This window comes from Lynx canadensis, chromosome C1 (genome assembly GCF_007474595.2).
Source record: "Lynx canadensis isolate LIC74 chromosome C1, mLynCan4.pri.v2, whole genome shotgun sequence".
NCBI classification, from domain to species: Eukaryota; Metazoa; Chordata; class Mammalia; order Carnivora; family Felidae; genus Lynx; species Lynx canadensis.
Window position 1 is genome coordinate 42826427 of NC_044310.1, and position 71159 is coordinate 42897585.

At 47.6% G+C, this 71159-nt stretch overlaps 2 protein-coding genes across 2 annotated transcripts; one reads left to right on the forward strand and one right to left on the reverse strand.

The window, feature by feature from the left end:
• Window positions 1–20362: 20362 nt before the first annotated feature.
• On the reverse strand, window positions 20363–21367 carry LOC115519714 (phosphate carrier protein, mitochondrial-like). Its single transcript, XM_032594083.1, has one exon. It carries the CDS (start codon window positions 21365–21367, stop codon window positions 20363–20365), a length of 1005 nt encoding a protein of 334 aa, XP_032449974.1.
• Window positions 21368–35533: 14166 nt separating this feature from the next.
• Window positions 35534–43860, forward strand: DMRTB1 (DMRT like family B with proline rich C-terminal 1). Its single transcript, XM_030325508.1, has 5 exons — window positions 35534–36161; window positions 37749–37954; window positions 41365–41554; window positions 42922–43052; window positions 43387–43860. Exons 1-4 carry the CDS (start codon window positions 35564–35566, stop codon window positions 43050–43052), a joined length of 1125 nt encoding a protein of 374 aa, XP_030181368.1. The 5' UTR covers window positions 35534–35563; the 3' UTR covers window positions 43387–43860.
• Window positions 43861–71159: the final 27299 nt, after the last annotated feature.

Consider the following 71159-nt stretch of genomic DNA (forward strand, 5'->3'; position numbering starts at 1 on the left):
GAAGTCCAAGATGGGTACAGTTCTGGCGAGAACACTCTTCCAGGCTTGTAGACACCTTCAACTCTGTCTCACGTGGCACAGAGAGGAAGCAAGCTCTCCACTATGCCTTCTTACAAGGGCACTAATCCCATCACAGGGCCCCACCCTCATGGCCTCATCTAAACCTAATTACATCCCAGAGGCCCCATCTCCGAATTCCATCACATTGGGGGTTAGATCTCCAACATATGAAGGGGGGGGGCACAATTCAGTCCATAGCACCCACCTACTAAAATAGCTGACTGGTTATTTGTACAGTGCTCATGTGCAAATTTGCACTTGGAATCGTATTAGTGGGAATAGTTGTTCCTCATGCATGTCTTTTACGCAAAAACTTTGTTTTCCTCCAAGCAATTCCCCCTTTGGTATGCTGGCAAGGACAATTGAAGAGGAATGGACCAAGTTAGAATCCCAGTAGTTGGAAGCAGACGGAAGGGTTAATGGCTCTTCACAGCTCTGGAACTGCTCATTTTAGCTGTACAGGCTCTGAACTACTGGTAGTCGGAGACCCCAGGGATCTCCGATATTTTCCCCCTGATTATTGTTGTACTAATTCTTCACTCCTCCAACCCCTCTGTAGTTGATGGGTGAAATAGCTCTTAAAGCAGCAAACAAATTAGGCAAATGCGTTTGATCATAAGTGCAGATAATACACACCCCACAGACTCTCTTTTGTGACATTTTTCTATACATATTGACACAGCTGATCTTTGCTTCTGCAGCATGTACATAAGTATTATCCAAGATGACTGGCATATGGTGCTGTTACGTGTCTTTTAAGAAAATCTCCAACCGAACCCAACATTTCCCATGTGGCACCTGATATGCAGTGGGCGAGGGGTATTTATAGAACAGTAATAATGATATTTGAAAACACTGTCATGTCTAAAGCCTCTATTTCTCTGCAAATTTCATCCAGAAGGCTGCATTTTGCAGACACAAGCTCCTGCCAGCCATTCACGGCGATTGCTGGAATGTTGAACATTGTTGAGATTCACAAAGTGGCTGTTTGGAGCGTTACTGCCTCTGAACCCTTCAGAAGGAAAGTCACCTTCTCACGTGGATGGAAATATTTGCAGGTAAGGGCTTGCCGACTGACTTGGCCTTCCAACGCTAATCTTTTGCCCTTCAGTAGAATTGAGTTGGGGATGCATTTTCCCTTAAAAACCATAGTAGAGCCTCAGGCTTCGTATGGTAGTTCATGAAATTGTAGAATCAGAGAATCTCAGCATCAGCTAATCTGTGAGCTGGGAGTGAATCTAGTTACCATTTTAACCAAATCTTCCCCCCTTTTGTAAACCATTGAGGACATTGGTTTGGCGACATAGTTGGCTAACATAATTGTGTCACCTAGTGGATTCGGGCCTATTATATTTAATACATGTGTATTAAAAAGCCTACTGGGGTACTAACTTCCACTTTTAAATGTCTACTGTGTGCAGACGCTCTACCAAGCCCTTATCTGCATTCTCTCACTCCATTTTATCAGAACCTTATAAGGCAGGCATTATCATCTCCATTTTGCACATGGGAAAACCAAGGCATAGAGAGGTTGCCCAAAGTCCTCAAACTAAGTGGTCGAGTCAGTATTGGAAGCTGGGACTCTTTGGCCCTGTAGCCCTGTTCCTGCCATCAGATTTGAAGAGAAGCCGAAGGTGAAGCTGGAGATAGGGTCCTTCCACGTGAACAGGATCTGTTATTCAGTCTGGCCAGACCAGAGGCGTGGGCTTTGCATATTCACATTCCTGCCTGAGCTCCATCACAGGTCAGTCACTGACCGCCCACCTTGTGCCAGGCTGGGGGGCCCACAGGCCAATGGAGCGTGGTTCCTGCCTGGGAAGGACACTCCAGCTTCGTGGGAGGTAGATGTACAAACAGACGGCAGCGGCCTGTGATCCAGGCTGGACAGAGGGGTGATCAGGGGCTGTGACGTTAACCCCAGAGGCTGGGGATTGCCCCAGGAGGTGGTGACGCAAAGGATCTGGGTCTGGAAGGATGGCAAGGAATCAGTCAGCTGAGCGGGGGGCTGGGAGGGGAGGTGGGGCCTCCAGGCAGGGGGTTTGCATGAGGAGGCCCCAGGAAGTAGGAAGGGTAGAGCGGAAGGACCCCGGCTAGAGTGGTTGGAGGACACCAAATCACAGAGGGCCGTGAAAGTGTTGCCAAAGTCAGGGGTAGACCCCACCCAGGGGGCCAGGGGAGCCCTGGGGGTCATGGATGGGGAGGGAATCTGACTTGGACAGCTAACCCATTCAGGTTCCATTCTGAGTGAGGGGGGCCAGGCTGCCCATGGTGGCTAGGGTAGGAACCCAGGCCAGAGGTGACAGTTGCCATGGGAAGTGAGAAGAGGTACCTGTCGGAAAGAGCCTGAGGGAAGGGAGGGGGAAATCAAGGGCGACTCCCGGGTACAAGGAGAAGGGGTGCAGGGGTTGGTGGTGCCAGCAGCTTAGAGAACATGGAGGCTGAGATTCCCCTGCGAGAGACCTGGAGCCAGAGGATGGGGGAGGGGGCTCAGGAGAGGGGCAAGGGGCTGAGTTGCAGGTTGGCTGGGACAGGGAGAAGGACAGTTGGGAACAGCCCAGCAGTGCTGAGAACCCAGCAGCACTCAGTAGCCTGGGTAGGCACAGAGAAGGGCAACTGCAGGATTGTCTTTGGGGCGGGTTTGCCAGAAGGTGGGGGAAGGACTGGGGCACAGGTATGTGGTAGTGTCTGGGCCTGGCAAGGAGAGGAGTGCACTCACAGGGCATAAACTTTACAGGATCTGAAGAAAGCCACGGGAAAAGGTCACGTGAGTCTCCAGACAGCGGTGCCAGGACGACCCGTGTTCGGCCTTCTAGGAGGCTCCCCCAGTCAATAGTGGCCAGACCCCAAAACAGCTGCTTTAAGCGCAGCATTTGCTGCCCACCTTCCTTCCTGCACAAGGCAGGCTGCATTGCCAGGGCACCAGAAGCAGCACATCTGAACAGTGTTTCCCTGGCAACCACACTTCAGGACACGCATGCCCAGGGCAGCATGGGGAATAGAAGGAGCACTGGACGGGGAGTCCCGGGATATCACCCACAGCTCTGCCACAGTCCTCAGTTACCCCATCTGGGATCCAGATGGTCCCTCTGGTCCCTTCTGGCTCTTTGAAGTCATTAATGCCAACTAAGAAAGAATGCCCGCAAAAGGAGAGGAAAGTGCTTTGAAGAGAAGCACTTACAGGCACGCCTGGGTGGCTCAGTCGGCTAAACATCTGACTCTTGGTTTCGGCTCAGGTCGTGATCTCATGGTTTGTGAAATTGAGCCCCGTGTTGGGTTCTGCACTGACAGCGTGGAGCTTGCCTGGATTTTCTCTCTCTCTCTCTTCTCTCTGTTTGTTTGTTTATTTATTTAGAGAGAAGCACTTATAGGGTAGTTTGCAAGCCCTCTCACAGACCAGACCAAGCTAAGGAAACCCAGGAGGAATTTAGGCCCTCATCCCAGGGCCTAGGTGGGGGGTCTAAATACCGCTAGAAAGCTCAGTGAAAGGAGAAGTCTCCTGCCCTTGGGAGTCCCTCCTGGCTCATCGCCAGGCGGGATGTTTCTGACTCAGTGCAATCTCTTAAATGGCACATGGGTGGCCGTCGTAAAGATCTTGACCATAAATCAGTCCAGTAAACAGGACACCTTGAGCGTGTCAGGTTCCACGCCCCGTGCTGTGCGTGTGCACTTGTGAGCCTCACGACAACCCTTGCAGGTGGGTATTATTATCCCTACTGTGCGGCTCAGATCGGTTAGGGACCTTGCCCTGGTGGCTGTGTTAGAATCTGCCTCCAGCTCCGTCCATCCCACGAGGAGGCCCAGGGACCTCAGGAGAGTCTCATCGGCCCGTCCAGGCAGAAAACGGATCGCTGCTCCTGGGCCACTGAGGTTTCAGGGGATGCGCTGCGAGCCACAATTCACCCTGACGGGCCGGGTGGCTACCCTCCAGGAACTTACAGTGTGAGCAGCAACCTTAGAGCAATTTTTAAGGAAATTGCTTTTATGGGGTTGAGACCCTTGGGAGAGGCAAGCCCAAGCGAGCAGCAGCAAGGTCTGCCTTTGCAGCTGCTGACAGACCAGCACCCCCCACCCCCGCCAAACATGGCCTGGCAGCCACCCCACTGTGGAGGCATCTCAGCTGTCTGACCACGCACACATCTGCCCAGCAGCTCTGCTGCTGACAACGGCGTGTGACAGATCTATGCCCGAGGGAGTGTGAGCCCGACGCGTCTAGGAGGAGAGGCAGCGTTTAGCTGCGGGGGCTCCTCCTTTCCTCCCGCCGGGCCCCCCAGCACCGGATGCGTGGACCTCCATCTGTGCTAGCATCGCTCATCTCTAACGCAGCCTGGCAGGTGCTCTGGCTGAGGGGAAGTAGGATAAGAGTCTGGATGTGACGTTGATTCATTTTTGTGGCGGGAGATTGATGAGCTGTTTGAGGGTGACTGGATGCACTCTGGTTTGCCGCCTTCAGGAAAGGATCAAGCTGGTGGAAACAAATTCAATCATTCTGATTTAGGAAAAGGCGTCTTGAGGCCTTTCCCTTCCTTTTTTTCCCTTCCCTTTCCCTTTTCCCTTCCTTCCTGGAGTCTCTCTCTCTCTCTCTTTTTTAAAAGATTTTATTTTTGGGGCGCCTGGGTGGCTCAGTCTGTGAAGCGTCCCACTTCAGCTCAGGTCACGATCTCATGGACCATGAGTTCGAGCCCCGCGTCAGGCTCTGGGCTGATGGCTCAGAGCCTGGAGCCTGCTTCCGGCTCTGTGTCTCCCTCTCTCTCTGCCCCTCCCCCGTTCACGCTCTGTCTCTCTCGGTCTCAAAAATAAATAAATGTTAAAAAAATAAAAAAAAAAAAACAAAGATTTTATTTTTGAGTAATCTCTACACCCAACATGGGGCTCGAACCCACAACCCTGAGCTCAAGAGTTGCACACCCTACCGACCGAGCCAGCCAGGCGCCCCGCTCCTGGAGTCTTAAATCCTCAGTTACTTTTTTATTCAAAACACATTTATTTTTAAAGTATTGGCCCATTGTTATTTTAGAAACTTTACCCAGAGTTCAGTTTAAGGAGTTTGTCGGGTATCTTTTTTTTTTTTTCCAACGTTTATTTATTTTTGGGACAGAGAGAGACAGAGCATGAACGGGGGAGGGGCAGAGAGAGAGGTAGACACAGAATCTAAAACAGGCTCCAGGCTCTGAGCCGTCAGCCCAGAGCCTGATGCGGGGCTCGAACTCCCGGACCGCGAGATCGTGACCTCGCTGAAGTCGGACGCTTAACCGACTGCGCCACCCAGGCGCCCCTGTCGGGTATCTTTTAACGACAACTTGGGATTGCAAAAGACATAGTGCACTGCATATATTTTGTTTTTAGAAGGATGGATTTAATGTTCAGTCTTTATCTATCATGCCCACTACAATTATGGATAATTATCATGTCTTGCTGAGAAATCACAGTGGGATAGGGGGCTATGCAGAAGAAGACAAACTCACACACACGTTCCTGCCTGATAGATTCTAAATCACCGTGTTTAGACTTCAGTAATGGCGTGGAATACAAGGAATTCTCTCATGCTGTGTGTGTATGGGGCGGGGGGGGGGGGGACAAAAATTATTTCTTAGGAAAAAAAAGCCCTTTCCAAGAGTGCAAGTGGAGGTAATCAGTAATCTACAAGGAGGTAAGAAATAGGGAAATAAATAAAGGACTAAAAAATTAGGATACTTTAAGACTGAAGATGAGGCTTTGTGACATGCTCACACACACAAAGTCAATCTTTCAGTAAAGGGTGTCATTGCCAGAGTGACAGGCCTCTGGTTCTTTCCTTGATGCAGCTGATATTGATTAGGGGACCACCATGTACCAGATTCCAAACGTATCGATTTAAAAAAAGTAATAGAAATCCCCGAATGTCAAATTGTGTTGCTATCCATGCTATAATCACTGATTGATAAGACAGTTTTTAAAAAACATAGAAATATTAGATTTATGAATGTTAATGTGCTCTTTGCTGTTCATGATTCAGATCCTGGAACAGACCCTCATAAGGACAGTTTTTAAAACATAGAGGAGGAATTTCTCACATGGAATTAATCATGGCATTTTGTATCCTGTATTTCGGATTTGGGCCACATACACTTCTGAGCCAGGAGGGGCACTGCACAGACAGCCGTGGGTGAGAGGGTGGGGGCAAGAGCCTGGATGGACAATGGACACGGGGTGGGTGAGGGAGTCGGTGGGCCTGGAAGTAAAGCAAAATGGGGCAGAAAGAAGGAGAGGAGGTTAAAGGCAGGAACCGGGGGAGGCTAGCTAATAATATGTGAAAGACTCGTTTTTGGGAAGGTTTACATGTAGCTTCCAGGACCTTTACAGACAATAACTGACATCTGTCTAAACCCCCCGGTGAGACTTGACTCCCAGTTCTGTCACTTCTTAGCTGTTTGACCTTGAACGTGTTATTCAGTTTCTTGTGCCTCAGTTTCTCATCTGTGAAACGAAGCCCTATCTTCAGTGTGAGGACTGAATGAGTTCATCCCTTTAAAGTACGTGGCACAGTGTGCAGTAAATGTTAGCTATCGTTATTGAGGGCAGTGAAATGGACATTTTTCATCTTTTGACAGCCCAACATCCAAATCTCCTCTTGTGTGGGTCCCGGTGGGAGGCAGGGCTTAACTCTGCAAGAAAGGAGGCAAGAAGGTGGGCCTGGGGGGCAGCTAAACACACGCCCCCTCCTGGGGTTTTAATCCTGAGGGTTTAATCCAGAGGTGCGGGACCACACTTGGCGATGATTTGCAGAGCTGGGAGCTATGAGGAAGCAATGGCTGGGTCGCTGTGCTGGGGGCAGCCGGACTCTCCCTGTGGTAACTTGGCATAACCCCGGCTGCCTAACCTCCTTGACTCCTGCCCCTGCTCTTGCAATAAATTCCTCTTCTGCTGAGTTAGCCAGAGGTCGTCCTATAGGTTTGCAACCAAGAACTCCTAGAGGAGCCACGCTCCACGGAGTTGTCAAATACCACTCCCTTGGACTAGGGAGAGAAGACAGCTCTAAAAATCCACCACAGAATCCAGAATGACCTCAGAGTTGACCGGCAAGATCCCAGGGCAGATATCCCTCATAGGGAGAACTTGGTAGACTGCCCGGAAGGGCCAGAAGCATCATGACAGAACCCCCAGGAGGGCCAAGACCGGGAGAAACCACACATCATTCCTGGGAACTTGGAAAGATGGCAGGGGCTGGGAGGCCGGGGATAGGGGAGATGAGCAAACATTTACCCAGGACCTAAACCACGGTTTTTGGAGTCTCTAATCCTTTATTACTGCTTTTCTGCCAACTGCTTCCTTGCAGGGAGCATGAGACTTTTCCTGCAAGTGGGGCAGGGATGTGTTTATCAGCTACTTGCAAATTACATGGTAAACACAGCTCCCCCTGGTTGAGGCAGTTACTGAGTCTCTTTGTTAGATTAATAAGATTACAACAATCTGGGCAGACTTTCAAGTGTTTATTTTCAAAACCTTAACTTCAGAGGGTGGTAGTAACATAGTACCAGACCTGACTGGATTCTGTGTATTTGGATAGAGGGTGTCTCTATTCTAAGTGGTTATTTTTCCACATGGGGGGGGGGGGAAGGTCATTAACCCTCAACTGCTACCAATTTATAATCAGTACCCTTTAGCCCATTTTGTGATCAACAAGTTAGTGTTTATTTTAACACCTACATGGTGGCTGGCCTTGTCCCGCAGACTTCAAAGGGCTTTAAAAGGGATAACTGTTACAGGGAATCATTTCCTGCAACTTTTAAAGCATTTTGGCAGACTTTCCTTCAGTTTGTAACTGTGTGCATTTCAGCAAAATTTACTCAGAGTGAAATTCTGTAACACAAACCCTATTTTCCTGTTGACTTGCCTTACTACATTGTGGACGTCGCAGCTCCTTGGCAAAAAACATACCACCCCCACCACTCAGTGCCAGGAAGGAGGGCTGGAGACTCGGGGCACAGCTAGGGTGGTGGCTGGGGTGGGGGTCTTTCCTGCACTTTAGAACTTCCCATCATGGTCCACCCTCTGGACTCACTGCTCAGCACCATGCCCCACAGGCCCTGAGAACCATGGGGAAATCAGAGGGTCTGAAGCCATTTCTGATCTTTGTGTTCAAGGAGCTTTCAGGCGGGCGGGGGCCGTGGAGCCTTCTGTACTGCCCCAGCACGCAAGCACTGAGAACCTTCACCCCAGGCCAGGGCTGCCTGTCCAACCTCTCCGTCCCCGCTGCAATTTCCCCAGGATCACCTCACTCCACTCTCTTCCACGCCCTTCCTCACCTCACCACATCCTTCTGGACCCAAGAACAGGGGCAGCAGTTCTGAAATTCATCCCTAAGCTCTGGGCCTTCCCATATTCTGCAGCACCCAATGTGGTCACAGAGTTCCCCACCTGGTTTTTGACTTGACGGTCTCCCTGTCTGATTCTTCCCTGAGGCTCTTTGGGAGCATTTCAAATTCATGTTGCTATCCCCCATGTTGAGCTTAGGATGTACCAAGTATTGGGAACTTAATAAATGTTAAATAAGTGGATGAATGCATGAAAAAAATGATGAGTGTGTTACTAGAGATACCAATAATAATGAGCTTTATCTAAAGGGCTTTTCAGTTTATGGGAGGATCCTATTCATCAGTTTATAAGCCTCATAGCAAGTTAGAAAGGTGGTTACTATTGCCTGAATTTCACAAAGAGGTTAAATTATTATAACAAATAATAGCTCTAATGTCTGAGGATACTTAATAAACATGCTGTGTTGATAATCCGAGAACAGCTGGGCCAGGTAGGCAGTCATCTTTTACAGTTGGGGAAACTGAGTCTTAGAAACTTGTGTAAAGCCAGAGGCAAGACTGAAGCCCACTCTGGGGACTCTAAAACCTTTGTTTACTCCCTGACACAATGCTGGCAGACGGAGGACGGAGCCAACCCCGCAGATAAAGGGTGCTTGAGCTAAATCTTAAAGGACTAAAGTGAAAATCAGTAAGGGATGGACAGCCTGGTCAGGGGGACTGACGTGGGCAGAGGAGGGAGCAGGAAGCAGGTGGGCCACGCTTGGGGCCTGGACCTGAGAAACAGGGTGAGGGGTAGGTAGTGGAGCAGGAAGCAATCAATGCCAGTGGCGTGGAGGGGGTGGGGTCGGCTGATAGCAAGCCTCAAATACTCTGGGTAAGGTGCTCAGAATTTATCCCACAGCAGTGTCAGTGTGTGTGTGTGTGTGTGTGTGTGTGTGTGTGTGTGAAGGCGGCTTTTGAAATATTCTCATGTTATTAGGGGAAGAGACCACGGGCAACAAGATCAGTTACAAGCCACAGCAATAATGTGGACAAACTATAAGCTGACCTGACATGGGTAATGGAAATAAAAAAGGGGAAACAAATGCATGAGCCCTTGAGAGTATTTCCCATACCTCTCCCCTTCTCTGTTCTTAGGCCAGAGAAATCTCCCCAGTGAAAGCTTCCCCACCCTTTCCTGGTTCAGGGCCCGGTGCCTGTGTGCTTCCTGTTCCTTCTGCCTCAAGTGCTCTCCCTCCCAACACACCCCTACCCACCTGGAGAATACCTATTCATTCTTTAAAACATTTCATAGAGGCAACTCCTCCAAAATCTTTCCTCGCTGCAGGCGTGATGGAGTGACTGATCCCACCTTTGTACGGCCTCTGTACATCGCACACGCTTCTGCGGGGACGTCGGTGCCGGTTTGTTTCTGCGTCTGCGTCCTCTAGTAGACAGCGAACTCCTCAGCGGTTGTGACCAGTTTGGTGTTTGTGTTCCTGCGCCTGCGGTAATGCCTGATGCGCACTGAGCACGATGTTGAATGAACGCGATGTTGAATGAATGGACGGAAGCGCGTGGAAGTGAGTAAATGAATGAGCGAAGGTATTGTTCTCCTCCCTCATTCCCAGTCATTCCCGATGTCCGATAGAAGTAAGCTAACTCATCATTCTCTCTCCGATGAGGTACTTTGTTTTCAGAAATGCTTCCAATTTAAGTTTTGTTTTTGTAAAATCAATGAGTGTCTCATTTGGCCAGTTTGAAACATCCAAAGCTAGCCAAAAAAAAAAAAAAAAAAAAAGCTTGGGTGAAAGAGACAGGAAAGAAGAGAGAAGGGGAACATGGTGGGGCCATCCACTGATGACAGGTGCTGTTTTTCCTGAGCGTGATTGAGAAGCACCGAACACCCAGGCCTGGGTCCTTTGTTACAAGTGACCTCTGACAAAGTTTCTCCTCACAAGAGGAGCCAATAGGAAAAAACTTTGAAAGTAGTAAGGAACACCGTGAAAAAGATGTATTATTTTCTGCCTGGATGGTTAAATATTGCCTTGTAAATTAAGAGCTAGCTTCCCGTGTTCCCACCCTTAGAAAGGGGGTGATTTTAATATTAAATGTATTCCTTTCACTTGCGAAGACATACATTAATTATGACGAAAACGTTTCCAAAATATAAACTTAAAACTGTTAATAAGCACAAATCTTCCCAGAAAAGTAGGAAGCAGGGGAGACCAGCAGCCTAACCTGGGATGAGAAGCCATCTGTGACTTTAGAACAAGCCCTTTTACTAGCTGGTGGTGGCACTCTGTTGTGAAATGCTAAATTAAATACCACTAAACATTATTACGGTTTCAAAAAGTAGTTACAGGCTTCAATAAGCGCACTTTTATCACAAGAACACACAACCTAAAGCCAAAATAGTTCAGTTTAATGTGCCAAAAATACGCTCCCCCCATACATTGTTAGAAAGAGCAGTAGCAAAAGAAATCTAAAATTTGCTGCTAATTCATCTGACGGCAGCCAACATCTCCTATCTTCCTTGGCAAGAGGGCCATTTTTCTATGCTGTATTTTGCACACAGAAATCTGCATAGAGTGATTTGCATACCAAAAACACATTTGTAAAGGAAACTGTTTGCATAGAAGCCAGGGAGAGATGGGGTTGCCACTGTTGGCTTTTATACACACAACACCCCCAGGCTACTTGCTTTTCGTTTTCCTCTACGCTGCATTTCCCACAAAGGGTTATGTACTTTGTGATGCATTAAAAATTAAAGCAACTATATCTTGTATGTATCCACGAACAACCCTAAGAACAATAACAACACAGGCTAAATTTTTCTGTGCCAACAGACTTCCATGTTTACAAAGGAGCTGGTGGTAATAATATAATAATAATACAGGGAGCTTTTATTTTACACCACGTGTTTTATATAAATTACTGCTAATTCTCCCAGTCTTCAAGGTCGGTGCTGGGGTTCCCCATTTTACCTATGAGGAAGCTGAGGCTTGGGGAGCTGGAGGTAAGGTAATTCGCCAAAGCCGCACAAGCCAGCACTGGTGAAGCCAGGTTGGGAAGCCTGATCTCACCTCTCAGCCCTTTCCTGCCACCCCCTCCTCCTCACTGCCTCTCTCTCTCTCTCCCCGCCCCCCCCCCCCCCCCGCAGTTTTGCTGCATACCATTGTTTCATTTCCAAGGGCCAAGCCTACCAGTCTGGGGGTGGTAGGGAGTCCTGCTGGGAGAGGTGCACCCCTTGGGTTTCCTGGAATTTTTTTTCTGACCAGAGTTTGGAAGCAGGACAGCCAGTCTCAAGGCTCAGTGAAGGTGCCCAATACACTAGCTCAGTGACAGACACGGGGTGAATGGGCAATGGCCTGTGATTCAGAGGGTGCCGGGGCGGAGGGGGGGAGACAGCTTGGTTGCCACACAAAGAAGGTACATGGTAGTTGAGATGCAATGGGAGCCTCCCGCTCAGTGCCCGTGCGCTGTCGCCGATTCAGTGCCAGCCCAGCTGTATTCTTGGAAACACAGAATGGTTTTGTGTGTGCTTAATTATAATGCTACTTACAGAGAATGTATCAGCAGCAAATCAGATGCTTGATGCATTTCTTAAGGAAAAAAGGGGTAGTGGCACTTTGAAACGTGTTCGTCTGATGAAGCCTTTGGATTCTTCCGGTAGACAGCATTTGACAGAACTCGGCCGTTTCTGGAAAGTCAACAGGGGGAAAAGTGCAGAATGAAAAGACCGAGGATGGTTATAAACATCCTCGTTTGCTTTCTTTTAGGAAGCTTCTTTGTGTGTTGTTGCTCACCTAGTTTCCCTTTCTCGGGACATGACAGCAAAATTTGTATCTAATCACATCTCCTTCTCCAGGATTGCCGCTGTCCAAAGATCCCCGGCTTCGAGACTTCACTGTGATGCGGTCACTGTTAGGAGGCAGTTTTTCTGACACTTTCAGTAATAAATCTTTTTTGATATCATCTATAGTAGCTCTGCCTCATAGCAAGTTCCAGGCTAAAGCAGGTAAGGGGACAACAAACTGCCGTGGAGGCAGACAGACCTGGCTTGAGTCCTGGTTTTGTCACTATGGGTTTACCTCAATCTCTCGGAGCCTCCATTTCCTCATCTGTAAAATAGGGGAGAACGTAAGGGCAGAGCCTGGTTGCCTGCCAACTATTTCACTCCTCTTCCTTGCTGACGGCAACGACGACAAATCCTGATTTTGTTTAGCTCCCGATACGCCCAATCCCAGCAGATGCGCTGCAACGACCTAAGGTGTCCATTCCTGCTACCAATGGTTGGTTTGTGGGGTCCGTAGGAGAGCAAGTGACCTAATTCTGACTGATGAGGCCAAACGGGACATCTGGCAGAAGCTTCCCAGAAAAGATTTTCCTCTCTGATAAGTGACACATGTGCAGAGAAAGCCCATCTGCCTTCGGCCCTCTTGCTTCCTGAGCCAGATGCTGTTGTGGAGACATGATGTTTGGGGTAAGAGCAGCCATCTCTTCAAAACAAACGGGACCATCACTGACACGTTAAAAATGGCAGAGCTGAAGGACCCGAAGAGTGTAGGTCCTTGGAGCAACACTGATCTATTCAACCAAACTTGGTCTACCTATCTCCAGATTTCTTGTCAACAGTAAATGTCTTTTATTGTTTAACCTGTTATGTAGGGTTTTGTGTTTATTGTAGCCCCCCAAAAAATCCTAACTTACACAAATATCAACCTCACAGGATGGTTGTAAATACGTGATACGTTGGATGTAAGGTAGTTACCACAATACCGGGCACAGCGAATCATTGCTGTAAACGTAAGGGCATTAATCAGACACAGGTAAGGATCCAAGAGAACAAAAGTTTCCAAACACAACAGATGAATCAAATGAACGGTACGGATTTAGCACAACAAAAAAAGCTTTATATTTTTGGTAAGGGCTGGGGGAGACATTGAGGTCCAAGACGATGACTACAGCGACAAATCCTTGTATCTGGGAGTAAGATGTAACTACAGCCAGAATGTGAACGTTAATGGAGATGAAAGGACTGTGGTTCTTTGCCAGGTTTCCATCCACCCTCTTACAAACGGACAATCACCCTGTCAGCAGCTCTGATTCATGTCTGAAGACTAACAATTATGTGTATGTGAATTACCAGCCTTGCAAAGGGGCAGAGTTCTTTCAACCCACAGAATCTCTTTCCAGAATACCAAATTTTACTAGTATTTTCTAAAAACACATTTTTCCCCTTTGTGGCAGGAAAGATAGATATAGTGACATATATTAAACATATAATAATTTAGGAATATTTCCTTAGATATAGCCTACCATTTTGGAGCCGTGGGATAACTCACAGGACTACGTATAGTTTACCGATGAAATCACCAGTTTTTGAAACAACCTACTAGAACACAAAGTAGGCATATAGTAAGATAACATGTGAAAGTACCTGGCATAATAGAGGTAATATCACATAGTAGATATGTAATAAGTAATAAGTAACCTTCAAGTAAACCCCATTTCTTCCTTCACTGTGCTTTAGCAAAGGAGCAAATGACAGGGTTTCAAAGTAACACAGAGGATTAAACACACACATACTCACAGCCATATCCACTTATGTATAGGGTCTGTGTACATCCATCCAAAAGCCCTACACCTTCTACGGCTAGACAATAAGCATTGATTTTCATAACTGATAGCCATGAGGCTTTACAAATCCCTGAATTATTAATCATATTTAATATATTATGAAAGAGAATCAGACATGTAGACAAAAATTCATCAAGAATTGGAGATAAAAAAGAATTTCTGGTTATCTTGCAGTTCATTAAATAGAACCACCAATTCTTGAACATGTTGGTTAATGGAGATTCTTTTGTATATTATACGCACATCTGCTTTTCTCAAAATCCATCTGTTCCTCTTTCTTTCTTACAATAAAGGGCAAAATTGTTGGTGGCTTAACAATTCTCCAAAATTAATGATCTCTGCATCACTAAGAGACGAAGATATCATCATTCCTTAGAGGCAATTTCCAGCCTTTACAACGTGGTGCAGTTTGTCCCTACTCGTTTGTATGGAATTTAACATGACAATGACACAGCTAGCAGTTTACTAATGCGCTGTGGTCTTTTTTTTTTTTTTTTCCACACAAGGTTTCTTATTGTTTAAATTGAGGTGTAATTGACACATAACATCATATTAGTTTCAGGTGTACAACATAACGATTTGATGATTTTGATGTTTGCATACACTGCGAAATAATCACCACAATAGGTCTAGTAACTATCCTTGCAGCTGGAGTCTTAACTCCATTGAGAAAGACAGAAAGGCTGTATTTCAAGGAAGAAAAAGATGTGTGAGGTGTATTTTATAGCCTCAAGATATTTTTTCATAGCTTTATTGATATCATTCACATACCATGAAATTCACCTTTTTAATTTTTTTTTAAACGTTTATTTATTTTTGAGACAGAGAGAGACAGAGCATGAGTGGGGGAGGGTCAGAGAGAGAAAGGGAGACACAGAATCCGAAACAGGCTCCAGGCTCTGCACTGTCAGCACAGAGCCCGACGCGGGTCTCGAACTCAAGGACCGCGAGATCATGACTTGAGCCGAAGTCGGCCGCTCAACCGACTGAGCCACCCAGGCACCCCAAAATTCACCTTTTTAAAGTGTATCATCCAGTGGTTTGTAGTATAAAAATTGTGCAACCATCACCACTAATTCCACAATACTTTCATAACACCAAAAAGAAACCTTGTACCCATTAGCGGCCACTCCCCATTCCTCCCTCCCATCCCTGCACCCCCACCCCAGCCCCTGGCAACCGCTAATCTACTTTCTTTGAGTTTGCCTGTTCTGGACATTTCATATAGATTAATGCATACCATTTTTGGCTCTGGCTTCTTTCACTTAGTATAATGATTTCAAGTTTCATCCATGTTGTAGCATGTATTGTATTCGTGTGTTTCTTTTATGTGAAATAGTATTTTATTCCTTTGTATGGTGAAAACATTCCATCGTATGGATATACAACATTTTTAATCCATTCATCAGTTGATGGACATTTGGGTTGTTTCCACTTTGGAGCTAATATGAATAAAGCATCTCATGATATCTTTATCGAGGTGAAATTAATTTAACACACAATTAACCATCTTAAAGTGTACAATTAAATGCCATTTAGTGTACTTACAAGGTTGTTCACCCACCACCTCTCCATGCTTTTAAAACCTGAGAAAGATACTCCATATCCATTAAATAATCACTTCCCATTCCCTTCACCCCAACCCCTGGTAACCACTAATCTGTGTACTATCTCCATGGATTTGTCTATTTTGATGTATTGTAAAAACGAACCATGCAATATGTGACCTTTTGTGTCTGACTTTTTTCACTTTGCATGAGGTCTTAGAGGTGCATCCAACTTGTAGCTCCTGTCAGTCCTTTGTTCCTTTTTATGGTTGAATAATATCCCTTTGTATGTACATACCCCAATTTATCCATCCATTTATCCACTGAGGGACTTTTGGGTTATTTCCACCTTTTGGCTTCTCATGATACTTTAGTGTCCCCACTGTCATCATAGTCCAGGTCACCATAAAGTCTCTCTCACCTGGATTATAGCAGCATTTTAACTGATCTCTTCTCCCTCCACTCCATTTCTTTCCACACAGCAACCTGAAGGTCATTCCATGCTTATAGTCCTTCATGGGTTTTCCAATGGCTGTAAGAACACTCTAAGAAGCCCAAATTTTTTAACAGGGACTACAAAGCTTGGAGTGGCCCTCTTCCTTTTTACCTTTCCTACTTCATTTTGTACCAGCCCCTCTACAACTGAAAGGCTCCAGCCAAAATGAACTTCTCTCACTTCCTCAAAACCATCAGGCTTTCTCTTTCTTCAGGGCAGGTGCACATGCTGTACCCACTGCTGTGTATCTTCTTTTTGCCAGTCTAACTCCTGCTTATCCTCTAGGTCTCATTTTTGATATCACTTAGATGTCCAATCTTACAAACACCCTCTACTTCTCTGCAGCACACTATGACTGTAAATTGCTTTTCCTACTAGACTGTAAGCTCCTTAAGGGCAGGGACCATGCATCATGCTCATCACGAAAACCGCCTAGCACAACACTTGGTATATGATACATGTTGATCAATAGTGTTACAAACTGGGCATGGGCAGAATTACCAAATTGCCTCAAAAATTTTGGATACGCTATCACTGAATGTCTCAAAATACGTTAACTAAAATGGGCACACATACCCACAAATCTTAGTTATAATTGCATTGTTGAAATTCTTCCTACCATTCACAAAAGCAAGACAAAGCCTTCTAAATAATATTAAATTTTGATTCCCTTTCAAATAGTTCTTTGCTTATGATTTAAAAAAAAAAATTGATCTTGGAGCGGCTGGGCAGCTCAGTCGGTTGAGCGTCTGACTTTGGCTCAGGTCATGATTTCATACCTTGTGAGTTCGAGCCCTGCATTGAGCTCTGTCCTCACAGCTCAGAACCTTCAGCCTGCTTTGGATTCCGTGTCTCCCTCTCTCTCTGCCCCTTCCCCGCTCATGCTCTCTGTCTCTCAAAAAATAAAACATTAAAAGATTAAAAAAATATATTGATCTTTAAGATCACACAGAACAAACATACTATAATTGAATGGCTGCCTATCAAAATGTGATCTGACTTCAGTGATCATTCTTGCCTTTGAAAGGCTCAAAAGAAATACTTTCTAAAGACACATTTACACAGCAAGGACAAATACTCGAAACATTAATACCTTGATTCTTTTCAATCTTTATCAGTGTGGTTTAACGTGTAAATATGGCCTTTGTTTTTCAAGATTTTACCTACTCTCTTTATTCACTTCTCAAAGGATGGATCAGTGGATGAGATTACAGCTCCCTATCATGAAATTAATTTCATATACTTGAAACACCTACTTTGATCACCACCTGGGGGAAAAGATAAATAGCCTAAGCCAGCTTTTTTAGCTATAGGAATTAAAGATTAGAGGAAAGAATTAGAAAATGCGATAAAATAAAGCCTTGAAACTGCAGTACCACAAATTAGAAAAAAAAAAGAAGCAGCAGCAGCGCTGTTTTTTAATATCATCAGGCCCTTCAAGTTAGGACTGAGGCACTGACCTGGAGTGGCAAATGATTTAAATATTGAATTACATGTATTTAAATATTTTGCAGTTTGATTACTTCTAAGCAATTATGCCATAGGTTTTCCCCAATCGAAATACATTATAAACTTTCCATTAGTGTAAAATTAGAAATCTTTTTTTACAAATAGAAATTCAAAAAATATTCTTGAGGCACTATAAAAAGCAGTTTATGAAAAGAATAATTACTGGTTATGTCAAGGCACTGAGCTTGAGTAATGAAGAAAATGTGGACTCTGATTCAGATGATCACTTACTAGCTATATGATGTTGAGAAAGTTACCCAGCCCTTGAATCTGTTTCTTTATATATATATAATGCACTTTATCTATAAAACGCACTACTTCAAGGACTGAGATTATGAGAAAATGCATATAAAATGTCTCATAATGCCAAACATATACTATGGCTTTTCTGATCCTAACGGATTTGCATGATTTCACTGAGCGGTAATTACAAAGTAAAACACTGCATAGAAGTTTAAGTTGTACCAAAGGAATAGTTAACTAGGGAAAAAATCCCCAATGACTCTGAATGTAAAACAGTCATTAAGTTACTTAATTAAGTTAACTTGTATTTATTAACCTTACTTAAATTGATTTACTTATTGACCTTTATTAACCTTAATTTTTAGTCTTTATTGTCAGCTACTCTGGCCCCTACTTAGACAGACATTTGTAAACTAGCAACAAAAAAAGAGATGAATAGAAATCTAGGAACTGAACAGGAAAACTGCCAACCCAAACTAAGTAAACCCATTTCCTTGACCATGTCCACGATAGTCAGAATCATGCCAAATAGTTCTCCTTAGATTATAATTCTCAGGGTATATTACAGAAATTATCTGGTGTTCTCAACAGAGCAATCATGAAGTGCCACAGAGCAGAACTAGTGGTATGTTGAAATTCCAAAGATTTTGTAGCAAATCCTTAAATCATAGTACTTATAGAAAGAACTTATTAAACTGTTGACCAAAGAAACTTCCCACTAACATTTTACAAGGCAACACTAGACAGAAATATATTTGTATTAAAATTTTCCCAGTAAGAACATGCACAAGTTAGTCCTTTGAAATTTATCACTCTCCTTCATTGAGAACTCTTTTCAAAAACCTGGAAGCCAACTGCCTAAGGAAAGTCAATGTCTTAATAATACATAGTATCCTGGGGGTGCCTGGGTGGCTCAGTCGGTTAAGTGTCCGACTTTGCTCAGGTCATGATCTCACAGTTGGCAGGTAGGAGGCCTGCATCTGGCTCTGTGTTGACAGCTCAGAGCCTGGAGCCTCCTGCAGATTCTATGCCTCCCTCCCTCTCTGCCCCGCCCCCACTTATGTGCGCGCGCGCGCGCGCATTCTCTCTCTCTCTCTCTCTCTCTCTCTCAAAAATAAGCAAACATTTAAAAATTTAAAAAAAAATACATAGTATCCTTCCCATGCATCTTCCCCAATAATAAACAAAATACAGGCCCTAAATATAAATTTCATTCTAGCTCATTCACAAGTTCTGATTTTTTCCTCCAAGTTCTTTATTATTCAGTCAAGACAGTTCAAATATACTTACTTAAATTTAGACACTTTTAAGCTTCTGTTACACTGTGTAAACTTCAGTTTACACTGAACAGTTTACTATTACATAGTTAAAACATCAACATCTTTTAAGTTTGCAGTCTTTAATACAAGTTAAGGCAACCGTGTAACATTCAGGCAAATTATAGCAAATATCACATTGAAGTTTATTTCTTGCTCATATTCCACAAACATCTCTAATTCACAGAATTTCACTAATTTTATAATTTCCTCAGGCAGAGATGTGAAGGCCATAGAAAACTGCAAATGTGCCTTATAACTTCAGTAAATTTTATGAAGCTCAATCATTGTAAAGATCATGGAAACATGTACCAAATTAAATGAATGGCATTTGCGACATTAAAAGTGAGATCTTCCTTCCAAAGTCACCAAAACCATTCTTTAATATTCAACAAAAAATTGGAATTGCAGGGTTTCATGTGTGTGTTTTTAAATGTCAGGGTGGTATGATCCTCTTTGGATGTGGGGCTGTTGAAAGCTGAGTTGTACAAAAGAAATTTTTAGAGAACAGAGGCTTTTCTTTACATATTTATTCTCAGAGCCTGCCCTTCATCTCATTTTGGTTTTCCACATTGATCCAATTGTAGCACTTCCTGGAGAGAGCTATGTTCTAATCAGCAACATCAGGAAGAGAATTGGACAAAGCAAAATGAGAAAATGCAGATCTTCTCATGTCATGTCTCTTTGAAAACAGAGAATACATTCTAAGGTATCAGGCAATACAAGTCACAATTTGACTTTTAATAATTTTTACCTGTAATGGACATGAACAAGAAACATGGTATGAGTCCGTCATCTATTCAATAGGTACACGACTTCTACTGAGGTGAATGCCTTTTAGTAGAATTTTACTTTGTTCCCTGTCCCATACAGTTGTGCTGACCTTAAAACCTCATTAGTAGGCTATTCAGGAAATCTCCACCGAACGGTGGATCAAGGTAGAAACAAACTAGAGACCCTGAATTACCTAACATGACTTCCCGTTAAGGGTTTTCTCCTTACAGTGGCTCAAAAGCTACCGAGCTAAAGCAGCCATGCCGACTCCCCAAAGACAAGGGTCCGGACCCCTACATGAAACGGCTGCAATCCTCTTAGATCGCCGAAAGAGAAGGAATCAATCCTTTAAAGAGAACTCGGACTACATATCGTCACCTCTCCCAAACCAGAAAACCCAACATTTTACACGCTGGCACTGCCTGGACGCACCCCACCCCCACCCCCCTCCCACGGGATGGCCTTCCGGGCGGACGGTGGCCACAGGGGCTGACACACCCACGCCTACTTCTGCTTCTTCGGGGATTTGGGCGCTTGGGCGACCGGGGGGCGAGGCAGCTTGAAATAGACCTTGACCGAGTCATAGATGAACCACTGCAGCGCAGTCAGGGTGCCGATCATGATGATGCGGGCGAACAGGCCCTTCCACACGCCCGCGAACCCCAGTCTCTGGAGAACTCCCAAGGCCGAGCTGCCCTTCTCCTTGTTCAAAACGGACACGACCGAATCGGCCGGGTGGGACACGACGGCGCAGAAGACGCCGGCGATGTAGCCGGCCACGAAGGTCACGGCCAGCTGCTCGGCCTTGGTGCACTGGCTCTGGGGCTTGGGGACGACGTGCTGGTAGAGTGCCTCCACCGTGCGCTCGAAGCAGGCGAACCTCATCATGGTGTAGGGGATCCCGCGCAGCCACAGCGGCGCCACGCCCTTGTAGAAGGCCCACGGGCCCTCCTCGCGGTACATGCGCGGCGCGGCGGCGCGCAGCGTGCCCGGGAAGCCGGGCTGCGTCTGGATGCGCACCTTCACCGCCTCCATGGGCGCCAGCGCCACGTCGGCGAAGAACTCGGCGCCGGCCGACGCGGCCAGGTACAGGCCGGTTCTCCACCGGTACGCCTTCTCCGGGCCCAGGAGCTCGGCGTAGCGCATCTTGAAGACCTCGTAGAGGCCGAACTTAAACAGGCCCTGCAGGGAGTAGCCCAGGAAGGTCGGCGCCCAGCCCCGGGCCAGGCCGCGCAGCCCGTCGTCGCGCACCGTCACGCCGAAGCCGCTGACGATGCCCTTGTACTTGGCGGGGTCCACCTGCATGCGGCACTTGACCAGGTCCAGGGGCACGACGGCCGTGTGAGTCAGTCCACAGCTCAGCATGCCGCCCAGGCCGCACAGCAGCAGGTATCTCGCGGAGCCGTACTCGTAGTTCTGCTCCTTCGCTGCCGCCGCCGCCCAGAACCTGCCCTTGAGCGGGCCCAAGCTTCCGGCCTGCAGGGCCCGGCAACCGCCAGCGTCACGCATGACCGCTCCGTCCAGCCCCACACCTCCCTCGGCCGGAGCCCGTTCCTCTCGGGGGCCCAAGGGCAGGTGCGCATGCTTCGTGAGCTTCCCGCGCGTGACCCCAACCGTCGGTGTCCGTAGGCTTTCTGCCCGCCCTCGGCACGCGCCTGCGCAGCCCCTACAGGTCGGGTTAGCTGGGGGCCTGAGGCCGGCTCCCAGAGGTTTAGGGGGAGCATCACCCTGTCCCTCACCGCCAGGACCGCCCTCCGCTCCTCCCTCACACCTTCAGCCCAATGGGCTTCTGGTAGCGGCAGGAGCCCATCCCCTCAGCCCTCCTTAGCCAATGGGCAGTGGTCCCTAGATCTCACCTTGAGCGGTAGGTAAGGCTCTGCGTGCCCAGGTGGCTTCTGCCCAGCTCAGCTGCCTAGTCCTCTACAAAGACTCTAATAAAGTAAATCAATAGATACAAACATGAGTACACACAGGAATAGGCGAGCAAATAGATAAGGAGTTGGGCTAGGGGGCGAAGAGTCGCCATGCACCGTTGCTTTCCTGAGAGGCCTTTCTGGAGGTCTCACCTAATTGTGCCCACTTAGGGCAATAGTCCTCTCCATGGCAACAGAGTGTTCTATGGAAGGAATGGGCAGAGAGAACCAGGAACATGGTGTTGGAGGCCAGCCAGTCCTGCGGCTTCTAGCCTACCATTCTCATCTGGCAGATAGGGATGCCGTCTCCCCCCCAAGCACTCACACTCCACTCCTGTTTCCCTCCAAGAATTGCAGTGAGGGCTTAGGAAGCATGGAGGTACTCGCTGAGTTGGGGGGTGGGGATTCTGTTGGTTATTTTCATTCATTAGGTATTTTTTCATTGACTACTGAATCCCTGGCATAATTCTGGAGATCACAAAAGTGAGGCAGAAAGCCTCACTTCCCCTAGGGGGACTGCAGTCTCATTGGCTTGGAAAGTGAGAATTGAGTGACTCCACGTGTAAATCATTAGCATTCACTCATTCATTCACCCACTGTGTGCTGGGCCTTGTGCAGGGTTAGGGATTTAAGAAAGAGCTAGACTGCGGCACCTGGGTGGCACAGCCAGTTGAGCATCTGAATCTTGATTTCGGCTCAGGTCATGATCCCAGGGTCATGGGATTGAGACCTGCGTGGGGCTCCATGCAGAGCATGGAGCCTGCTTAAGATTCTCTCTCTCTCCTCTCTCTCTCTCTCTCTCTCTACCCTTCTCCCCAGCTTGTAGTGCATTCTCTCTCTTCCTCTCTCTCTCTCTCTCTCTCTCTCTCTCTCTCTCTCAAAGAGGAGCTAGATATAGTCCTGCTTATTTTTAAACAAGGGGATTTAAAAATCAGCCTTGTGTGGTATTATGATAGGGGTTTGATTCAAGTTCTGTGTGAACAATGAGGGAGCAACTAATTCTATCTCATGAGGTTGAGAAGACTTCCCAGAGGAGATGACCATGTAGCGAGTTCTTGAAGGATGAGTAGGAGGCTGTCACATAAAGTAGATGGAAATGGAAGTCCAGGTTAGGGGAAATATGAATACATGAAGTACTGAGGAGGGGTGAGTAATTTAACATGGTGGAAACTAGCAAGGGTTGAGTCTAGAAAAAGAGAAACTGGGTCAAATTAGGGAAAGCCTTAATGCCTTATTCAGCACTTTAACATTTATCCTGTAGGGAGGCTAACATCTCTCAGAAGTGTGATCCATAGGCCACCTGCATCAGGATCACCTGGAATGCTTTATTTAAAATCTAAGATCACACCCCAGACCTCTGAATGAGAATCTCTGAGGGCAGGAATATGCAATTTTAATAAGCTCCCTCGGGTGGATCCTTCATTAAAGTTTGAAAACCACAGTATGTAGATGATGGGAGGTCAAAGATTTTTTTTAAAAGGTTCTCTGATTAAAAATTTTAGTACTTTATCCTGTGCAAATTCATCAAGCTGTACACTTAAGATTAGTGAACATTAGACACTTTATGTATGTTATACCATATTTTTATTTATTTATTTTAATTTTGTGTGAGAGAGTGTGTGTGTGTGTGTGTGTGTGTGTGCACACGGGGGAGGGGCAGAAAGAGAGGGAGAGAGAGAATCTTAAGCAGGCTCCATGCTCCGCACAGAGTCCTACATGGGGATCGATTTCACGCCTCTGAGATCATGACCTGAGCTGAAATCCAGAAGTGGACACTCAACCGACTGAGCCACCCAGGCGCTCCTAACATATACTTTTTTAAACTGGCGGTATAAAAAAAAAAAAAAATAGAATTGGGTCCTAATTACAAACTTAGGATGATGACCTGATGGAGAGCAGAGGCAGATATAGATTTTCTCAATCAACAAGTCTTACTGAACTCCTGTCCTTACTGTAGTCTTTTTTTTTTTTTTTTAATGATTATTTTTAAGAGAGAGTTGGGGAGGCACAGAGAGAAAGAGGGAGATAGAGAATCCCAAGCAGGCTCTGCATGGTCAATTCAGAGCCCAATGTGGGGCTCAAACTCACGAACCATAAGATCATGACCTGAGCTGAAATTAAGAGTTGGATACTTATGGGGCGGCTGGGTGGCTCAGTCAGTTAAGTGTCTGACTTCAGCTCAGGTCATGATCTTACAGTTAGTGGGTTTGACCCCGTGTCGGGCTCTGTGCCAACAGCTCAGAGCCTGGAGCCTGCTTCGGATTCTGTGTCTCCTCTCTCTGTTCCTCCCCTGCTCATGCTCTGTATCTCTCTCTCTCTCAAAAATAAATACATTTAAATTTAAAAAAAATTAAAAAAAAAAAAAGAGTTCGACACTTACCGGGCGGCTGGATGGCTCAGTCAGCTGAGTGTCTGACTTTGGCTCAAGTCGTTATCTCATGGTCTGTGGGTTCGAGTCCCCCATCGGGCTCTGTGCTGACAGCTTAGAGCCCGAAGCCTGCTTCAGATTCTCTGTCTCCCTCTCTCTGTCTCTGTCTCCCCCACTGGCACTCCGTCTGTCTCTCAAAAATAAATAAACATTAAAAAAATTAAAAAAAAAAAAGACTTGGACACTTAACTGACTGAGCCACCCAGGCGCCCCCTTATTGTATAGTCTTATACCAGTGTTAAAGTAGTTAAACAAGGCAAATAGACTAAGGTGGACTTAATGCTTTAGCAGTCTATGGAAGGAAACCAAAATGTAATCCTGCAAATGTTAACAAATTGAAAACTAAGGACAGCCAATCACAAATGGCCAACTAGGCTTTTCCATATAAAGCAAAACGCCAATCAGATAATTTCTTTGGTTTGCTTTGGCATCTTCTCTATGAAAGTCTATCCCCTAGTTCCTGTCCCTGGAGGCTTCTAACTACTTCCCATTTGGTGCTGCCCAACTGGAATTGATCTTTGCTCAAATAAACTCTTAAACTTTTAATAGGTCTCAGTTTATCTTTTCACATCAGGGATATAAGTATGAAAGAAGAGATTCTCTCTTTGACTCGTAAGAAAACAAAAAGTGTTAAACTAAACTATCTCATGCTGAATAAATTGGGGTTCCCAAAGTACGTTCCTGGGAATACTGGTCCACTTGAGAAAGGTCAGTGGTGGGTCAAACACATTTGAGAAGCATTTCATGCCAGAGCCTGCATTCTCAAGTGAAGCAGTGTCATCCTCAAGGGGGCAAAAATTAGTTCACAGGGGGCAAAAACCCCTTAATACAATGGCTTGGACCCCCCCCCCCAACTCAACCTACTCACCAAAATCTTATTCCTTAGTATTTAATTTGGGGGAGGGGCAGGTGGATGGAAAGGAGTGATTAAGGAAGTGTCTGAAAAGGCTTCAGGAAACGGAGGGCCAGTAATGAATAAAAGGTTGAGAACACAGCACTAGAACTTCCTCTTGGAGCTTCATGGGGCACATGAACTTATTACAGAGTGAGAAGTTTCAGAGGAAAGAACTTTAATGTCTGCTGACTAGCTAACTTAGGCTATCCTCATTTTACTGGATCCCAGAACCCCTTTCTTACCGGATACCTATTCTCATTTCACAGACATAGTCTCCCATGGAGTATATTTTGGGAAATGCTGAACTCTATCAAAAATAGAGCTTGGAGAAAATGAGGAGTAAGGAAGGCTAGAGTAATAACAGCGGGTACCATTTACGTAGGCCTCTATGTCCTGAAGGCGTAACTTGGATGTTTTGCCAACATGTAGCATGAGTCACTGGCCACTTCATGAAAACAGAAGTTAAATTAATTTATCTCATTCATAGGAGATACTTCTTCTGTACCATTAATATATCGCTCAAGAAAATGTACAAGTTGAAGGAAACAATTTAGGAAGCTTCTGTACCAGATTTTTTCACCCTTTTTTCCAGCTCGATGACCTTAGCCATGTTATTTAGCCTCTTTCTGAACTTCATTTATTTATTCCTTTTAAAAATCTGTAATTAGGGTTAATTATAGCTACCTTTAGAGTCGTTAAAAGAAGAGATAATCGCACAAAATACCTGGCCCAGTGCCCTGAACATTAGTAAGCATTCCATGAATGTCAGTTCTGTTACTCACCCGCTTTTTCTGGCCCTCATTAATCCTCACAGAACTCATGTTTCCGTGATGCCCTAGTCTCTGCTCTTTCTCTTCCACTCGAGCGAATGATTTATTCAGTTAACTAAATTCCAACTGACTGATGATTTAGGATGGGAACTGAAGAAATCATAGCTGGCAGAAATGTGAACTTCTTTGACAATGCCCCAGGATGTGTCACAGAATAAAACAGGACAGAGACTGCGCACCTGTGGCACAGCAACCTGGGCCACAGAGAGGAACAGGACAGACAGACAATTGGACAGCCTTCCTCCCTCCCAAACAGACCCTCCTAGCCTGGTGCTTTATTCAGTTGAATTCTAGCTAGGGCAACCAGCTTGTCCCAGTTTTGCCCCCCAACTTTCCCATTTACAGCACTGAAAGTCCAGTGTCCCCAGAACCCTCTCAGTCCCAGGCAAATCAGGATGCTTGGTCATGATACTTTTAAGAGTCTCAGCTATGCCCAAGGCCTCCTCCAGCCACTGCTATCTTGCCGCAACATAAGAATCAGTGGCTTGGGAGCCAGGCACACCTGGGTCCAAATCCTGGCTCATTCCATTTCTAGTGATGAATCCTGTAAATGTCATCTAGCTTTCTTGAACCTCGGTTTCTTTATCCAGAGATTTCATCCTATTCTTTCCTGAATTTGTGATAAACTTCATATTATGGTTAAATTAAATCACAGTGCTTGAGCAATGTCAGCCCTCAATGAATGTTAGTTGGGGGGGGGGTTGTTTTGTTTGTTTGTTTGTTTGTTTTCCTTCCTGAGCTCCTTATACTTACTAGAATTTCATTATCTCCTGGGGTACCATGTGTCTTAAAAATCCCTGAAACTTGTTTCGGGGAAGGGAGGTGGCCTTCGGGCAGCAGGGGGCACTGTTGTCACGATTCCTCTACCAAAGCAATAAAGCTTTAGTAGGCCACTGATCAAAGATGGCTAAACTCTAAACCCACACTTGGTTTTAACTTATCTAAATGTGTCCCACATGCCTGCAATAATGTTTGGGGTGTATCTGGATGATTTTAAATCTTGTACATTTAATTTATAATCCTTCTCACTCCAGGAGGTTTATGATGTGCCAGGGGGTCAAATGTTTATTCCTAGAATTATTTAACCTCAATCAACTAATTATTCTGATGAACTGTATGCCTTTTTTTCTTTTTGCTTGACCAGATTGGGAACAATGACAGGCATTCAACTCAGATTTACTGTAAAACTTGAACAGATTGGGAATTACGGAGTTCCTTAAACTGTCTCTGAAAATAAATATTTCTGATGTATCTGGCAAGTTGAAGGGGAAAAAGCAACAATCCCCAAACTCATTAAACTAAGTAAGTCTAACCATGTTTGAAGAAAATGTTGTGGGAGGTAATAATCCCTATATGCTTAGATGAAAACCGTTCATAACAAATCCTCATGCCTTTTGTTTGCTTGTTTAAGGAATTATTTGTGCAAAGCAGCACTAATGCTCCTGGTGGTGTTTATCTGGGGTGAGTTCTGGGGGAGAAGGGCATAAATCAAATAATTTTTTATTAAACTTCCAGAGTTCCTAACAATATTACATGTCCAAAGGACTCCATTTATCAAGCAGCATGTACATAATTGTCCATGCTCTCTGGTTGGGATCTTAGGAGAATCTAAAGGGTTATGTATCTCAGGAATGGTGTAAGCTTAGTATGAAATAACACCCTTCTTTTCTAGTTTACGTAGTTTTTTTTTACTAACAATTTATACCTACCAAGAGCAGTATGAAAATATTCCTGTAAAAATAACATCAATACATCTGAAGGTTCAAAATGCAAACTACGGTTTTATTAGAATCTTCTAGCTGACATATCCTAATAGTCAGATAAATATTTCCAATTCTAAAGCACGAGACAGAGTTTTGATTCCATTAGAAAGGCCCGAAATGACACAGAGTAGGTTCAAGCTAGTGAAGGTCATATGGCCTACGTGAAGAAGGGGTGTGTCAAAGTGGCATACTGTTGACGGTGGTGTAACAGCTTAAATTTGAGTTACTGTTAAAAACCTACTCTTTGGAAGTGGAAGAAGGCCCGCGTAGACAAATCTCTTTCAGCGCTATCCGGTAGATATACAAGGTGAGACATATACGTAATTTGAAAATTTCTGGCAGCCACATTAAAAAAGTAAAAAAAACCACATTAAAATAAAATATGTTATTTAACTTAATCTACTCAAAATATCATTGTTTCAGTATATAATCTCTACAACTTATCAATGAGATATTTTACATCCTTTTTTGGACTATGTCTTTAAAATCTGGTATTTTATATTTTTAGCACATCTTAATTTGGAGTGGCCACACTTCAAAGTGCTCAACAGCCACATGGGGGTAAAGCTATGGTGTCAGTCAGCTTGGGTTTAATCTGTGCTTGGAGAGCCTGAAGCCGCCTGGAAAGATTGAGCAGCTGAATCAAATCTCCTGGTTGGAGGTGGAGATATTATTTCTTTCTTCTCCCTATTCCCTTGCCCTTCCTCCTCACGGATACCAGGTAATGCATGCTAACCATGTGCCAGATACCAGGCACTGTGCTGGGCATTGTAAATGCACTACAATCCTGCAAGAGTCAGAGATCTGCTTTTATAAAAAAAAGTATAATGTAAATGAAATAACTAAATGATGGCAACGATAGCATAATGGTTAAGAGAACAGACTTGGAAGCTATTCATACATGTTTCTGCCACTTCCTGTACACCTTGGGGAAGAATTTTCTTCACTTCTCTAAGCCTTAGTTTTATTATTTGTCAAATGGACATAACAAAAGTACTTCCCTTATGGATGTTCTGTGATTTAAATTTTTTAATGTTTATTTATTTTTGAGGGAGAGAATCCAAAGTGGGCTCTGCACTGACAGCAGAGAGCCCAATGCAGGGCTTGAACTCAGGAACTGTGAAATCATGACCTGAGCCAAAGTCTGAATGCTTAACCAACTGTGCCACCAAGGTACCCTGGGATGTCCTATGATTTAAATGAGACCATGCCTATGTTGGAGAGGAAAATTTTTCCTTTATCTTTCAAAGATTCTTCTGGCTGGTCTAAATTAAATTGGCATGAGACAGATGGACAAGAGAAAAACAAATTTAGTTTTGTATGTGTGGAAACCCCCACATACATGAGACATTTAATAACATTAAGGTTAAATGGCTTATATTTGCCATCCTGAGCTAAGAAATGGGATAGGGGCCTGGGGCTTCAAAGGGGAGGAGGGCAATTCACAGGCCAATAATAAGAAGGGCAGATTGGTAATCAGATGTTTGCCCTGCCGTACAGATAGATCATTAAGATAAAACTTATCTCTGATAATAACTCTTACGCTGGCAAAACCCCTCAATTCATATTCTTCTAGTTAAGGAAGGGTGGAAAGTTTCTCTTAGGCCTGCAGGGTCTTGATCACCTTCGGCTCAAAATAGTCCGTATTGCAAAGTAGCACATGTTGGGGAGACTTGTTCTGAACCCCTTCACCTGCAAAGCTGTGGGCACATTCATTAAATATTAATAATACTATTTGGGATAAATGTGGGGTACTTTGGAATTTGTAGCACATTAGACAAATATCACTTCTACTGCTGGTATTACTATGGTGCAAAGAAGTTACGTGACCTAGACATGGTAACACAGCTAATGAGTAGTGATCAGGTTCTCACCCAGTTTGCCTATCTCTAAAGCAGTATTTGTCATGTGTTTACAGTTACAATATGGACTGAATTTATAGTGATGCCATGACATAAAATGAAAAGATCTCTTGAAAGATAAATTCCTGATATCTGCCTACCATTCTCATAGAAGCAGAATTCAGGGGGAAAGTCTGCGTTTTGGTAAGGATTTACTGTTTTGTTTTGTTTTGTTTGGATAAATAAGAATTTACTGTTTTAAGAAACTAGACAATGAATATACATGTAAAGGAAAATTAAATTTAATTTTCTTTGATCCTTTCTTCTTTTTTTTTTTTTTAAATTTTTTTTTTTCAACGTTTATTTATTTTTGGGACAGAGAGAGACAGAGCATGAACGGGGGAGGAGCAGAGAGAGAGGGAGACACAGAATCGGAAACAGGCTCCAGGCTCTGAGCCATCAGCCCAGAGCCCGACGCGGGGCTCGAACTCACGGACGGCGAGATCGTGACCTGGCTGAAGTCGGACGCTTAACCGACTGCGCCACCCAGGCGCCCCAATCCTTTCTTCTTTTTGACTCTCCTTTTATTCAGAAACAGTGCCTTGCATATATTGGCATTAAATTCATGCATGTTGTGGGTGCCTGGGTGGCTCAGTTGGTTAAGCAAGCATCTGACTTCGGCTCAGGTCATGATCGCTTGGTTTGTGAGTTTGAGCCCTGCGTTGGGCTCTGTGCTGACAGCTCAGAGCCTGGAGCCTGCTTCAGATTCTGTGTCTCCCTCTCACTCTCTGCCCCTCCCCCACTTGTGCTCTGTCTCTGTCTCTCAAAAATAAATAAATAAACAAACAAACATTTTAAAAAATTCATGCATGTTGTGTTAAACAAATTTTCATTTTACTAAAGGAGAGTGATATTGAGGCTTTTATTCCCTATTAACAATGTGTTTATAGGGATGTGTGCCTCTCATCTTTTAAGACAAAAAAATAGTACTATGAAAGTACATGTAACAGTTATATGTGAAAGTTTCTGTGTGTAAAAATATTTTTTTTTCATCAAATTAGCAAGTGAAAACAAAACATTAGCCCCAGCGCTATTGGGTCTAACTCAGTTAATTGTACCACCTTGAGCATGCCCTCTCTGCCCAGATCGTGTACTTTCTGCACAGAATTGTTTGTTCTGGGCTTTACCTACAAAACCTTTTCAACTGCTTTCTGTTTGATTTCATGTCACTCTCTTTTTCTGTCACTGTTTTGTCTTCCATCGCGGCTGCTTTGTGACTCTTAAGAGATTCCTAGGGGAGGTCACATGAACCGGTGAACGGGGCTGCAGGCATAGGATAAACAATCCTGGCTAGCATAGTGTTAGTTCAGAGCCATGGCTAGCCTCGAGTGCGTGCTCCGCCTGGAACAACCACCCCAAAGAAAACCATACTCAACTTCGTTTTAATCTTGCAATACCTATGTGAGTCCTGGTTACTTATTATTCTACTTTCTGAAAGAAAAACTAAGGGCAGGGACATGTCTAGATGTGTGGGTTCTAGTTTGGGCTGGCTCTGCTATGTCATTTCCTCTACTTAATCTTAGATAGTGACACCCATAATTTGTCCCCAAGGACTCCCTCCACAATCTGGCTACTGTTTAACTTTAAAAAAAAAAAAATTTTTTTTTAACGTTTGTTTATTTTTGAGACAGAGAATGAATGGGGGAGGGTCAGAGAGAGAGGGAGACACAGAATCTGAAACAGGCTCCAGGCTCTGAGCTGTCAGCACAGAGCCTGACACAGGGCTCAAACTCACAGACTGTGAGATCATGACCTGAGCTGAAGTCGGACGCTTAACCGACTGAACCACCCAGTCGCCCCTGGCTACTGTTTAGCTTCTGTTCCTTATCTCTGTCCAGTCTCCTGACTTCACTCTACCATAGCCACACGTAGGCCCTGAAACATGCTGTTCCCTTTGTCTGACACACCTCTCTTCTGCCCCTGCACCTGACTAATTCCTATTCATCCTTTCAGCCTCAGCTTGGAAATCAACCCCTCAAGGGAGCTGATTTCTTGATTCAGGTTAGGCCCTCATATGGATTCCCATAGAATCCTGGTTCTCTCCACATGCCCCCCACCCCCCACTATTCCCCAGCTTTCATCTGGAATTATCTGTTTACTGCCCAGCTTGCCAGCTAGAATGTATGCCTAAAGGTAAGGATCCTGTCTTTTTTATTTACTTCTGTGTCACTTATACTTAGCACATAGTTGGCACTCAATAAATATCAGCTATGGGTGAAGAAAAGCAACTAATAAGCAGGGCATCTTAGGAAGCTTCCCCAGATTGATACTTCCTTCCCCCCTTTTGCCCCACTTGTAATGGGATATGTAATAAAACAAACATTTCTATTCATCACTAAAGTTTTCTTGGGGAGAGCACTGTGTTAATTTAGAAGAAATATTAATTAGCAGATATAAGAATATGGACTTTGAGGATAGATTTTCTGGTTTTGAATCATGGCTCTGCCACTCAATGGCTGTAAAACCCTGGGCAAGTTACTTCTCCAGGCCTCAGTTTCTTCATGTGTAAGATGGGGGTGAACATAACAGGACACCTACCTTAGAGGACTGTTGTGAGGATTATATGAATTAATACACACAAAGAACTGAATAATTACTGCATATATAAACAGTAAGTGCTAGCAATTATTATTTCTTTTATTAAACCATTAGAGGTTGGGGGGTGAGCTCACGGAACCAAAGTTGATCACCAAATAATGCTTTTCAGGAGAGTGAGCTTATTCATCGTGGGTTTTCTGTTTTATATGTTTGAGGAGAGTTGCTGAAGCCAAGCCGACTTACTGTGCCAATCAGAGATGAGATAATTTTGACATTGGCAGGAGAGGGAGGCAAGATCCATTTGTACATTCAACAAATATTTACCGAATGTCTATTTTGTGCTAGACATAGAGGAAAATAAGATAGTCACAGTTGTTACAGAGCTCCCAAAAAAATCAAGAAAGAAGAGAGAAACTAGAGAGGCTGGGGACTGGGAGTGGGGGGTGGGGTGCTGGGGGCAGATCAGTTTCTCTCCGGTGGGTATGGCACAGTAGAGGAGGATGTTGAGAGAACAGAAATGCTAAGGCAGGATTTTAAAGCGTCTGCTATAGGATGTGTTATGTAAATCCTCCCCTCCATCCCCTACAATATCTTCAATAAAATTTTCATTGCTCACTCAAGAGAGCCTGAAGAAGGGGAAGATAGCAGATATCTGGGTTATAACTGTTAGGGGAAAGAAGCTATAGGCAAAAAAAGGCCTTCCTTACTCTTGTGTACTATCAGTAAGGAGGCATTACAGTGCATGCAATATTTAATGATTATAAATGATACCTCCATGCATGTATAACACAAGACTCTTTACAATGAATATAAATTAAACAGTACCAATAGCAGTCATATTAACTGAAAAGAAGAGGCATTATTCAAGACAGGAAACTTGGGACTTCCAGGGAAAAGGAGCCTTGAACCTGGGAGTCACATATGACTACCAACCAGCCCCTCTGTGCTTAATTAGTCAAACTGGTGATTCATTGGTAACTATGACTTATTTTTTTTTAATGTTTACTTATTTTTGAGAGAGAGAGAGAGAGAGCACACTGGGGAGGGGCAACGAAGATCCAAAGCAGGCTCAGATAGCAGCAAGCCCCATGCAGGGCTCGAACCCATGAACCGTGAGATCATGACCTGAGCCGAAATTGGATGCTCAACCAACTGAGCCACCCAGGTTCCCCAATGACTTGTTATTTTATAAACTACTGCTTACAAGGATGCAGCCTTTCTTAAACATAAGTATCCTAAGGGTTAGGTGTGAGGAAAGAAGGGGTCCACTATATACTTAAGGCTCCCATCCTTTTCTGACTTCCAGTTTTTCACTTTTACCATCCTTTAAAAATAACAATTTCAGGAAATGTATATATTTCTTTTAAAAAGCAGCAGCCTAAGAAGTAATCAGTCATCACACCAAATAAAACAAAACTATCAGTTTGCCTGAATTTCCAAGAGTGAAGTAAATAAAGCTCTGTTGGAATTTACCTACACAAATTGAGACTTTCCAGGGAAGAGAAATAAACTAGAATTTTTTTCTTTCTCTTAGATTTGTTTACTGTGTAAACCCTGGGGTTTTTGCATCTTATAATGTGACTACTGATTAAAAAGATATATGGTTGTCTATTAATGTTCTCAAAGCATGATGCAAATTCACATCACCTTGGGTATATTTTGCCCCTAAAGCTATGAAGTAAATATGGAAGCATTTTGTAGTTAACAAGAGCAAAATATGTTAATTCAAATAGTTGGCTTTGAATAGGATTTTCCTTTAAACCATTAATAGGAAAATGAAGAGAGCTTGGGTGGCCAAGCATGAAATGTAAATGAGAGCAGTTTTCTTTTTTGTCTCATCATCCGATGTTATTTGATGTTAAAATTTAAATTTGATAATGCGGAATATGACCTTATCATGAAACAATGCAGTTTATGCCCCAGATTTTTTGACAGCAGTACTAAAACTATGATTTTTAAGGACCATTTTCAAATGACAAGTGCAGTGAAAAAATTAGACATGTTGAATTGGTGGAGTCAGAAAAAGAGCTTGCCTGTCCTTTTATATACAGGATCATATTTTTTAAATCAAAAACTAAGATAGAGGGTGTTAAAGCAAAGCAGAGACAAATCTCGATCTCTTTAAATGGCTATAAAATTACCAGTGGAATTCCTGAAGGGCCAAATAATACAGAAAGCATATACTTTTGCCCTCTTATTAAAATGAGGAATATGTTTCTTTCAAGCAGAAAAGGGTTTTACAAACCTCTTTTCTGCTTTCTGTATCAGCCTCAGAAGGGCAACCATTTCCTATTGTCTGGAGGCTCGCGAGAAGTGCAAAGGACAGCCACTACCACGAGCTCAGGAAAATCAAGGTGGACACCAGGCCTCGGCTTCTACCATTCTCCTACCAGAAAAAGAAATTCAGGAAAAGGTCAGTTTAAAACACACACATTTTAGTCAGGTTTTAAGTGTAACTATCTCCTTAAATATGACTGATCCTATGATTATAGGCTTTTCAACTTAGGTATTAGTGACCCATTTTTTTTTTTTCCTATTTTAGGGGCCTAAAAAAAGAAAAGAAAAAAAGACCTCAGAGTGGCATAAATTTCTATCAGACAAGAAAATGAATTAATTTAGTAGCATTGTAAAACTATGAAATTTGTGCCAGTTTTCAGGTGTCCCGATATTTAGGCTGCTTTATAGGGATAGCTAAATTCACTGGCAATGTTAAGAAATGGTAAAAAACGTTAAGAAATGATAAAAAACTCATGCTAAAATATCCTGTCGCAAATATGCTTTACTTTGGAAGGCATCCACAACAGCAATGTACCATTTTCCAGAAAAGCATTTCTATACCAATAAGAGTCTTCCTCTAAGGGCAGACCCTTGCACAACCATCACACTGCACCGAGCTCTTGAGAATATTCTGGAAGCATCACTGTGAACCGTTGCTTCTCAGCAAAGAGAGAGAAATGAAATTCAGCAGAAGCAGCAACTTTTGGGAGGAGAGACACGGTTTCCCTCTTAGAATGCTTTTCTCCTGTAATGGGTTTACTGAGAGCTCGGCTCCTCTGGTGCTTTAAATCTGTGGACCGTTGAACGTCACTCCGCCTTTTTTGAAGTTACAAAAATACTTTGCGGTGTGGCGGGAACAGAAAGTTTGGAAAATTAACTGCGTAAGACTTCAGATAACACAGAAGACATACATGCAATAGCATTCCATGAAGAACTTAATCAACTCAATCCCTTGCATGTAATTAACCAAGGCACACAACGACTCCAAATTCTGCACTCCAAAAAAGGAGGGAAAATGCAAGGGTCCTGCAGCAGTTCCCGGGACTACGGAGAACTGCTTTGTTACAAGTGTATCCAAAGTCCCCAGCAGCAGAGACTTGTGGGGCGCCGCTTATCCTTGCCGCACTCGCTCTGCAGCAACCAGAGGTGGCGGTTGTGCTATGAAGGAAGACCCTGCCAAGCTGGCCGACAAGATGCTGCGCACCCCCAAGTGCTCCAGGTGCCGGAACCATGGCTTTCTGGTGCCGGTCAAGGGCCATGCGGGCAGGTGCCGCTGGAAGCAGTGCACCTGCGAGAAGTGCTACCTGATCACCGAGCGCCAGAAGATCATGGCTGCGCAGAAGGTGCTCAAGAAGCAGGCCTCCGAGGAGGAGCAGGACGGGGCCCTCGTCGCGCAGGGCCCGGAGCTGTTGACAGGGGCCGCGGCCGCGGCCGCAGCCCTGGGCGCAAGCCTCCGCCAGCTGCCTCTGCTGACCGCTTCGGGAGACTGGGAGCCAGGCCCCGAGGGCCGCGTGGCCGCCGGCTTCCCAGAGAGGCCCCCACGGGGCCCGAGCCCCGGCCCGAGCGCCTTCCAGCCAGTTCTGGGCGGCCACGGCCGCGGCCGCGGCCACGTGGGGCCGAGCGGCGATCGAGCCGCGGTGGCCATGCCCGGTTCGGCGGGGCCCCAGCTTGGAATGGAGGTAGCAGGCAGGGGGTGCCCTGACCGCCTGGGGCTGCGCAGTCCGTTGCGGCCCCTGCCCAGCCCGCCGTTCGACTTCGGTAAGATTCCCAGGCCCTGCGTGGCCTCGCCCCGCCTGGGATTCCTCTCCAGTGCCTTACGCTGGCAGCCCAGGCCATCCTGGATCCTGCGGGGATGGACCCTCGGGGTGGGGGTGGGGAAAATGCTTTCCAGAGGTACTCTTGCTTTGGGAAGCTTTCCTCTAAATAGAGATTTGGGTTGGGTGGCATTTTGGAAAAAGGTGACGAGAGAGAGTTAGAAAGGAACGGGCCGTTAAAATGTTAAAATTTAGCTTCTTGCTTTGCCGTCTAGCAAGAAAGAAAATGGCCCCCAGACGCCTTGGCTGTGGGTCCTTCTTCAGGAAGACGCTCGAGAGGCGCCCTACTGCGCTTGCGCGCTTCTTCCCGCCTTTTTCTTGGGCTGGTGGCGCCTCCTTCTAGAGGCCACTGTGGGTGGGCCTGCGCAGCCCTGACTGCGCCTGCGTACTCCTTCCGTTTCTAGAAGCTGGAGGCTCCTCCCAGCAGTTTTCTCCTGCAAGGGCCCTAGCCCATTGCGCCTGCGCACCCCTACGCACCCTTTATCCGGGTGTGGGAATGAGACCGTTTTATGTTCCCCACTGGAGAACGGTTGAAATATTGATGTTGCTTCTTTTTCTCTCCACCCATCACATGCATAATTTACATGGTTCTCTATGTCTTGTGGTTTGCACTATTAAAAGTACAATTTCAAGTCCTAGATTGGAGCCTCTTTAAAATTTCAATCGCAAGTCATATATAGATTTGATGCTCTTTATGGGCAGAGACACGCTCTTTTTTGGTTTTCCCTATGGCAGTGTGGTAGGAAGAGCACAGGAGGCTAGGGGAACTGCTCAGTCACCTTGGGCAAGCTCCTTCCTTCTGTGGCAGCCTCTCCCCTCTACGCTAAGGGGACCGGCTGGATGCTTTCTGAAGGCCATTTCTATCTTCTGGGACATTCTAGTAAAATTTGGGTCCCCAGGAAACTAGATGGGGAAGACAGACCTGAAATAGCAATTCCAGAAGATACCTTTCCATAGACACAGTGCCTTTCTTTGTTCCATCTCAACAGGGGCTGAGCATTTAACTATGTGCCATTCACTAGTGATGAAGAAGTGAAGAGGGCAAAGGCACATTTGTTGCCTTCAAGGATCTGGTCTTTGTGGGAGGGACAGCACCGGTCGAGGAATCACACAAATCAATGTAAAGAGCTCTAATAATTGATGGTCTCGCTGTGGTCTGAAGGAAGAGTAGGAGCTGAGGACTTCCAGAGGCACAGTGGGATTAGGGGGGAAAGTCTTCTAAACTGAGGAAACAGCATCTGTGAAGGCCTTGAGGTTGATAAGAAAGGAGAAGCTGTTGGGTTATAGTGCATGCGGAGGCTGGAGTGGAGGCAGGAACCAGCCCTCATGGGGCTTTGTGGCTATGCCAAGGACTTTTTCTAAGCAGTGGGACGTGGCTGAAGGGCTTAAAAAGCAGGGAGCATCAAAAGCATAATGGACGTGGGAGATCTTTCTAAGTGGATCTTAGTGTTGTGTGCTGCCTTCGCACAGTGATGTGATGCTCTTTTTCCTAGCTCTGTGTTAACACTTCCGTCATTGCTTACCTTTTCAGGGCTCCCTCTGAACATCAGCTCAGATCATGTGGTGGGGCCTGAGCACCTGGAGAGACAGCCTTCCAAGCTGTACCCCAGCTGCTCCAACATGCATTCCTACTGTGCATTCCCGCTGGGCTACCAGGATGGATCCCCGCCTCCGGGGATCCCCCTGCAGCGGGGCTTCCGGCATGTGTCCTGCAGCCCCTACCATGGAGGAAGCTTGGTAAGTCCCCTCCTCACTCCTTTCCTGGTTCCTCCTTATCCCACATGCCCTGTTGCCGTTACGGATCCTCAATCCCAGGAAGCAGACCGCTGTGCCAGGCTGTGCCAGGCCCTGAGCACTGGTAGGATGGATATAACATTGACCTTGTGCCATGTACACCTGTGGGGGTGCACATGCGTAGGCAAGTCCATTCGCGTATAAACAAGTTGGCCTGGGCTGTGGCATGTGCTTTTCAGAGCTGGGAGCTCAAGCAAGAACGAATGCAGACACATCTCAGATAAACCCGGGAATAGCCACACAGTACCACCGACCGGGTGAGTGACCACCAGCCTGGACTCACAGGATGCTGATGTTGGAAGGGTGCTTCATTTTGCCGGGTACCAGAAAGGAGGCATCACTGTCCTGGAACCACATAGTTGAGGGCGGAGCCAGGAGCAGACGTAGGTCCCCCGCCCAAAGGTATGGGCCGCTTGAGACTGCAGAGGGCTTTCAGGAGGAATTTAAGCTGAGTCATGAAAAATATGGAAACATTCCCCCGACATAAGCCTGGAGTTTTGAATACTGAGTATGTAAGAGTCAGGCCATCCCTGTTATGTGAGGTACGAGTCGGGGTGATCAGGTTTTGTGGCCTTGGTTACCAGCTCCTTCCAGACCAGAGTGGTTAAAAGCCCTTTCCCGTTTGGCAACCCTGAGACCTGTGATGACTGCAGGGTAGAGGCCTGGGTATCCAGTCCTGACTTTGGGCCCATGAGGCTGGGCCTGTAGGGAAGGTCCACTCCAATGCAGCTCAAGCTCACCGAAAAGTAGACCCCTATTACCTTTCCTGCCTCCCTCAGAACTAAAGGCCTAACTCTGGGTGTTAGGTGTTTCTCTTGGGTGGAGGGTAGAGAAGAGCGAGGACAGAGCGGGCTTCTTTGTTTAACGCGGAAAGTGACTGAGAAGAAGGAGGAACACCTGACATGTACGTACCGAGAGTCTTAGCTGCAGAGTGTGGAGCGGTGAGTTTCCAGAGGTGTCCAGGCAGGTCATGCACCCAGGGCGCTGGGTCCCCACTCCTGCTGCAGCCCCAGAAGCATCTCTGCTGTCTGTTTTAGATACTTTAGATACTGATAAGTCCTTTTCCATTGATTCAAGGGGAAACAGTTTGGAAACCACTGGTCTTGAGAATTTCTGGGGTGCCTCCTGACCCTTATGTGAGCCATCAGGGCACGCTGTATTACCCCACTGTAGAGTGGAGGAAGAAGACTCAGAGAAGCTAAGTAGTTGCTCATGGTCACAGAACTGGGGATTCAGATTACACAGCTGCTCAGTAACAGAGTGGCAGTCACCCCAACTCTGGAGCCCTGGCACTTTGTGCCGCCTGAGGTGTGTCTGTCGTGCAGAGGAGGAGCAAACATGGCCCTTGACTCCCCACCACCCCTGAACTCTGTGGGCGCTGGCCACCCCCTCGCAGCCCAAGGAGAGCACGGTGCCTCCAGCCTTCACACAAAGAGGGGGCCCTGGCCAAGTGGAGCACGCACCCACCGTCTGCTCACACAGAAGCTTGGATGGAGCCTGGCGTCCAGGGTAGGGCTCTGATTGACAGGCTTGCCAGACGGCCTTTGTTAAGAGTGTGATCTCAGTTGGTTTATCTGGGCCTGAGCTGCCACCACAGGCCCCAGGCAGGAGCTGTGATCCAGGGAGAGACTTGGCTGAGCAGCTTGGAATTAAAGCACTAATAATCCCCCCTTCCCACCCCCTCCACGTCTGGATAAAGGATCAGGCGTTTATTTGTGAAGCTGTTTCAAACCCAAGAGCCTATGAATTGCTTTCGTCCTTGTCCTGCTGCACCCTGCCCAGGCTCTGAGATACTCTCCGGAGAGGTCTTCAGCCTCCTATTCCTGTCCCTGCCCCATTTGCTGCTGCTTTACTTCCTCTATTCTCTTCCCACAAAACAGCACAAGCTTGGAGCTCGACAGACCTGGGATCCAATCTTGCCTCCATTGTTTACTAACCATATGGCCTGGGGAAGTCATGTAACCTCTGAGGATCTCACTCAGGTTCTCGGTCTGTATAGTAGGGGTAAGAGTACCTAACTCACGGGGCCATTGACAGACGGAATAGATGTAATGCGTGGTAATGTGTGCCTGGCACAGGGTCTGGCATGTAGCAGGCACCTAGAGGTGGGCTTTCTTCCTTTCCTTGTGGTTAACTTAAGTTAGGAAATGATTTTTGCAGATTGTCTCAAGGCTTTAACATGCTCATGTGTGACTCACCAGTGTGGGGGCAGTGTGTGGGGTTTCTCAAACTGCCTTAACAAAGACTACTTTTAAGAGCACATCAGATCTCTTCTAGGACATTAGGATTCTCTAGAACATGGCATGTAAATTGCTGCTCTAAAGGATCTGGATGGAGAAGTAAATGATAGGAACTACGTCTGAAATTTATTATTATTTAAGAATTTTTTTTGTTTATTTATTTTTGAGAGAGAGAGAGAGAGAGAGAGACCGAGCATGAGCAGGGGATGGACAGAGAGAGAGGGAGACACAGAATCCGAAGCAGGCTCCAGGCTCCGAGCTGTCAGCATAGAGCCCGACACGGGGCTCAAACTGCTAAACCGTGAGATCGTGACCTGAGCCCAAGTCGGATGCTCAACCGACTGAGCCACCCAGGCATCCCAATGAAATTTTTTTTTTTTTATTACATTCATGTCTTTCTGGGTTAAGCTCCAATCTGTGTAGTCCTCACTCCAGATGCCCCCACTCCAGCCCTGGGGTCCCGTGGCATGAGCTCAGCTTCCGTGTTCTGAAGAAGGAACAGAAACATGGAAGGGCTAACTGCTGAAGTTGCTTTGCTGAGGTCCCCCAGCTTCCCTTGCCTCTAACAGCTGCACCACACGCTGTTGTATTGGAACAGGGCCTCCAAAGGCCCCCGACTCTCAATTCCAAGTCCTTAGCTATACCAGAAAATGGGGCCACAGGGGGTTGGGATGCATTCAGCACAGAGCAGTGGAGTCCGACAGACTTGGGCTCCAGTTCTGCCTCTGTGGCCAGCTCTGTGGCCCTGGGCCCGAAGCTTCACCTCACTGACACTGTTTTCCATCATTATAGTGAGGATGACACTAGAACCTCCCTCCTAGGGTCATGAGGGTGGAGTGAGGTCATGGATCTAAGCATATACAAAAGGGCTCAGTGGGACTGGCTGCTCCCCAGGCTCACCTGAGATGTGCCGGTATTTGTTCTTGCCTTCAGTTATTTGGTGGGTATTTGCTGAACACCCTGTTCCGAGTGCCCTGTGCCCAGGTGTTTAGGTCAGAGAGGCGAATCGACCTCTTGGGGAGCCCCCCATTTAGAAGTATGAGACCTGTTTGATCAGCCCATCTGGCTAAGCCTCTTCCTCTCTGGCTTCTCTGCTGTGTGTGTGCTGTGCAGGTGTCGGAGTCGGTGGGAGACTTCCAGCCAAGCTACTACCCGCCGCCTCCGCCTCCGCAGCAGCCTCAGTTCCTCCCGCCCGGCTTCCTGTCTGCGCTCCACTTCCTCCCACCGCTGCCGCCGCCACCGCCGCCGCCACCAGCATCTTTCTCTCTTGCTGTCCTGTCTGACACAGACAAGGAGACCACTGGTAAGTGACCTCCAGTCCAGCTTCTGGGGGAGCCAGGAAGACTTTCTAGAGGAAGGGGGACCTGATCTGAGGTGGATGTGGAGAGAAGGGAAATGGAGAACGGAACTTAAAATGTATCAGACCCTGGGATAAGCTCTTTCCTTATATCCCTCCCTTTATTCCCTATGCGAGCATCTAAGAGAGGGGGTCCCCAGTCTCAGGTGAGAAAACCAACAGCACCCTGAGAGCTTCTCGCATACGTAAGTGGCAGATGGCAGAGTTTAGATTTCAACAGAATTCTGTCTGGCTCCAGGTCCGCTGCTAATTCCCTCCCCTTCCCAGGGCCTGTGGGCAGAGACGTGGAGGGTGGCATGCATGTGGTGTGTTCAGAAGACCAGAGGTGCCAGGCTTCTCTGGCTCGGCTGGGGCCTCTCTGGCTAGGGAAACGGCAGGTGCGGAGCCTGGAGCTGTAGCTGGAGCTGGGTTGGGCCGGCTGGGGAAGGGTCCTTTACCCCAGGCCACTTGTAGAGAGAAACAGACCAGGAGCTAGGGACCCTGTCCTTCACAGCTCTGCCACTGGTGCGCTGGGTGACCTCGGGCATTCATACCCTCTCTAGGACTCCGTCTTCTCATCTGTAAAATGGGTCATGTCACAGGGTTCCTGTGATAGCTGAAATTCTGGATGTAGAAATGCTTTGGTTTTCCTTTGAGACTCTCGCAGCTTTAAGGGTTCTAGGGTATTTTTTTCCCCTTTCTATCCTTCCCTGAGTCGCCTTAGGAAAAGAAACTAAGGCCTGTCGCACACTTGGCTGTGTGTGCGATGCCTAGATCCACAGGATGGGGAGACGGGATGTAGCTTGAAGCATGCTGGCCCCGGAGCCAGACAGCCTGGGTATTGGTCCTGGCTCTGGCATTTACCAGCTGCGTGACCCTGGGCAAGTTAATTCACCCCCTGGTGCCTCAGCTTCACCTTCTGCAAAAGCGGACTAACAATGGTTCCTACCTCACGAGGCTAGTCTGAGGATTAAACAGAACCTAGAACGAGGAAGGCATTAGCGTTCTCACTGTTTCCCCTCGTCCTCTTGCTGACCTTGATGTTGCCAGGTAGCTCTCTCATTTGACGGAAAGAGGCTGAGGTTCAGAGCTGGGGAGTAGCTCACTTCTTGTCCCCCAGCTCGCACAGGCAGAGCCGGAGTTTGAACCTGAGTCTGTGTCATGTGGCAGGGGGCTAGATTGCCAGTGTCCAGACTAGCAAATGAGAGGCAAAGTCCTTCTCCACGGGGACCAGGAAGGGTGAGAATGCCTTATAGAAAGTTTACATCTGAAGGTAGGTAATCTTCCTCCTAGTGAATCCTGTAAACCCAGCCCCTCTTCTTTGTCCTTCACAGACGACCAGGATGTGAAGGTGCCAGCACCGGCGCCGGAGGAGCCGCCCGAGGTGCCGCCCGAGAAGAAGGAGGAGGGGGAGGAACCACCGCCTGAGCCCAGCCAGCCGCCCTCTCAGGAGCAGTCTGACTAGGTCCGGGCTCTCGGGCCAGCAGCGGGGGCGCTTGGGGGTGTTACAGCGATGATGTTCTTGTTTGAGTTCAGGGATGGGTAGGGAGGAAGGATAGTAGTAGGCTTAAGAGAGCAGTTAATTTCCATTTCAAGACAGGAAGAAGGAGGGTGATTTCTAGGGTCCTCTCAGTCCCGGGATGGGGGACTGAACAGGATGGAGGATGGTTAGCAGGGGAAGGCCAGGGCTCTGAGGATCGGGGGGGCTGGTGGAAGCTCACATTTAGGAATGAATTTAACCGTGTCCAGGTTGTGCCGCTGTCAGATTCACTCCCAGACGCGGTCTTTGATTTCCTCAGGCCGGGTTCCAGGACAGGAGGCACATCTATTTCAGCCTTCTGCTTCTGCCTCTGCTTGGTCCCAGCTGGGGGCACAGACACCAAGCTTCCAGCACATCCAGGTGGCTGGTGGGAGCAGCGGGGGCCCAGGGCGTTGACGGCAGGTTCTGCAGCGTCCTTCCTTGCTGCTCGGGCTCCCGAGGGCTGCCTGGCCACTGCCCCGCGCCCCTTCTCCAATGGGCTTTACTGAGCATTCTGACCGCCGGGGCTCCCATCCATAAAGTTTAAGCCATTATAGGCATCATTTCTGGTTTAAAAAAATCTATTAAAGTTTGATTATTTGATATTTTTATAGTGATTGCCAACTTTAAAAAGTAGGCTGTTTGTAAGCACTGATACAGTTCTCAGACAATAGAATGGTGCTTCTAAATCATCTGTGGTATCCGTTCCTTCTCTGGGGACAGCTGACTGTTGAAATAAAATGAGCATTGGAAATTCTTGTGGAAGGTTTATTCTCTTTTTAAATCCTTATGGAAGGCAGTGTTGGGTTGGGGGTCAGGGGCCTGGCAAGCCACTCCCTAGTCTACTTCCCCTTTCCCTTTCCCTCTGTTACCAAGTGAGACACTTGAGCTAGGCTACTAGATTTTTTAAATTATTATTGTTACTGTCACTACCTTTTTCTTAAGCAGTGGAGACCTTTTGAGGAAATCGGATTCAGACACATAAAATATAAAGATTTCTTCTAGTTTCCCTTCCCCGGCTGTGTGGGTGGGCAGAGATAGCCTTCTGGAGAAGTTGGGGCCTCGACCACGTCTTAGTTTTTTTTTTTTTTCAACGTTTATTTATTTTTGGGATAGAGAGAGACAGAGCATGAACGGGGGAGGGGCAGAGAGAGAGGGAGACACAGAATCGGAAACAGGCTCCAGGCTCTGAGCTGTCAGCACAGAGCCCGACGCGGGGCTCGAACTCACGGACCGTGAGATCATGACCTGAACCGAAGTCGGATGCTTAGCCGACCGAGCCACCCAGGCGCCCCAACCCCTACTTTTTCAATATACTTTGTTTTATCTTAGACTCCATGTTTTGAAAGATTTTTCGACCAAGCTACACTAATCAAAGCATTTTTGCTCAATGCACACAGAAGTGGGAGAGTCTGACCACGTGTACTCTGTAACATTCCAGACCAGTGCAAGGAAACAGGATGTTTGGTTAGCCTGTGAGGTTTGAGATAGGAAGCTCTGGCCTGCTGAGAAGCGCAGTGTCCTGTTGCCAGAGTCCATGTCCACAGGACTCTAGGAAGAGGAAGGTTGCTCAGTTCTATAGGCCTGTGATCTGAAGACTGTCTGAAGACTGGTTAGCATCTTTCCTGGAACCTTGAAGGTGCCTGCTGTGGTGAAAAGACCAACTGTGGGACAGGGCTGGAGACCTGCCTTCCTCCCTTACCCCTGGTGTGAAGCCCAAGTTCTGATAGCCCCAGCTTGTCCCTTCCTGTGTGTTCACACCATGCTTATTTACCTTGGTGGTGTCGGTGGACCCCTGCTCCCTGTAGCCTTTCCAGTCAATCCAATCTTTGCTCCCTGAATGCCCTGTTCCTGAAGCAGCTTCAGCATGAGCACTGAAACACAGGATCTGAGCATGCTGCCTTGCTCACACACCTTCTATGGCTCCCTACTGCTCTGAGGCCAGTATCTGCAACAATCTGTCTGCCCAGCTTTCCAGCCTCTTCTCTCACAGGCTGGCCCAGCCCAGGTTTTGCAGGGGTGGAGTCCGCGAGGTCCAGGCAGAAAAGGATGGCAAGCAGAGAGACTGGCAGCCAGCAGCAGCACTGCTCATCCCTAAAAACCGAGGCTTGGCTATGAGCTGGGAGAATCTTCTGGAAGGCAGCTGGCTGGCATTGCCTGACGCCGGAGGTACTGTCAGGAAGCCGCCAGGAGAGGGCGGGGAGCAGCTGTGGGCGGGGCCTGTTGCCTAGCGACTGGCCTCAGAGACACGCGCAGGTCCGTTGCCATCTGAGCTGGAAGAATAGGTTTCCGCAGCTCAGGGCTTGAAGCGCCCCCCAGAGACCTGGGATCTCCCTGGGAAATCAGAATGATGAGCCTCTAGGCTGGGCTGTGTGATTGCCAACTGCTCAGCAATCATCTTTGCTGTGCCTGTGAAATAGATACCCTCCTATATTTCAGACACCAGCCCCAATCCCAACCCCAGCGTCCCATGGCTTATTCCTCTCTCTCTCCTTTCTGCACTTTTGCACGTACACCCCCTCATCTCCTACTTACCCTTTCAGACTTAGCTCACCTGCTCCCTCCTCCAGGCCAACTCAGCCTGTCCAGGCTCTCTGTAGCCCTCTATCACATGACATATCCCACTGAATAGATGCCCCTCTCCCAAGTCTTCAAATTTCCTGGAGGCAGAGACAAGGTCTCATTTGTCCCTGTAGTCCCCAGCTCTCAATGTGGGCTCAGCATTGGTTCGGTAAGTAGTTACCGAGTGCCTGTTGCAGAATGAATGGCTGCATCTCAGGGCCATCTTGGGGATTTGGGGGTGAGGAGTTGAGATGCCCTGCTCTTGCCGCTCACTGCATCATCTTTTGCCTTACATTTGTGCCCTGTCTGCTGGGGTCCCACACAGGGGCAGACGAACAGGGAGTGAGCCTTCACTGAAACTGTGCTGTGTGCTGAGCACTGCACCCCTCCCCTCACTTAATCCTCACAACAATCCAGGGAAGAGGTGCGTTATCATCCCTATTTCACGAAGGAAAGCGAGGCAAAGAGAAGGATAGCGATTTGCCCAATGTCACACAGCTTCTAAGGGTGTGCAAAGGGCCACATACATGCGTGGGCACCAGTTACAGAGTTTTTAATACCCATTTTCCCCTGAGTTCCTATCTTCAGATTTTTTTTTAACCATATGAAAGCTCCCTAGTTTCTGAGCAGATTCTAGCATAGTATAGGGAGAACAGCCTAAGGATCTTTGCCTCTGGAAACCACTTCCCACTCTACTGACCATAGTACACAGAGCCTCCTGAGAAAATGCTAAAGTAGGCATCATGGTGATGGGTGTGGGAAGGGCCCTCCGGGCCTCTGAGCCAGAAGGCAGTCAGCATTTCCCGTTGCCTGAGCTCCCATCGTGGCCTGGGGTTCACCTAAGCCCCACTGTGTGATCCAGGATTGACGGAATGCTTGTTCTTGTGGCTTGTGCAGAGCAAGGACGTCTGTGTCCTTGTGTGTTCTAAGGCTGCACAAATAGGTTTGGTTTCTCAAACCTTACTGGAGAGAAGTTCTCCCACCGTGATGCCCCCAGTTTTCCCGGAGAGTCGGGTGGGGGTGCTCTGCACCCTCCTGGAGACGAAACACACCCCTCTGGGCCCAGCGCAGGGGATGAGACCCTCTCCCTACAGCTCTGGGGATCCTCACAGCTCCTTCCACTCCTGGGTGCTGTGGTCTTGGTGGACCTGGGCCTACGTTCCTCTTACTGGGGCTCAGAGACCCTAGATGGGTCACAGCCTCTTCTCATTGGCCACACCCCAGGGGCTCCACCCCCAGCTAAGCCCCCCACCCCTTGCCTCCTCTTAGCTGTGTGTTCTTGGGCACATCGCATCTCTTCTCTGAGCCTCCCTTGGCCCCTGTAACATTGGTTCAGGGGTGTGCTGAGGATACAGGAAGCTCTTGTATGAAATACTGCTTCTTTTTTTTATTTTTTTTTAATGTTTATTCATTTTTGAGAGACAGAGACAGAGTATGAGTGGGGAGGGGCACAGAGAGAGGGAGACACAGAATCCGAAGCAGGCTCCAGGCTCTGAGCTGTCAGCACAGAGCCCGACGCGGGGCTTGAACCCAAGAACTGTGAGATCATGACCTAAGCCAAAGTCAGACGCTTAACCAAATGAGCCACCCAAGCGCCCCTGAAATGCCACTTCTAATGCCACCTCTTAATGTACAGTATATGGTACCTGCGTCGTTGGATGGTTGACAGAAGCCTCTTCTTTGAAACTGTCAGGAGGTTAAGAATTGCAAAGCCCAATAGCTGAGGCTCTTTACTGCCGGGCGCTCCCCATGTGCCAGGCACTGTACTGAGCACTTTTCACAAATGCTCTCTGCGAATTCTCACAGCGACGCCTCCAGGCAGGCACCATAATACCCCTGACTTACAGGTGGCAAGACTGAGACCTACAGAGATTAAGTTCTTGTACTTGGCCATAGTGCCTATAAATGGCAGAGCCGGGATTAAATCCGAGTTCCACCTGAGTCTAGAGCTAAGTTCCTAACCACACTGTGCTTTCCTGCTTCCCAGAAAGGGAGGGCTATGAGTCTTGGGGAAGTTGTGGTGCATCTTGGGGCTTACTGCCTGACTGCAGTCCCCCCAGTGCAGCTGGTTTTCAAGACGTGGACAGGTTGAATACAAAGAGCAACCCAGCTCAGGTCTTACACAAGGAATGAAACCATTAATTTTTTTCCCCCAAACCCTTTAAGTTCATTTTGAAAATGAACAAAGAAGCGTGAAGTCAGTTTTTAAAGAGCTGAGTATTAATAGCATATTAAAATTGTAATCGAAATCCTTTCACAAGGTTGCTGGGAAATTGATCAATCATAATGCTTGCAATGTTAGGGAATAGTTTTGATTTCTTTTCATGCTCATTTCTTTATCTCTCTCCAGGAGATGTTTGTTTTGCTTTGAAAATAATTAATTGTGAGGGGTGCCTAGGTGGTTCAGTCGGTTAAGCGCCTGACTCTTGATTTTGGTTCAGGTCATGATCTTGTGGTGAATTTGAGCCCCCACTTTGGGTTCCACACTGGCAGCGCGGGGTCCGCTTGGGATTCTTTCTCTCCCTCTCTCTCTCTGCTCCTCCCTCAGCTCACTGTCTCTCTCTCTCTCTCTCCAAATAAATAAATAAACAGTAAAAACAATTAATTGTGAATATAAGGAATTCATGGAAATTGTACACAATTTAAAAGCATAAGCCAGAAACGAGAGTTTTCCCCCACCCCTGTTGTCCTTTCTCATTTCTCTCCTCGGTGATGTCCCCTCTTTTTTGTGTCTCCTTCCAGAGATAATTTGTACAAGCTTTATTTTGTTTAATGAATCTTTAATTTTGAGATAATTATATATTCGCTTGGAGGTGTAATAGATAATACAAAGGGGCGCCTGGGTGGCTCAGTCAGTTAAGCATCTGACTTCGGCTCAAGTCACGATCTCACAGTTCGTGAATTGGAGCCCCGCATCAGGCTCTGTGCTGACAGCTCAGAGCCTGGATCCTGCTTCGGATTCTGTGTCTCCCTCTCTCTCTGTCCCTCCCCGCTCCCACTCTGTGTGTGCCTCTCTCTCTCAAAAATAAACATTAAAACAATTATTTAAAAAAGAAATAATACAGAGGAATCTCATGGACCCGTGACCTAGTTTTCCCCAATGGTTACTTTACGCAAAACTATAGTATAAGATCGCAACCAGAATATTGAGATTGACACAGTCCACTCAACTTATTCAGATTCCCTTCTACATGTTACGTTCAGTTTTTGTAATAAGGTGTGAAGTTTAGGTTGAGGGTTTGTTTTCTTGTTTTTTGTTTTTCATTGTTTTTTCCTCCTTTGCCCATAGATGTCCATGAGCTCCAGCACCACGTACTGAAAAGACCACCCTTCCTCCATTGAATTGTTTTTATACCTTTGTCAAACATCAGTTGGACCTACTCGTGTAGGTCTATTTCTGGAGTTTTTAATCTGTTCCATTGATCTGCTTTTTTTTTTTTTTAAATAAACCCCACAAATGGTAGCATATGAGCCACGCTGTTCTGCACATTTCTCTTTTCATTAACACCAGATCAGGGCTTTGGAGTCATTTTTGAGCCATGGACCCCTTTGTCAGTCTGGGAAAGCCTCTGACCCCTTTTCAGAGCAGTGCTTTAAATGGATAAAATAAAACACAAGGTTACAGAGGAAACCAATTATGTTTAATATACTTGTCAAAATAGAGAAATACATTTGTGGTTTAGTAATACATGTATTTCTTTACTAATGCATTAAATAACAAGATCTAGTGGTGGGTGTAATCATTATGAATAGTTTCAAAGTCGTGATGTAATTGATATTTTTGAGATACCTGCAGCAACTGTAAAGTGATATGAGAAAAATCTGTGACTTCTCTGGTGATCATGTCACTGCTAATTCTTCTGGGCTTTGTGGCCTACGTTCCTAATTGAAGGAAACACTAAATTACAGTTAGAGGTTAGTGAAAATCAAGATGTAATTCTTCCTCAGCCAAGTTCACAGAGCCCTTAATTCTCTTCCCAACCCCAATCATGAACTTCTGCATTAAAGTTTGGAGGGCCTCCCAGCTGCCTCATTCTTGTTAGCAGCTGTGTAGTATTTCATCGAATGGATGCCTCTTAATTTATTTCACAGGGCCCTGCTATGAGACTTTTTAAAACATTTTTTTTTAATTTTTTAAATTTATTTTTGAGACAGAGAGAGACAGAGCACAAGCGGGGGAGGGGCAGAGACAGAGGGAGACACAGCATCCGAAGCAGGTTCTAGGCTCCGAGCTGTCAGCACAGAGCCCCACGCGGGGCTCGAACCCACGGACTGTGAGATCATGACCTGAGCCGAAGTCAGATGTTCAACCAACTGAGCCACCCAGGCGCCCCCCTGCTATGAGACTTTTAGGTTGTTTCCAATCTTTTGCTACGAGTGTTCACTTAATTTTTATAAGTGTTTTTTCCTACTGAAATGTTCTTCTCAACATTGGCCCCACTGGGGGCCATCCAGAGGACCCCTCTGCCTTCAGAGACCCTTGGCTGGTGACATCCATAGCGGATCTGCAGAGGGAATCTTGGCCAGCAGGCTCCAGCCCATGCTCCCCTCCTTCTGGGGCTGACCACTCTCCATCCGAGGACATCCATTGCCCCTGCCCACAAGCCCAGGCTAGGGTTTCCACCCTAAGCCTCGGTGAATCAGCAGGTAGGCAGGCTGGGGAGGGTTCCCCAAGCTGTGCGGCATCCTGTGAGCAGATGCACAGCACCTTTGAGCCTTTGTGCTACATTTTATTAACAGCAGATAGTAAGACGTGAACATTCTATCATGTCAGCTCTTGCATTTGAGCTAGTGCAGGCATTGGCCTGTCAGTAATTAGCTGCTGGGTGGTGCCTTTTCTTCATCTTTTTTCTTTTTATAATTGGAATCAGAACATCTTTTTTCTTTCTTTCTTTCTTTCTTCTTCTTGGTAGTAGATGCAGTCCATGGAACACTCTGTGGACTTGGCTGTTTTTCCACATTCATGGGCAATTAATTCCCAGCTATAAGCCAGTTGCCCGGCAAACCCTGAGTTACCTCCCAACATTGTCAGCCATTTGCTAAAGCAATTGCTCCCCCCACATCCCCCCACTTGGGAAAATAAGCGATAACACCTCGTTGTGAAATGTGTGAAACATACCTGGTTTTGAAACCCTGGCCATTTCACTGTCAGTCTTTAATTAAGTCAGTGCTTTTGAACATCTGGCTTTTCGATTTTTTTTTTTTCCAATTTGGAGTAAATTTTTTACTACCGCAGTATATTAACATCAGTCATGGGGTGATGTCAGCCACCATCTTCAATATTCGCAACAGCCCATGTTCTGTTCCCAGAGTCAATAAGCATTCGTCAGGCACCTACAATGGGCCTGGCCTTGTACTGCGCCTACGATGAGATGGGTGTTTCCCTCCCATATCCTGACCTGGGCATCCTAACACCACAATCTGAGTACTCCCCCACCTAAGCCCTTCTCTGGCTCCCAACTGCCCCAGGACCGAGGCCCAGCTCCCCAGGCTGGCCTGCAAGGCCTTTGAAACCTGCAACCCAACTGATTGTTCCAGAGTCTTCTAAGCCTCTGAGTCCTCACTGCACTGGAATTTCCCAAAATGCCTCTAGGCTGTGCTTGTGCAGTGTCCCCTGCCTAGGCAAGCCCTCCCTCGAGCCTCATGGACACCTCTGAGTAGCCTGCTCAGAGCCCTGAGAGGGGGTCCAGCCTTGCTCTCCTTTGATGCCTGATGTGCCCTGCATGTCTCCCTCCAAGACTTCACAGTACTTCCTTGCCTCTTTTTTGGGTTCATCACAGGTAAGGACGACATCTAGCTCACCCATTCAGGTCACCAGTGATGACCGTTTGGCCAGTCCTGTGGTCAGTTCTCTGTCCTCTGCTCCCTTGACCTCCTAACACGTTTTCACCCATTTCTCTAGACTTCCGGAACACTCTTCTCTCCTCATTCCTGTCTCATGGATGCTCTTCCTCCACCCATTGCCACTTTTGCCCCTTCTCTGCCTGCCTTCTGGAGGCTGGCGCTCCCCAGTGGGTCCCGGACCCTCCTTTCTGCTTGTCAGTGCTCTTTCTCTAGAGTGGCTCATGCAGGTCCGTGTCCTTACCCTCCATCTAGTCCGTGGTGAGGGCTAGCCTGGGCTCCGGACATGTGACACCTTTATCTACATGACCTCTCTAACTGCATGTCTGACAGGTTTCCTGGCCGTGAGGGCTCTGGTAGGAAACAGAAGTCAACTTGGAAGGCTCACAAGTAGTGTTCCCCGAGTGCGCCGGAGCCTGCTGTGGTCATAAAGGGATAGAACTTCAGCCCAAAAAAGTAGCCCAGACCATAGAGGGACTAGTTAGAAACAGCCCTGCTTTGCTCTCCTCCTGCCCTCAGACCTCCTGCGAGTGTCTTCCGTTGGCCAAACCCAGCCAGAAGCTGGAGGGCAAAGGAGCCCGCGTGATGCTGTTTGCAGCCATCTGGCTTGGCCCCTCAGCACAGAATAGGGCAGAGAAAGGCAGAGGATAGGCTGGAGAGGGGCAATCAGAGAGTCACTATCGCAGTCCACCCCTGTGCCCCTCCGTGTCTTTGCTCTTCTCTCAGGGCAAGAGACGTTCATCTTCAAAATGGGGGGGCGAGGCGGGAAGCGCATGAGCTGCTGTATCTCCATGGAGTGCTGTCACTTGGTCATGCTCCCACCTGAAAGCTAAGCTAGAGCACGAGCTAGATGGCAAGAAAGGGGAAGGAAACTGATCGATCAACGTACGATAGATAGTGGTTGCAGTCACCATGTCTGTAGTGGATTGAGGGGCAGAAGTCAGGAATCATTACTACTTTCTTCTAGCCCCCATTCTATGTTCCCCTATGCTCTGTAAGGGCTGGTGGGAGTTCCGTATGTGGTAGGGTGACCCGGTTCTATACACCGCCTCCCCTCCCCCCCCCCTCCACGGGGCCTGAGTCCTCGGTCATCCTGTCTTCGTTGCATGTTGCAGCTTCCCCCCAGCTGCCATTAGAGGACACGGAAGCATCTCTCCTTGACCGCAGTAAGTACCCAGGCTGCAGGCAGACGTTCCTTTTCCCCATGTGCAGCAGAGCTCGGTTGCCTGTTGGGAATCAGGACCACCATCCACCCCCACCCAGGCCAGTATGGCAACTCTGCCTGTTAGTTCTGTAGATCGCGGGGGTCAAGGTGGCTAAGAGGAAGCCTAGCTCCTAATTTAGTGGAATCATGGCTGTGGTTCCCAGTGGAAACCGCTGAGAAAGGCTACTGGGAAATAGCTCCCCCAAACCTGCTGAGCCAAAGGCTGCTATCATGGTGTGGATTCCTCAAAAGCAGACCCCCCCCCACAAGGTGAGGTTTGGGGGAGAAGTGATTTATGAAAGAAGTACTCTTGGGGGAGGCCAGGAAGGGTGAGTGGGGAGCAGGACAGGGAAGAGAGAGAAGCCAGGCTGATGCCATTTCAGGTAAGCGCTCAGCCTCAGTGTGACAGCTCTGGAGTATACATTATGCCTCCAAGTTATCTGGATGAGGTCAGAGAATCGGGCTTTTGCGCCCCTCCGCCCTCAGTCACTGGTTAAGGGCTGCCCTGGGGGGTGATGTACATGCCCAGGCACCTCCAACCGTCTGACCTGTGGGCCAAGCAGGTTCTGGGAGCCCAGGGGATGGTCTCTGCAAAACAGCCTCAGATCCATCTGTCAGACGCAAAAACACACCGAAGCCAGGAGGGGCCCAAACATGGAAAAAAGGAACCTGAGGGAATCTGGGCAGGGTTCGATACGATCTGCTGTGTTGCAAAGATGGGAAACGAGTTATGGCTATGGCAGAGAGTTATGGTGGTGTGAGAGTGAGTGGACTATGGTGATGGTTGCACAACTGGGAATATACGCTAAACACCATCGGGCTGTGCACATTGAATGGGTGAACGGTACGGCATGCGAATTCCATACGAGAAAGCTGTTATTTCAATTACAAAGTGAGGGGGATGCTCCTGGCGGGAGACAGCACCATCCACTGGTCACTGATTAAGGCACACATCCCATCCTATGTGACAGATCTGCTACCTCCCCGGGTGCTCCCTTCCCACTGGTGCTGTAAAGGAAACTTCAGAAGGCCGCCCCGCCGCCCCTGCAGGCTAGCTGCTAGGTGCAAGCCCACCGCCACGCTTCTCTCCCCGTTAATTGCAATCCTGGGTTGGAGGCAATACAATGTGGCAGGCCCTGGTGGCGGATAAAGCATTCTGCAGGGTCACAGATGGTGGTGCTGGCAGTTGTGTCCGGGAGAGAAGGCGTCTCTATACCCAGATTCCATGAGGATTCATGGATGCACTCCTCATAATGGAAGACGCCCAATGTGATCAACGTGCCATCATCATGGCTTCCTGGGGAGCAGTGCCCAAAGCGGGCAGCGTTGGCCCGAGTTATCGGCAGGCTGGGCACTCAACAGCGGCAGTCGCCAGATCAGCTTTGGTGGGGGGAGGTCCATGCTGCTGAGCCTATGAAAAGCCCCTACCCTTGCCATTATGGACTGAATGTTTGTGTCCCCCAGTAATTTACATATTGGAGATGGGGCCTCTACTGAGGAAATTAAGGTTAAATGAAGTTATACAGGTGGAGCCCCGATCTCACAGGAGTAGTGTCTTTATAAGAAGAGACACTGAGAGCTCCCTCTCTCTTCCTCTCCATGCACACAGAGGAGAGGTCATGTAAGCACCCAGGAAGACGGCACCACCTACAAGCCAAGAGAAGAGGCCTCAGAATGAAACCCGCCTTGCCGGCACCTTGATCTTGCACTTCCCAGCCTCCGGGACTATGGTTAGTGAAATTCTGTTGGTTAAGCCACACAGTCTGTTATGGCAGCCCAGGCAGACTAAGACACCTGCTGCCATGGTCGCTTTGCTCATGAGCCCATGGAGCGAGGACAGGACTCGCTGGGGAGAAAGATTCACTGACATCCCAAGGATGGGCCATCTTGTTCCTCTAGTTCGTGAAAGCCTCTTCTGCAGTGGTTACATGTACATGGGAGATGGATGTCTTCACGCACGGCCTGTTTCGAGAGGCTGGTCCACATACCTGTCTCCTTGTCCCCAGCCTCCCAATCTTGTTCTTTCCAAGTTACTGTGCAGTCAGCTAACCCAGGAATCTCTGCCCACGAATCAGTGTGGACCCACACCTCGGGCTATCTGTTTTTCCACTGGAGGGGGCGGTCAGGTACCACCTGAAGTTCTGCCCACAGGAAGCTCTCCCTTCACGACTCTCTTTTGAGGCAGCCCCGAGTTGGGGCTGTAATGCAGCCTCCACCCACTCCAACGCACACTAATTTGTGACCCTTCCTCCTAGTGGTTTCTCTCCTGCTAACTGGTGGAAGGGAGTTCCCCCAAGGGGTTGTCAGAACAGCGGCACGAGGTTCCATGGGCATCAAAGCCATGTGTTCTTTGACTGACTTGTCTCAGTTTGGACACGCATCTGCATCGAATGCAGAAATGCTGCTGTTTGCACCTAGCTTTACAGTTCGGAGGAGCAGATCGACATCAGTGCGTTCCTTTGCTATTGCTGCAGCGTGACCAATCGCTACGGACTTTGTGGCTTAAAACAACACCCACTTATGTCCCCACAGTTTCTGTAGGTTGGAAACTGGGTTACTGCACAACTGGGTTCTCTGCCCGCTGTCTCACCAGGCAGAAATCAGGGTGACAGCCAGGACCGCGATGTCATCTGAGGTTTAGGGTTCCCATCCAGACTCATTCAGGTTGTTGGCAGAATTTGGTTCCTGGCAGTTGCAGGACTGGGTCCCCGTCTTCCTGCCGGCTGTTGGTTGGGAATCACTCTCAGCTCCTCCCGGCTCCTCTCTGGTCCTAGCCACATGGGTCTCTCCCAGCATGCTAATTTCTTCTTCAAAGCCAGCAGGAGATTCTTCAGTCAGCTAGGACAGGGTCTTACATAAGGCAATCACAGGAAAGACTATTGCATCATACTTAGACTCAAACGAAGGGGATTATACAGGAAACATACACTAGGGGGCAGGATTCTTGGGGTCATTTAAGAATTCTGGAGGCGCCTGGGTGGCTCAGTTGGTTAAGCATCCGACTTCAGCTCAGGTCACGATCTCACAGTCTGTGGGTTCGAGCCCCGAGTCGGGCTCTGTGCTGACAGCTCAGAGCCTGGGGCCTGCTTCAGATTCTGTGTCTCTCTTGCTCTCTGCCCCTCCCCCTCTCGTGCTCTGTCTCCCTCTCTCTCTCAAAAATAAGTAAACACTAAAAAAATTAATACAAAAAAAAGAAATCTGCCTGCACACCTATCATGTCATGGGGTTCCAGCTGGAAACAGCATGCTCAAACTGAGATCATTTAAGGGGGAGGTGTCCATAAGGGAACTCATAAAAAGATCTGGTAGGCAGTAGGAAAGTGCATAGGTTAGTGCAATGAATAGGAGCTTCATTAGCATCCCTAGGGCTGAAAGAATGAGGGACAGAGCAGCTAGTGGGACCTGGAAGGAGACAGTCATGTAGCGAAGTCTGCTATGACAGAGCAGTGACCTCTCCCAGAGACACCCTGGAGGAAGGGAGCTGGGAGAATAACTGCTGTGCCCCCCGCGCCACCCCCACTCCCCTCTCCAGTCTCCTGCCGGGGCTCCTCAGTGGTAAGCTCAGCCAGAGACCAGAGGGCAAAGGAGCCCCTTAATACAGTCCCCACAGGTCGGCCTTCTGGGGCACAGAGCAGGGGAGAGGACAGGGGACAGGGAAACGTGGGCAGCAGGAGGACAACCAGCCAGCAGCTCAGGTCACATAGCCCTTTGGTGTCCCGAGGCTTTGGGGTCCAGTCTCTCCCAGAGCAAGTGGCCAGGCTGCTTTTCTAATATGGAAGAACTACCAGTAGAGGAGAGCAGGCTGGGCTCCAGGACCTCAGCGGTCTGTGCTGATGCTGTGGGACATGCCGGGGATCCCACCCCCGCCGCACCCCCACATTCCACGGCCCGCCGGATCTGCTGGGTCACGAGGCCTGTGTGGCAGGGCAGCTGGTACCATAATCTGGACAAAATGCAGAGCCCTCTCCTACTTCAGGCCCATCCCAAACTGGCAGCTTGCTAATTCCCCAGTCAGTGGGTCAGAGCTGGCCCCCAGGTATGGTGTAGACAACTTCCCAAATCCAAAAAGAGTTTTCATTTTAGAGGTCTTTCATTTTAGAGGTGATATTCCAGATCCTATCTCCTCCTGGCCTCTGGTCTCCTACTGAAAGCCAGAGAGTGAGGGAGCCCAGGAGGTGCTGTCTGCAGGGGTCAGCCCCTGTGGACACAAAGCAGGGTGGACAAGGGATCTGTGCGTGAGAGGCAAAGGGAGAACAACCAGCCCACATCTCAAACCTGAGGGGCAAAACAGAGCTCTCACTTTAACAAGCACTGCTTGCCCCCACCCCCCCAGATCGCGCCCCGCCCCCCCCGACAATGGCTGTGGCCTTCTAACTGGCTGGTTTGCCTCCCTCTCCTCCCCACCCCTCACCGTGTTCTTCATCCACAGCTAGAGTGATCCTTATAACCAGGAATCAACTCAAGTCACTCCCCTGCCCCAAACCCCACGGTGGCTCTCGTTGCTCTTCAAGTAAAACCCCAACCCCCGCGCCTGGTCTCCGAGGTAGGTTCTAGATCAAATGGCTCCCACCCAGGCTGGTCCACGAGACAAATTCATCATTGGTCCATGCATGAGCCACTCTGATTTGCTTGCTTGTTTTTAATCATGTGATAAGTACCCATGAATCCGCTGCTCCAGACAAAAGCCCTCCACCCAGCCATCTGGTCCCCAATCCTGCTCTCACCTCCCCCACCCGCGGTCACCAGCATCCTGAATCCCAGGGCCTCATTTGCTCGCTTTCCTTTTTTTATTTCATCACATCCATATGTATTCCTAAATGGTTGGCTTTTTTAAGTTATTTTAGGCTATTGTCTTTGGAGCAAACTTTTTTCACTGGATATTATATTGCTCACACTCATCCATGTTGTTGTGGGCTGCTGTGGCCCATTTGTTTCACCCGCCGCGTGACATTCTTGTGTGGCGTCCCAGGTTTCTCACACTCTCCCTCCTGCTGGCACTCGGGCGTGGGGGTTCGGCTGTGGGGCAGTGCTGCTGAGGACATCACCACCCAGGCCCCTATTGGTCTACCTCTCCCCTCCCCTTCTACCGCTCTTCCCCTCCCACACCACATGCCAGCCATGCTGGCCTCTTTGTACACACTCTGAGCTCATCCCTGTCCCAGGGCCTTTGCACCTGCTGTTCCCTCTTCCTGGAATGCTTTTGCTGGTCCTGCTTTTTTATCTTTCTGGTTTCAATGCAATGTTACCTTCTCAGATGCCTTCCCTGGCTCACCTGGGTCTACAGCCCTCCCCTCCCAGGAACAGTCCCCATGGGCCCAAAGTCTTGGGCAGCTCAGGGAAGGATGGCTGGAGCATGGGGGCACAGTGTTGGGGTAAGAGGTGGGCCACAGATGCTGCTTGAGAGCGATGCAGGAAGGCCGCTAGGGTCCTCCCCCAGGCCTCTGAGGAGGGGCAGCTACCATATATACTTGAATATAAGGCAAGTGGGTTTCCCCCCAAGTTTATCCCTCAGAAGAGAGAGAGGGCTGCCTCATATTTGCATCTTTACGTAGTTTCACACTTATGGGGCCCTTGTTCAATTACTTTGTTTTGAAAAAGCAGGTTTTACTTGCGAAATGCACATTGGACTAAACAAGCTCCAGCGTTTCTGACAGTTCTGAGGATTATCTGGAGAAGCGGTAGAAAAGAGAGATGGAGAGAACCTTATCACTGGCAGAGTGCCATTCAGAGGGGTGTGACCTGACAATCTTCAGGAGGGGAAACTGAGGCCGGGGGAGGTGGGTGACTTCCTGAAGTGCAGACCCAGGCCTAGAATACAACGTCCCTGTTTCCTAGACCTTCAGGCATTTCCAGGACAGTCTGGATGGAGAACAGCATCTCAGGCACAAGGGACGCAAAACCTTTCTGCTTTCTTGGCCTTGAAGGCAGGAATGAAGTTGTGTGCTTTGTAGCCAGGAGACCTGAGTTCTGATTCCCAGCTTCCTCGATACCCAGCTGCGTGACTGTGGGCACGTTGGCCTCCCTCTTGGAGCCTCGGTTTCCTCCTTTGCTGAACAGCCACAATGGTCGTGCCCTGTCCTAGGATGTCGTGAGGGCCCCGTTTCTGCAGGGTGGGGAGCCGTGGACCTGAGGGGACGCTGGGTGAGGAAGCCGTGCCCCTGTCTCCGGCAGTCCGAGGGGCAGGGTGGGGGCCTGCTCGGGCGTATCTTCAGTGCATGGAAGAACAGGGGCAGGAGCGGGGCTGGGGGCCCAGCAGGTCCGAGAGGTCTCTCCATGGGAACATGTGTTTGCCACCACAGGCCCTGAATGTCTTATAAAACTCACAATTTGTTCAAAAGAATAAACAGCATGAAGGGGGGGGGGGGGGTGCAGAGCCTTCATCCAGGGCTGGTGGTGGGGCGGGGAGCGGCTCAGAGGCTGGTTTCCATTTAAACCAGATTTGGAGGCATCTGTTCTTGCAGAGCTCTGGGTCTGGGAAGCCCTGCCTGGTACAGCCTGTGTGCTTGATTCTGGCCCTGGATGAAGGACGCGAGGCCTCACTTTCTCCATCTGTGAAGCAGGGATCACAATAGGATTATTCTATACACAGTAGGATTAATATATGCATAGGGCTTAGAAAGTGCCCAGGAAGAGTGAGCTGTTATTCTTACAGGAGACAGGCATGTATGTGTTCTGTGACGCCTCGAGGGATAAGTGCTATGACAGAGGAAGCTGGGACCTGAGGGACCCGGGGAGGCCACTGGCTGGCTTGAAGACAGACAGAGGTTTCCTGGAGGAGAGGACACCAGTTTTCCACACATAAAATGGGGACAAGGTGGACAGAGATGGGACCTGGCAGATAAGCAGCACATGTAAAGGCTCTGAGGCTGGAAAGAGGTTTTCACACTTGAGAAACCAAAAGAAATTCCCTGGGCCTGAGACATCCAGGAGCCAGGTCACAAGGTTCATGGGCTGCCCTTAGAGGTTGCCAGAACCAGCCTGGGGCATCACAGAAGTCTTCCTAAGGGAAGCGACACTCAGGCTTGGTGTTGAAGAATGAGAAGGTATTAGTTCGTGAGGAAAGGAGGGAAGGGCGTTCTAGGCAGAGGGAACAGCATGTGCAAAGTCCTGGAGACCCAAGAGAGCAGGGCTTGGTGAGGTGTGAGCCTGGCTAGCTCATTGGGAGAATTGGATCAAAAGTGTCTACTGGGCTCAGGAACAGGAGGTGATGGAGTGGGGCGCCTGGGTGGCCCAGCCGGTTAAGCATCTGTTTAGCTTTTGATTGCCATCCAGGTCATGATCTTGTAGTTTGTGAGTTTGAGCCCTACATCAGGCTCTATGCACACAGTGTGGAGCCTGCTTGGGATTCTCTCTCTCTCTCTCTCTCTCTCTCTCTCTCTCAAAAAAAAAAAAAAGGTGATGGAGTGAATGTAAGGCAGGAAGGGTTAGTGAGTGAACACTTGTCTTTTAAAAACTGGGCTCTGAAGGGAGGACAGAGATAGGAAGTAGCTGGTGAGGGCAGGGGGTCTGTGTGTGTGTGAAGATGAGCTGAGAACTCTAAGTGCCGATCAGAAAAGGGTGGAAGAAAGGTTGCAGATGGAGGGGGCGGGAGGTAGGGTGTGGAGGAAGGGGAGGACCAGGTTTTGTGGCCAGTTGTCACAAGAGGGCCATCAGATGGTGGGTCTGGGGGAGCAGGAGGAGAGGCCTGTGGCCGGGGGTCTGGGAGACAGAGAAGGAAGATGGAAGAAGGCTTGCTGTGAGCTCCAGTAGAGGCTGTCGCCGGCACCTAGACAGGGTTGGCCCGTGGGGGTCTCTGCGGTGTGAGCCTTGAATGGGTGGAGGGGTGTGGACCTGGGGGGAGGGGCCCCGGGCCCCAAGACTGGGGCAGCCCTGGGGCTGGGATGTGAATCCCAGCTGGCCCTCAGCCTTCGTGTCCATCCTGGCGGTGTTGGGGGTCTGGGGCAGGAGGAGCAGCCGGCAGTCAGGCCGTGGGGAGGGAGGATGGTGGAGGCAGTGGGGGGAGGGGAGGAGAGGGGAGTGGCTGACCAGAGGACTCTGAGGCCCCTGGGGCAGGGGTAGGGGGTTGGTGAGGGTGGCTCTGGCTTCTCATCTGGTTTCCCTGGCTCTGGAAGCCCCCTCTCCAGGACCAGCCGGTGCAGGATGTGGCACCCTCCCCAGCACCTTTGCATCTACTCCCCGGGCACATGTCACACCTGCCTGGCATCTCTAGGCAGCCCTGTGTTCTTGGAGTCCTGAGTTGGGGGGAGATTAGTAATCTCCAAAGTCCCTTCTGATGAATTGGTTTGGCTGTGTCCAAGAGCTTGTCCAAGGTTTCCGCGTGAGTGCAAGGAGGTCCAGTCCTCTGGCCCCTTTCTCCACCAGGAACAGCACCCCGCAGCCTGTCTGGGCCCCCCCAGTCTCTTGCCACCAGCGCTTCCAGTGGGGAAAGTGCCTGTGGGAAAAGCTGAAGGAACAGCCACTAGGGGGCGCCATGACCCAAGCCAACCAGCTACTTCTAGCGAGAGTGCTTATGGTCTTTATTATATATTTCGAAGGGGCTGTTAGCTGCAATGAGAATTCTTAACTTTATCATGGTGTAGGGTTTCTCCTGTCCTTGAGAGGAGGCAGGGGGCCCAGCTCCGTTCCCAGCTCTGCCAGAGGCTTCGTGCCAGTCCTACTGAGTGCTCTCTGCGCCTTTTTCCCCTGGGTCTACGGTAGTATCTTACTCACTTGGGTGGGTGAGGGAAGGAGAGGGCCCGGAACTGCCCGTGCCTCGCCGCCCTACACTATGCAGTGATCTTGTGCTTGGCCCCACCCACCCACTGCTTGTGGAGGCCTCCATTCGTGTGTTCTTGGTCATGAGGGTGTCTTCAGGCTCTGTAGGGCTCTGGGGTTTGCTGAAAATGTTTCCACGCTGGCCCAACCCTCGCAACCCTCTGGGAAATCAGGGCAGGAGTCCTGACTCTGCTGGTGTGGAAACTGAGGCGCAAGGAACTGAAGCTTGAATGCTTTCAAGCTCACCTGCCTGAAAATGCCCACAGCTTTGCACTCTGGGCCTTGGGCCCAGGGTGGGCTCTGTTTCTTCCCTGCTTGCTCGGAGTGCCCAGGAGGCAGGAATCCCCTAGGACCAGGGTTAGGCGCCACAAAGATACTCATCACACCAGGAGAAGGCTGCCCCAAGGAAGGGCACTGAGCCCAGACATAGCCCTGGAACATGGAACATGACCGCCAACCTTAGAGAGCCTCAGAGGGGCCAGGAATCCGCATTTGTAGCACTTGCCCCAAGTGGCTGTGAACCAGAGGACTGAAGGCCACCGAATGAGAAACCACTGCGTAGGTGGACGTAGCTTGTCCACGGGCACCAGGCCGGACGCACCTCCAAGCTCAGCAGTCACACTTCAGTTCCTTTCTTTTTTCATTCAACAAGCATTAACTGACACTCCCCCACTGACCCGGCTCCTGGTGAGACCACCCCCGTGCCAGCGCACTCAGAGAGAAACCGCTGCCCGCACAGCCTAGGAGGGAGCCGCCCGCCTACTACAGACAATGCAGGGCAATGTGACTGATGCCGTGACCTGGCAAGTCCAGGGAAGAATGTTGCAGACAGAGGAACAGCACGAACAAGTGCCTGGAAGCAAGAGGCAGAACTGAAAGAACGGGAGGGGAGAGTGTGATGGGAAGAGGGCCAAGGAGGACCTCTGATATGGAGGACCCGAGGCCTCACGAAGGCCTCTGAACTTTCAGCTGGGGGTAGGGGAGCTTGGATGTCTCTCACACTGGTCTGCAATTGTCTTTTCCCTCGGAAGTCTCCCGCCACCCTGGGGGCTCCCATTGCTAACTGTGTGAGCCCACCCTTGGCACCCCCCAAACTCTGCCCCCTAGTGCTGAGCTGTCCCCATTGGAATGCAGGCTGGGAGGGGGCAGTGGAGTTGGGGGTGGGTGGGAGCTGGGGCTGCCAAGTAGGCAGTGAGGTGGGGGTGGAGGGGGAAGTGGGGAGGGAGGGTGGGGAGCAGCTGATTTGTTTTAGAGCGGGAGACTCTGTGCTGCTTTCCTAAACTTCAGCATCAAAGGCTGCTTGGAAACGTGTATAGAATAAGGTGGAATATTATGGAAATGGTCTCCTCTGCTTTGTGGCCTGGGAATTCACGGTCATTGAGAAGAATTTCCCCTGGTCCCATATTTCCCCTTCTTTGAAAGTAAAGCTTATGGATCAAATAAATGTAAATTATGGTCCTACGTTTCTTCTGAACTCAACTGACTTCACTAGCCATAACATAAGTGGATTGAACTTTTTTCAAACCATCCTTCCAGCATTGGAGGGTCAAGCAGACTCGCTTCCAGATTCAGTGCGGTAACGTTCCAGTTTTCATCTTTCCTGTGACCATCACTTGCAGTCATGGGCACCCGAGGGCTGCCTGGAAGAGGAGGCCCTGGCTCCTGCCCTAACTTGGCCATGCTAGTTCCTTACCCAAGAGTCAGTGTCTTCTAAGCTTCATTGTCTTCTCCTCCCAACAGGGATTAATTATACCTCCTGCTCATTCACTTTTATTTTTCTCAAAGTAATACGAACACATTGTTTCAAAGAACCAAATAGCATACCATGTATGGGCTGCAAACAAAAATCACCAGTCCCCACATTATCCTGCTCGCCCAGCCCCAAGCCCAGTACCACCACTTTCCAGGGGCAGCTCCATTCAAATCCTGATGCCATTTTTTCTTACTTTGATAACTTCAATACATATTACACATGTACCAATGCAAGCAATGTTAACTGCTTGTTCTTGACTCCTCACTTTGAGGTATTTCTATTGCCTTCCTGGGGAGGGCAGTGATGATCTTTCTTCTGGTGCTCCCACCACTTCCCTTGTCCCCGGGCTCCCAGTAGTTGGGGCACATACATTTTCATTAAATAGATATTCTGGATTTATGTAATCATGACCGTGTAACTGTACTCAGCTCCTCCAAGTGCTGCACTCTGATTGCTTTCTTTTTCTCCTACTTTTACCGTTTTCTGGAATAACTGCCTTGTTTTCTCATTTGTCTCATTTTCTTTTTTTTTTAATTTTTTTTTAACGTTTATTTATTTTTGAGACAGAGAGAGGCAGAGCATGAACGGGGCAGGGGCAGAGAGAGAGGGAGACACAGAATCGGAAGCAGGCTCCAGGCTCTGAGTCATCAGCCCAGAGCCGGACGTGGGGCTCGAACTCACGGACCGTGAGATCGTGACCTGAGCCGAAGTTGGACGCTTAACCGACTGAGCCACCCAGGCACCCCTGGTTTTCTATGTTACTAGTGCTAATTCTTCCCAAACCAAACCCTCCTTTTTAAAAAAGTTTTATGTATCTAAATAATCTCTACACCCAATAGTGGGGCTTGAATCGCAACACTGAGACCAAGAGTCACATGGCTCTTCCGACTTAGCCAGCCAGGTACCCCTTTCCCTAACCCTTCTGATAGCCACACACACCCCCTCTCCTGATCACATGTCAGAGCCCCAATTCAGCCCTTGACTCCCCCCGCAGCCCTGCTGCACTACTGTCTGCTTGGCCTTCTCCTTGACAGTCACTTGGACTGGACCCCCTCTTGGTAAGATCCCATGTCTTCTTGTCCTTGTTTTATTTTCTCAGTTTAGTGGAGCTCATTCTCCAGTAACTTTTTGAAAAATAGTCCTGGCATGTCTGAAAATATCTTTGTTCTACACTTACCCTTGGTTAATAGTTTAGCTGGGTGTAGAATTCTAGGTTGAAAATTGTCTTCATTCAGAATGTTTTAGACTTTTGCTTTCCACTTGTCTGTCTTCCAGTGTTGCTCTGAGAAATTCCATGACATTCTGATTCCTTATCTTTGTATGGGGCTTTCTGTTTCTTCTCCATCTACTCTTTTTAGGGTTATGTCCTTTATCTTTGGTTTTCTGAAGTTTTCAAATGATGTGCCTTGGTGAGGGGCTTTTTCATCCATTGTACTGGGCATGCAGTGAACCCCTTAAGCTGCCACTCACATGCTTCTGTTCTGGAAATTTTTCTTATGTTTCTTTGATTACTTTCTTCATTTTCTCATTTCTCTCTTTCTGGAACCTTTATTAGTCAGATATTGACTCTTTGGGTTGACCCTCAATCCTTCTTATTTATTTATTTTTTCCTATTCTTGATTTCTATGTGTTTTTACATACTCTCTGAGCAATTTCCTTCATGTTACCTTTTAAAATGTATATCAAAGATTTGATTTCAGTTATCTTGTTTATTTGTTTTTTCTCTTCTGCCTGCTTGACTCTGTTTCCTCCAGGGTTTCCCCCCATGTGTTCTTGCAGGCACTAAAAATCCGATAGGAAACTGCACCTGATTTCAGTGGGGGAGGAGCACGGCTTGTTGGCTGTGGGCTTCACTGGGGTGAACTGGTGGTGAGTCAGCTTTTTCAGGAGGGCTCCAAATGCCCATTTCCAGAGGCCAGTTACTCCAGAGAAGATTCTCCATCCTCCTGTCTTCTGCGGCTGCTTGGGTGTTTCTGGGCCAGGATCCCCTCTGGTTTGGTCTCTGGAGAATGACCTTCATCTGCCAGTCTCCTGGGAGTGGCTGTGCGGGTTGGGAAACGAGGTAGCAGGGAGTCTAAGTGCTCCTACACTGACTTGCCATCAGCCCCCTTCTTTTTAATCCTGCCCCTTCCCCCTTCCTCAGTATCTGGTGCCTGTGAGTCCTGAGCCATTCTGGGGCTCTGTGGGCAGCCCTGCTCATGTCTGGCAATGCTCCCCCCACAGACATGGAGCTGCTTCTGGCCCACTGGTTCGGGCTCCGCTCACCACCAGCCACATCTTCCACTGGCAACTCTCCCATTCTCATGGCCTTTTTGATTTCTGTGCCGTCACCTTCACGGCGTTTTAGAAGGAGATGAGATCAACACTTATGTCTAATTTCTCCCCATTGTTTCAGTTAGACTTTGCTCGTGTCAGGCAATCAGAGGTGCCAAAGAAACGTCATTGTCATTATAACAGCCAATGTTTGTCCAGAGCTTGCTCCATCCCAAGAGCACTATGAAGTATGTGACCATTTATTGTCTCATGGGATTCTTACTAACCCCTAGGAGGGAAATCATACACGTGAAGCTGGGCTCAGAGAGGTGGGGGACTTGCCCAAGGTCACCCAGTGAGGCCATTCAAATTCCTCAGCCAGAGTCAGAGCCCTGGATAGGGTCCTGGTTTGCCGACCTCTCCAGCCTCCTACCCACCCCCCCACCCCTCCCCACTGCACTGGACTGAACCATGTCCAGTACTCTGCTCACCCCACATTCTCTCTCTCACTTCCACACCTTTGCACAGGTGGTTCCCCTGGAAAAGGAACAAAAGACATTGGGGGATAGCTTGCTTATAAGAATAAAGATTACCTCCTAAGGCAGGGGTGAAAGCCCTCAACACACCTCCCATGATCCTTTGTGTCTATAGGAGCACCTCTCCACAGCCTTTCTTTGTGGTTTCTCCAGAAATAAAACCTTTTCCTTTAACAATTTTCATTTGTGGGGCACCTGGGTGGCTCAGTCAATTAGGCGTCTGACTCTCGATTTCTTGATTTCTCTTCAGGTCATGATCTCACGGTCATGAGGTTGAATCCCAGCTTGGGATTCTCTCTCCTTCTCTCTCTCTGCCCCTCTCCTGCTTGCTCTCTCTCTCAAAATAAATAAATAAACATTTAATAATAATAATAATTTTGATTTGTATAAAAGGTTTGTATACCCTTCCTAGTGATTCCTCTTTTTTTTTTTTGCACTATAGGAGAGATTTTTTAAATTAATTAATTAATTAATTAATTATTGAGAGAGAGCAGAGTGTGAGCAGGGGAGGGGCAAGAGAGAGGGAGACACAGAATGTGAAGCAGGCTCCAGGCTCTGAGCTGTCAGCACAGAGCCTGACGCGGAGCTCGAACCCACATACTTGTGAGATCATGACCTGAGCCAAAGTCAGCCGCTTGACTGAGCCATCCAGGCGCCCCAAGAGTTGTTTTTCTTTAAATAATTTGTGCCGGACCTGTTAGTTTTCTGTCTCTGAGGTGAGACAGCTGACCAAGCAAGGGAAGGGTTACATACTGATGAGAAACACAGTGCCAGTGGGAAAAGTCATAATTAGTCATTTGCTGCTGCCAAGACAGTCACTTATTAGACCACATGGACTTTGTCACCATTAAGAGGTTTGTAAGAAATTCAGCACACAGACGCTCTCTTTTTAAAAAAATAATGGCTTTATTGAGATAAAAATTTACATATCATACAATTCATGCATTTATAGTGTATGGCTCACTGGGGGGCCTGGGGGGCTCAGGTGGTTGAGTGTCTGAGGGGCTCAGGTCACGATCTCGCAATTCGTGAGTTCGAGCCCCACGTTGGGCTCACTGCTGACAGTGTGGAGCCTGCTTCAGATCCTCTGTCCCCCTCTCTCTTTGCCCCTCCTCCACTTGCACTCTCTAAAATAAATAAACATTTGAAGTGTAAAACTCACTGATTTTTATTTTATTTTTTAAAATGTATTTATTTATTTTGAGAGAGAGAGAGAGAGAGAGAAAGCACGAGGGGAGTAGGGAGAGAGAGAGAGGCAGAGAGGGAGAATCCCAAGCAGGCTCTGCACTGGCAGTGTGGAGCCCAAGGCAGGGTTTGAACTCAGGAGCTGTGCGATTATGATGTGAGCCGAAGTCAGATACTTAACCGACTGAGCCACCCAGGGGCCCTACCTCACTGACTTTTAGCACATTCAGGGGTGTGCAACCGTCAGTACAATCAATTTTAGAACATTTTTATCACCCCCACAAGAAACCCCATACTCATTAGTGATGACTCCCCATTCCCTCTCAAGCTTACATTCCGGGACAAACATGCATCTGTTTTCTACCGCTATATAGTTGCCTAGTTGGGACACTGTGTATAAATGGAATCACACAACACGTGATCTTTTGTGACTGGCTTCATTTCACTTCGCGTCGTGTTTTCGAAGGTTGCCCATACGGTGGCAATATTAATGCTCCATTTCTATCCACTGCAGAATAATATTCCATTGTATGGATATACCACATTTTATGTTTACGATGAGCATTTGAGTCATTTCCACTTTTCGGCCATCGTGAGTCATGTTGCTGTGAACGCTCACGTACGAGATTTTGTCCATTTTGTACATTTGTGGGCTTGGGTTTTAGTTTCCCTTGGGTTTTTATTCCACCTGAGAGTGGAATGATTAGGTGATATGTTAAGTCTAGGTTTCACTTTTTCAGGAGCTGCCAAACTGTTTTTCAGAGCCATCCTGGTGAGTGTAAAGTGGTATCCCATTGTGGTTTTGATTTGCATTTCCCTGGTGGCTAATGATGTGGAGCACCTTTTCGCGTGTGTGCGTGAGTGCGCGCGCGCGCGTGTGTGTTTCCATTTGTAAATCTTCTTTGGAGCAATGTTGCTTCAGATCTTTTGCCCATTTTTTGACTGGGTTGTCTGTTTCTTACTGAGCTGTAAAAGTTCTTTATAGACTCTAGATACAAGTCCCTTACCCTTACCGGATATACAAATTGCAAGTCTTTTCTCCCACTGTACGGATTGTCTTTTCATTTTCTTAATTGCGTCCTTTGTTCTTGTTTTTGTTTTGAGAGAGAGTGTGCGTGAGCAGGGGAGGGGCAGAAGGAGAGAGAGAAAGCACTTAGGCAGGCTTCACTTCACACCCAGCACAGAGCCTGATGCGGGGCTCGATCTCAAAGCTATGAGATCATGACTTGAGCCCAAATCAAGAGTCGAACACATAACCTACTGAGCCACCCAGACGCCACTTAATTGTATCCTTTGAAGCACAGTTAAAAAAATTTTTTTTAATGTTTATTTATTTTTGGAGAGAGAGAGAGAGAGAGAGAGAAGGGGAGAGGCAGAGAGAGAGGGAGACAGAGAATACAAAGAAAGCTCTGAGCTGTCAGTGCAAAGCCCTACGTGGGGTTCTAACCCATGAACTGTGAGATCATGACCTGAGCTGAAGTTGGACCTTCAACTGACTGAGTTACCCAGGCACCCCTGAAGCACAAATTTTTTAACTTTAGTGTAATTTATCTTTGTTGTGTTATGTTGCTATGCTCTTACTGCCATATTTAAAAAAATATTGCCTGATACAAGCTCATGAGGATTTGCTTCTACATATTTTTTCTTAGAGTTCAATAGTTCTAATTCTTTCATTTAGATGTTTGGTTCATTTGAAGTTAATTTTTGTATATGATGTAAGATAGGGGTCCAACTTCATTCTTTTGCATGCAGATATCCATTTGTCCCAGCACCATTTATTGAAAGGACTATCCCTTCCCTCATTTGTCTTGGCATCCTTGCCCAAAATCAATTAACCATAAATGTGAAACTCTGTTTCTGAACCCTCAAGTTAATTCCATTGATCTGTATGTCTGTCAGTACCACATTGCCTCAATTACTATATAGCTTTGTAGTAAATTGTGAAATTGGGACATGTGAGTCCTCCAAATTTGTTCTTATTTTTTGAGAGTATTTTGGCTGTTTTGGATTCCTGGACGATAACATGAGTGTTATAATCAGATTGTCAATTTCTGCAAAGAACCCAGGTGGGACTTTGAAGGGGACTGTGTTGAATCTGTAGATCAACTTGTGGAGTCTTGCGCTTAACAATATCAAGTCTTTTGATCCATGATGATGGGTTGTCTTTCCATCTATTCAGGTCTCCTTTCATTTCTTTCTACAATGTTTTGTAGTTTTCAGAATACACATTTTGTCCTTTTGTTAAATTTGCTACTAAGCAGTTCGCTCTTTTTAATGCTATTGGACATTTTTTTCTTAATTTCATCTTTGGATTATTTATTGCAAATGCATAGAAATTCAATGAACTTCTGTGCATTCATCTTGTATCCTGCAACTTTGCTGTACTCATTTATTAGCTCTAATGGTGGATTCCCTAGGATTTTCCATATACAAAATCATGTCATCTGCAAACAGAAGTCATTTTACTTCCTTTCTAAACTGGATGCCTTTTATTTTTTCACCCGATAGCCCTTGCTAGAACCTCTAATATCCAGTAGAAGTCAGTTAGGTCTACTGGTTTATAGTATTCTTCAATTCTTCTATTTCCTTGCTGATCTTCTGCCTAATTCTATCCATTATTGAAAGTGAGGTAGTCAAGTCTCCCCTTATTGTTGAATTTATTTCTCTTTTTAATTCTGTCAGGTTTTGCTTCATGTATTTTGGGCTTTGCTGTTCAGAGCATATATGTTTATAATTGTTATATCTTCTTGATGGATTGACTCTTTTATCACATGTACCCCTTTGTCTCTAATAACAATTTTTCAATTTTGTTTTAAGATTGATTTTGGACAGATGCAAAAAAGATGTTAGAACAGCAACTTCTTCCACGGGCTCCTGCTGGGTTCCAGGCAAGGAAAATAAGAAGCCTATCTCAGCCTCTGTCAAAGGGTCACTCTCCCCTTTTCCTTCTCCCTCGAGCAATAGTTCCAAGCCTCAGTGTCTTCTCCTTTAAAATGAGAGGATTGGGACCTAGAGTCGCTAAGATTTTCTTCAGCCTTTTTTGGACTCTAGCATTCTGTAACTAGTATTATTCCTGTGTTATTTTTAAATGCTTACTCTATCTCTAGCACTCTCAGATGTCTCATCCCATTTATATAACTGCCAGGAAGGTAGACATTTTTGTCCTTATTTTATAGCTTAGGAAATGAAGGCTGAAAAAAAAAAGCTGGAGTAAATTTGGAAAATAAGAATAAGCATGAAGAAGCAATAAATGTCACCATCAACCCCATCTTCCAAAGATAAACCACTCTTAACCTTTGGAAGTACATTTGTCTAAACTTTCTTCTGGGTGCGTATATATTTTTAGGAAATTGTTTTTACACCACATATACTGCCTTATTTCACTGTATAATGTACCCAAAATGTTGAAGGAAGGATTTCCTCACAGTTGGAGCTGAACAAAGATGAAAGAGACCCCCTCATTGGTAGTAAGCACCTTATCAGTGGGAGTGTGTGAGCACAGCACTTGGTTCGCACACGGGGACAAGGACTCTAATGGGCTGTTTATGAGCCTGTTTTCTCCCCAGGACTGTGAGGCCGCCCAGGGCTGGGACCAGACTGACGAATCCCACTTTCCTGTGCCCAGCTCAGAGAAGACGTGGAGACAGTTTGATGAATTGATCGGCACGAGCCAAGGGACGCAAGAGGGAAATGAGAAACAGCTGAGTCTAAAGTCTCTCTGGGCTGGATCTCTTCAGGAAAAGGATCTGTGACAGAAGTGTCCCGACCTGGGCTCTACACTCAGGGGCAACTTTCCCACCTACCCTTTCTGTGAAATGGGGATTGGCCTTTCTGAGATGGCCTGGGTGCAACTCTAGGCCTTGCTGACAGACAGACCTTAGAGACTGGAGACTCGGGAGTTGGGGCCATCTCCCAGGGCGGGGGTGGGCGGACAGGGGACAACAGCTGTGTGGGAGTCTCCAGCCA

Bases quoted from the DNA above. Each gene is read 5' to 3' on its own strand.
- LOC115519714 (XM_032594083.1), bottom strand. From the start codon at position 21,367: ATGCGTGACGCTGGCGGTTGCCGGGCCCTGCAGGCCGGAAGCTTGGGC.
- DMRTB1 (XM_030325508.1), top strand. From the start codon at position 35,564: ATGAAGGAAGACCCTGCCAAGCTGGCCGACAAGATGCTGCGCACCCCC. The intron at 37,955-41,364 runs GTAAGTCCCCTC...TGTGCTGTGCAG, and splicing joins CCTACCATGGAGGAAGCTTG to GTGTCGGAGTCGGTGGGAGA. The intron at 41,555-42,921 runs GTAAGTGACCTC...TGTCCTTCACAG, and splicing joins CACAGACAAGGAGACCACTG to ACGACCAGGATGTGAAGGTG.